The sequence below is a fragment of the Peromyscus maniculatus genome, chromosome X (genome assembly GCF_049852395.1).
Source record: "Peromyscus maniculatus bairdii isolate BWxNUB_F1_BW_parent chromosome X, HU_Pman_BW_mat_3.1, whole genome shotgun sequence".
Classification (NCBI taxonomy): Eukaryota; Metazoa; Chordata; class Mammalia; order Rodentia; family Cricetidae; genus Peromyscus; species Peromyscus maniculatus.
In genome coordinates this window covers 136,625,906-136,697,994 of record NC_134875.1, presented here as the reverse complement: position 1 = coordinate 136,697,994, position 72,089 = coordinate 136,625,906, and the positions used below count along the sequence as shown (strand labels likewise).

At 44.0% G+C, this 72,089-nt stretch overlaps 2 pseudogenes across 2 annotated transcripts; one reads left to right on the top strand and one right to left on the bottom strand.

Annotated features, from left to right (window-relative positions):
- The first annotated feature begins 7,878 nt into the window (after positions 1 to 7,878).
- Positions 7,879 to 11,940, top strand: LOC107400198 (polypyrimidine tract-binding protein 1 pseudogene; annotated as a pseudogene). The gene has a single exon (XR_013048010.1). The product of XR_013048010.1 is annotated as a polypyrimidine tract-binding protein 1 pseudogene (transcript).
- A 7,151-nt stretch (positions 11,941 to 19,091) lies between these two features.
- Positions 19,092 to 23,254, bottom strand: LOC121825593 (polypyrimidine tract-binding protein 1 pseudogene; annotated as a pseudogene). The gene has a single exon (XR_013048011.1). The product of XR_013048011.1 is annotated as a polypyrimidine tract-binding protein 1 pseudogene (transcript).
- Between the last annotated feature and the right edge of the window lie 48,835 nt (positions 23,255 to 72,089).

The window sequence follows — 72,089 nt, the reverse complement described above, 5'->3', positions numbered from 1 at the left end:
ATGATGGGAAAAAACACAGAGATAGCTGACCCAAGCCAGTGGGAACTCATGGACTCTGGACTGACAGCTGGGGAGACTTCACTAGGCCCTCTGAATGTAGGTGACAGTTGCGTGGCTTGATGTGTTTGTGGGTCCTCTGGCAATGGGACCAGGACTTATCCCGGGTACACAAACTGGATTTTTAGAGCCCATTCCCTACAGTGCGATGCCTTACTCAGCTGTGGTGCAGGGGGAGGGGCTAGGTCCGGCCCAACTTGGTATGCCAGCCTGTGTTGACTACCCAAGGGAGGCCTCACCCTCTATGAGGAGGGGATGGGGGTGGGATGGGGGAAGGCAGGAGGAGCAGGAGAAGGGGAGGGAGGGGGAACAGGGGTTGGTGTGTAAAAGGAAAGAAAAAAATTTAAATAAAAATTATAGAAAAAATAGTTGTGCCTTGCATATCAAGAAATTCAGCCAACAACAATTTGGGAGCAAAAACTGTGTCTGCGTGCCAGGAAATTCAGCCAATTTCTAATGATTGTATAGACAGATCAGTTCCTTTATAGGCTGAGCCTTGAATATCCTCCTTCGATGTTTCCTCTGACCTGTCTTTTCTTAAAATTCATAATCTGACAGTCCATATTACGTTTCTGAATGCAGATAGGAACTGAATACGGTAATGCTCAGGGTGATTTCCTCATTTAAAGATGGCTGTCAGTTGAGGCTACCTAGGTTAAGAGAGCCAACAGCTAATTCACCATACACAACTCGGACTTGAGTCCTTGTAATCTAGAGAATACAAAACACAAAAAGCAAAATGTCCAAAAGAACTCAGGAAGACAAGGTATCAGAATATTCTTTTCCCTTCGTCCGTCCAAGTCATAACAACTAGAATACAAAATAAAAAGGCATCTAGGGAAGAAACAAACAAACAGACAAAAAGACAAAAAGTACACAGCAAAGGAGTCCTGAGGTGGGGATGGGGGAGAATACTGTGTCCCAAACAGAGAAAAAAGCAGGCCTTGAAATGCTGGGCAAAGGGAGAGGACATTAAGACCTTGTGCAATCAGTGTTTCCAGCCTCCCATTCAAATATGGTTATACATGCTGCAGCTATTGAGGCCACCTTCTTGCTGATGACAGCTTGTCTAACATCTGACAAGTTATTGTTCAGGTCCTCGGTGGGATCTCTGCTTCCCCAACACTTTGTGCTGGTCCAGCATCAATCCACACGGCCTCCCAGATTCAGTCACGCGCGAAGTGTAATCCCCCTCCAACACCTGGCTAGTGTGTGCTTTTCTACCCAGGCAGGCACACACTTCAATGTCGCATGGAGCAGGAAGGATGTTCAGGCACACCCCTGGCTCCTAGATTCACAAACAGCAGAAATGGAGGGTTTAATGAGTTCTTCCATAGAAACCTGCCTAGTTGCAAAAACCATCCAGGTTCCCAAGGGAAACAGAGGTGTAATGATAGCATAGATCACACTCCCCCTTATAGGAGCCGATCTGAGTTCAGAGCTCAGGAAGGATGGAGGATGCTGAAGTTAAAGCAGGAATGAAATAGAACATCGCTTCAGTTCCCAACCAACACACCAAGATGAAGCAGAAAAGTAAGGGGTTTTCAGTCTGATAGAGGCTTTCTCTCTTGCATCAGGCCACCTTTAACCCAAGAGGTAAGGAGCCAGATACTCACTGTCACACAAAGTTTCCACTGAGTGAGTGGCGTCTGGGTTCATCTCCCCCAAATTCCAACAATAAAACTCACAGTGGGATAACGAGCTTAGAAATGAGTTTTGCTAGAGATTCACAGGTCTCAACAGAAGGATGGCAGAGCTCCCATATAGCAGGAGTGGGTCCCCAGAAATGGGAAAACATTGAAGGTAGGTTGCCACCTGGAAGCTACTAAGAATTTACCACATGGACGAATTGGGGGGGGGGGGTCAACTGGTTGTCTAGTTTGCCCATTCATGAGGAGTCCAGGTGTGTCTAAGTTTCAGTCATGTCCTCATAGACAGTTTCCAGGAAAGATGCTGATTTAAGGGCATAAAATAAAAGAGCAACCCAAACTCCTTTTGGACATCTCTGGTGTCTGTCCAGGTCAGAAGCAAAGACATTTTAAGTTAAATAATTCTGGCATTTCTAGTCTCTGGCAAGGACAAAACTACTCATAGGGCAAAGGATATTACTGGCTACTGGTATTTAGACAAGGAAAGACTGTTCACTTTCAAGGTCCTCTGACTTTCCACAGCCCCTCAAATTTCTATCTCCTGATCTCATCAGGACAGTACACTTTTGTCACATATCACCATTTATTAGATGACAAATGGGTTGTTGATGCACAGGATAAAAAAGGATGGCATTTACAAATGGGGATTTTGTTTTTTTTATGCATATGGTTATTTCACCTGCATGTGTGTATGTGCATCATGCATGTGCAGTGTCCACCGAGGCCAGAAGAGAGCATCAGAGCCTGGAACTGGAATTATGAAAGGTTTCGAGACACCACTTGGTACTCAGGTTCTCTGAAAAATAAGACAGTGCTCTTAACTACTGAGGCATCTCTCTAGCCTCGAAACTGGGAAATTTTTTTCAGTCAGCTCATGAAGCACTTATTTACTGTGCTTTGACACCTTTTGAATTTGCTTCAAATGCTGAACAACCTCGAAGAGTCCACATTAAATTCTTTGGGAACTCTAATGATTTCTTTCAATTGGGCATTGTCAACTTCAAGTAGTTAATCACTCTGCTTCTTGTCTTCATGGCACTTGTCTCCTTTGCAAAACTCTTGAGCCACCACCGCACAGAACATTCCTTAGATCCATGGCCCAAGGCATTGTGGATGTTTTGGTTTGTTTCTGCTGCTTTATGACTGATTCTCAGCTCAATTAACAAAACTACTCAGATGTGCTCTTTGTCTAACATTATTTCCATACTCTAAGATAAATATGAATACACAGCAAACAGTAAGTAAAAAAAAAAAAACAGGAAATAAAACCAAAAACACCCTAGGAAATGTAGATTGAAATTATGTATAACATTAACATATTTGTTAAGAATATTTTTCAGTGTAAACAAGTGAGTTTTGACAATGTAAAGTTTGCAAGCACTCCAGGATCAAATTAATACTAGAAAGCACAATACCCAAATCATTAAACCATTTACAGTCATCAGATCCAAACTAGTGAGCTAAAACAAAACAATGTGTCAGACACTTCAAATTGTAGTCAGGACCCAGAAAATGCCTCACACAACAGCTTTTCTTTACTATAAAATTTTAAAATTAACTGTCAAGTTTCTGTGCTTTAACTAACGGCTACTAAAAATGAGAGAAAAAAACCAAACACACAATTTCTATATATTAATGTTAATAAAGCACACACACACACACACACACACACACACACACACACACACACACACACACATCCTGCACTATGACACTCAATCTAGCCCAAGCTAGATTTCTACACCATGCTCTTCTTGCCTTGTATTCCTTTCTGAAGCTCCAGTGCAGGGTTTACGGTCATGAGTCAACATTCGTTGCTTCTTGGTTTCTTTACATTGGACTATACATGAAACACCTTTTTACCCTTTATTTTTCAGATCTCTCTGTCATTATATTGTATAATTTTAAATTGAAAGCAGGCTGCTTTATTGACAGGGTTTTTGCACAGGTTTCTCAGGTGGGAGGAGGTGGAGAGTAATACTGAAAACTGCTGCAGGGCACTTGGGTTCACAGTTACACTGCACTGTTTTTCTAGGTTAAAAAAGAAACTAGGAAATATAAATAAAGAAAAATGGATGCATTTAAAAGTTTGGCCAGACAGGGGAGAGAGACAGATTCTAGTTTCACTCTTTCATTCCTGTGGCAGGGTTATCATTTCATAGAAGAGATTAAAGAAAAGCCAAGAAACACACACACACACACACACACACACACACACACACACACACACACACACACACACTGAACTGCAAGGTGATTCTGTCAGAACCCTGTGAGGTCTTCTCCTGCAATACAAGGTCCTCCACCTCCCACCACCAGGGCTTTACCCCTCCCCTCAGCAGAGCATGGGATTCGATTCCTGGGGAAATCTTAATGCTTGGAGGGCACTGTCTCAGTAGCTGACAGTCAACAGAGGGGTGTGAGTGAGTGTCTCCCATCAGCATATCCCAGTCCAGCCAGAGCCTCAACACAGGATCGCAGCTACAACTCTAGATTCTTGCACAATTCCTACATCTGCAGCACCTTCCACTGGCACACATTTCCTTTTACCACACGTCCTTTCTCCAGACTTTCCTGGTTCTTGAGGTGCCAGAGAATTTTGGAGAGTGCCCTTGGTATTTGGCATTAGATAAAAGCCTTTTGGTATCACTAGCAGAATGCTGGTTCGCTGCAGTTCTGATCCTGTTTTGACTATTTCCACCAGATTAGGTCCAAAATCCAAGTTCGGTTTTCCCTCTTTTGGATGATTTGTCCATTTTTAGTTTAGTTGAGCCAAAAGGAAAAAAAAGGCTGTTGTTAGTTAGTGTTGTGTAAGCTTTTAGGGTCAAACTATGGCTCCTGCCAACTACAACAAGTAGGCTCAGGCAGTCTTTTGACCAAAATGACAAAGAGGCAAGTTACAGTGGAAAGAAAACAATGGAGATTTACTTAATGTGGCCACACTGAGAAGGACACAACACCCAACAAAGTGTCCAGTGACCCCCAAGTCCATCCTCAAGCTACTATCCTCAGGTTAAGGTATAACTACAGGGCAAGAGGAACGCCTAATTAACCATTCCTGGCCAAAATATGAAGAGGCCCAGTAAGTTCTACAAGGTTTGTGGATTTGTTTTCTGGGAGACAAGTTTCTCCTCTGGCTAGCACCAGGGCTGCAGGCTTTCCTGATGCTGGGAACAGATTCCTGGTGAAATGTTAATCCCTTGTCCATTGTTTCAGTGGACTGATAGCCATAGGGGAGAGGCAAAGTGTCTTTCTTCAGAACATCAGCTCCCTTGCTAGGTTGATTACATGACCTTGACTGTCTCCCAACCCTCCCTCCCTCTCTCTCTCCCTCCCTCCCTCTCTCTCTCTCTCTCTCTCTCTCTCTCTCTCTCTCTCTCTCTCACACACACACACACACACACACACATACACTGCTCTCAATCTGTAGTCTGAGACTTAATTGGTGGTTTCTGTCATAGTCATGTCCAGAATCTTTTCTATGATGTTGCTTCAGGTCAATCTTGGGCACATGCATCTTAATATTAATCGTGAAAACCTCACCTATTCATGGAGAGAATCTGAAGATTCAGTTTTTAAGCTCATTCAACTCTTCATTTTCTGTGGACTACAGAAGCCATTTACCAATCTTCAGTCTGGAAGGGTCTGCCTTCTCTTGTACACTTCATCGTCATGCAAGTCAAGGAAAGTCCATGGGTGGGATTCCTCCAGCTCTGAGGAACCATTCTCTTCAGTTGGTAGTTGGAAAGACAAATGGAAGAACATCCTATTTTTCAGGAGGAGATCATCATAGCTTTCAGAAAATGTGATTAATGGGAAGCTTTGGTGTTCAAAAGCCAACAAGAGCCCCACCATATGCCCCACATGCAGATTAGGATAAAAGGCTCTCAGTTACTTCTCTATAACAATACCTACCTGCCTGCCACCATGATCCCAACCATGATGATATTGGACTAAGCCTCTGAAACTGTAAGCAAGCCCCAGATTGAATATTTTCTCTTAGGAATTGTCTCAGTCACGGTGTCTCCTCACAACAATAGACACTTTCCAATCAATATGCATGTTTACCTCCTTAAGTCCACCATCCAGGAGCAGTGCATCACTTAATTTGTAGTGATGATGATCCCTCCTAGCATAGCATTCCTAACTACTCTATGTTCCTGATTCTCATTTCACTAATTCACAAGCTACAACCACACTATATGTTGTTATGTCACTCATCATTTAGAAAACAAAAAGATATAAAGTATAAAAGATGCCAATTTTCTCAATGCGTTCCTTGACTGACTTTATGGAAATCCAACTTTCTGATTTGCATTATTTTGTTTCCCGTCTCTTAAGAGTTTCCCAGGACAGGTTTCTAGAGACATTTATTTCAAATTCTTTCATTTACTCCTCAATGACAGATTTCCTGGATGTCTAAGTGTAGGCAGGTTGGGATATATTTTCCCTCTCAATGGGCATTTGGAATAGTTCAGTCCACTCTGTTTCTCTGCATGGAGTCCCGAGAGAAAGCAAAAGTAACCCAACCACTGACTGGCTCAGGTCAGTGCAGCTCATTTGACTCAGAAAAGAAAGACAGAGGGCAAATAGTTGCCTTTCATGGAATTTTAGATTTTAAACTGGCAATAAGTTACCTAGGGTCTGTAGAGATTCCTTGAATTTAGTACAATTTTTGCATTTGCCCTATTTTTTTTTTTACTGAAGTAAGGCATGAGAAGAACAGCACACAGATATGAAAGCAAAAATCATCTGTATTTTGCAAAGGAAACACACACTTGTGAGTCTACAGAGCAAAGCCATTCATGTGCTCATCACCATGACCATTGTACTGAAAATGACAGGCACTGTTCAAACCTGGCTGGTCATTGACTCTGAGGGTCCCCACGATAGTATTTAGGTCATCATACATGTCTCTTTTTTAAAATATCAGGGCACAGGATTTGACTCCATCTTGTTGTTCACAAGGAGACACTCCTAGGTTTGAGACTGTATGTTTTACTTGATCCCCGTCGGCACTGGGTGTTTTTCAGGCAGAGTGTATCAGCAGTGAATGGATAAATAAGTCCCTCCACATCTCAGCAACTCTGACATGATGGAACTGTAGCTATCATCCAGAACTGAGCACCCATTCACATGCGGGGAGGTGGAAAAGACCCACAAAACCCAGTTAATTGCAGGGCAAAGAGTTGTGCTTAGCAGCTGAATGGAATTCCTTCCCATTTTCAGATACTCGATAATACACAGGGTATTTTCTGAACCATCAGGCTCAGTTTAAAAAAACGATCCAGTTCAGTAACTCCACCATCCCCTTGGTTACTGTGACTCCTTTCCCAAATCCTTGCCTCTCCCTACTATCAAGTCCTTGAGCTAACACATGAAGTCCACCCTGAGTGTGTTGGCATCTCCTCCACTCAGCACTCTGCACAATAGCCTCTTTGACAAGAAGGCCCAGGGCCACTACTTTTCAATACATTGTAATTTAGCATCGTTGTTGTCTCTTGCAATTTTCCTGACACGCTGCAAACTACAGCTACACCGTGATGCTCTCTAATCAAAATAATCCCAAACCTAAACGGAAATGTGAATCACAATCAGTGCTTAAGCATATAATGTACATTTCAGGAACATGATGGAGAGGTTTCCAGGTACTTACTACAATGCTCTGTGCTTGGAACTCAGTATGCCAATAATTACTGAATATTATATTGCAGCATAGACATTTTCAAGAAAAAAAAAGCACAGCTCCAGGTCTAAAGGGATAAGCTAACCCCTGGCCCCACAGACACACAAGATCTGAGAAACTGTATGTGTTTTTCCGCACATTCCAGGAGCATATATGGGGGACACACACGGTGAGGGGGGAGAGAAAGAGGAGCAGACAGACAGACAGACAGACAGAGGCAGAGACCAAGGCAAATAGAGACACACAGAGAAGGAGAAACTGAGAATGCTCCAGAATAGTGAGGGGAGTGTCAGTGTTCAAGACCAGAGTGAGGGCACGTGACTCTGATCAAGCCAACTTTGTATCAAACAAGGCGGGCTGGGCTAGTCACTCCCCTCCACTCCATCTCCTGCAATCCTGCTCCTGTGTCTTAGACTCAGCACTCGGTAGGGGGACTGTGGTCGCAGGATCTCTTCTCTCTGCTCGTGTCCAGAAGCATCTGCTGTCATGAGCAGCCACTCACCCCCTGCATCCAAAGGGAACGACAGCAAGAGGTTCAAGAGGGACGGCAGGAGCACCGAGGGCTCGTCGAGAGTGATCCACATCTACAGACTGCCAAGCGGTGTCACCGAAAGAGAGGTTCTCTCTCTGGCGCTGCCGTTCGGGAAGGTGTCCAACCTACTGTTTCTGAAGGAGAAGAACCAGGCCTTCATGGAGATGAACACAGAGGAGGCCGCCAACACCATGGTCAGCTACTACACCTGTGTGACTCCTGAGCTGCACGGGCAGCCTGTCCACATCCAGTTGTCCTGCTACAAAGAGCTCAAGGTGAGAAGATCCCGCAGCAAGGAGGGTGCCTCTAGCCAGGAGGGTGAGCCCAGGCAGGTAGGTGCCTCCGGCCAGGTGGGGGCCCAGCCAGGCCTGCCAGCTGAGAACTCAGACCAGGCAGGAGATGTGGGCTCGGCCGCGGCTGCCGCTGCTGTGGACACAGGGAGAGTGGTGGCCAGGCGCACCCCTGTGCTCAGGATCCTTGTGGAGAACTGCTTCTGTCTCGTGACCTTGGAAGTGCTGCACAGGCTCTTCTCCAGGTTTGGCACAGTTCTGAAAATCATCACATACATTAAGAACAACCGGTTCCAGGTGCTGTTGCAGTATGCGGACCCGCTGAGTGCCCAGCGTGCCAAGCTGTTCTTGGATGGGCAGAACATCTACGACGCCTGCTGCACACTGCGCATCACCTTCTCTGGCTTCACTAACCTCACAGTCAAGTACAACAACGACAAGAGCCGCGACTACACGCGCCCAGACCTGCCCTCCGGGAACAGCCAGGCCTTGCTAGCCCAGAACAGGGCCACAGCCCTCGGTGCCCCCGTCGCCATCTCAGCTTCTTCCTGTGCAAGCACTGGATGGCCTCACACCTTTGCAGTCCCTCAAGCTGCAGGCTTTGCCTATGTTCCAGAGGTGTGCAGGGCCCCGGCGCCCCTGGCCGTGCCAGAAGTGGCTGTGGCAGCGGCGGCGGCAGCTGGAGCAGAGAGCCAAGTCATCACCTCGGGCTCCCCGGCTCTGGCGAACGCTGTCCTCCTCGTTGCCAACCTCAACCCTGAGAAAGTCACTCCCCAAAGCCTCTTCATTCTGTTCGGCGCCTATGGCAATGTGCAGCGGGTGAAGATCCTGTACAAGAAGAAGGAGAACGCGCTGGTGCAGATGGCCAATGGGAGCCAGGCTGAGCTGGCCTTGAGGCACCTGAACGGGCACAAGCTGCATGGCAAGTCTCTCTGCATCGTGCTGTCCAAGCACCAGAGCGTGAAGCTGCCCCGGGAGGGCAAGGAGGACCAGGACCTCACCAAGGACTATGTCAACTCGCCACTGCACCGCTTCAGGAAGCCCGGATCCAAGAACTTCCAGAACATCTTTCCGCCCACTGCCACGCTGCACCTCTCCAACCTGCCCACCTCGGTCTTGGAGGAAGACCTCAAGAAGCTCTTCTCCAGTGGCGGGGGTTCTGTCAAGGCTTTCAAGTTCTTCCCAAAGGACCGCAAGATGGCGCTGATCCGAATGGGCTCGGTGGAGGAGGCCATACAGGCTCTGGTGGAGCTGCATGGTTATGCCCTAGGCCAGAGCAACCACCTGCGAGTCTCCTTCTCCAGGATCACCATCTAGAGGACCCTGCTGGGCTCACTGCAGACAGCTTCCACCACTCGAGGAAAGGACACTTGAAAAGCCACTGGAGTGACCTTAACACTTGCTACTGGAGAGAGAGAGAGAGAGAGAGAGAGAGAGAGAGAGAGAGAGAGAGAGAGAGAGAGAGAGAGAGAGAGAGAGAGAAAGAGTGCTTACCTGATTTTACAAGGACTGACTGTGGCCACCTTAGGCCTCACTCAACCAGCCCCCTTTGACCTGGGAAGGAGCTGCAGACTTTGGGCCACATCAGGGGCCCCCCTGGACTCTATACCTGCCACTTTCCCGCCCTTGAGACCTGCCTGCCCCACCCAGCTACTGTTGTGGTTTGCAGGGCAAGAGGCCTCCAGAGACTCATGCCTCTGAACTCCTGGTCACCAGCTGGGGGCACTCTTTGGAAAGGCTGTGTGCCTTAGGAGGCAGACCTCACTGGAGGAGGTGAGTCACCTGGAAGGCCTTGAGGGTTTGGAGCCAGGCCCCACTTCCTCTGCTTGCTTAGCTGCTTCCTGACTGCACCAGTGATGCCAAGGGCCAGCTTCCTTCTCTTGTTCCTGCCGCCATTGCTTCTGCACCAAGGTGGGATGTACCCTGCCCCCTCCCTCCTTTCTGGGAGGGGGTTTGTTCTTAAACGATGAGAAAAGTAACAAGGCAGGATGAGGCCTGGGGAACATGCCCTATGCAGGGCTTCGAACTGGTCTCGGGGAGGAAGGTGGCAGAGTTGAGAACTTTGCACTGGCAAGAGCCTAGAATGCTCAGGTAAGAGCTTCAGGGCCATTCTGGTAGTTTGGAAGGCCAGGACGTCCAGAGCAATGCAGCCAGTGGAGGCCCAGCTTGTGACCTTTCAGAGGGGCATGACACTCCTCTGGGAACTGGGCTGGAGGCCTATCTGTGTGAAATTCTGGCAGAGACCCTAGCTGCATTTGGATTTTGTCCTGAGACCTTGAGTGGGGCAGAATTTAAAAGTAACGGGGCACTTAGTTTGTTGGGAGAAGCTTGGGGACAGGACAGTACTCAGGCTCTGTCGAGGTTACCGCCCAATGCTCTCACACAGGTCTGCAGAGACAGAGCAAGGAGTGGAGCAGAAAGGTGTGAGAACTCTGCAGACGGTCAAGGAGAGCAAAGAGTTCAAAGTTACGGAGCAAGCACAGCTGTCCTTGTTCAAGGAATTAGCCCCGGGACAGAGAAGCCTTGCAGTCTATACCGGCACAATCGGAAAGGTGCCAAGAGGGCAAGGCCGTGCCCTCTGAAGGCTGTGACTTATCACAGTACAAAGGTGTGGGAGAGGAGAGGCATGGACCGGGACAGCGCTGAGGGTGTCTTCTGCTCAAAGAGACCACCCCGGACAGCCATTTGCTCTGACTGAAACCACTAAGGTGGACAGAGATGGCTACCACTTGGGTCTCAGGGTATGAGATAGGACATCTCAAGCTGGTGTGGCAGCACCCTCCACCTGCTGCTGGCTTTGCAAGCAGGCAAGAATGCATGGTTGGGGGATGATAGAGCTTTGGGTCGAGGGTCCATGAAGCCACTGAAAGTAGGCAAAGTGGGGCAGGAGCATATTCCCCACAAGGAGCCCCCCAGGTTACTGCTATAAAGCCGTGGAGGCCAAGCCTAGTTTGCCATACAGACCCCAGGATGGAGGGGGTGCCCAGAGCACGGGCCATCCCACTGAGACAACATGTGGGTGGGTTCAGAGTGGAGCCAGACCGAGATAGGGACTACCTGGGCCCCAGCTGGGGGACCGGGCTTCGCCAGGACTTTGGAAGCAAGATGGTTCCCATAGGAGCCCCCGGATAATGGACAAGAAGCTGCAGCACTTCCTCTGCAGGATTTCCGTCTCGGTTCGGTCTCGTCTTTCTTTGCCCCGTCCCCATGTGTACTCTCTGCCATTGCGTATTTGTTGGAAATATACATCTCTCCTGTTTTTGATTTTGCAGGGGCTAACAGTTGAGAGAGGGCCTTGAGTCTCAGGAGAGACTTGTACTCCTGAGCACTGTCGGTTGGAACTGTTCATGATCATGGGTGTCTCTGAAGTTGGAATGGGTATAGTTTGCATTATGAAGTGGCCTCCAGCCTGTGGGGGTCAGGGGCACAATGTAGTGGTTAGAATGTATACACTCACGGGGTTGAATGCTAGTTTCTTGGCTGGTGGCACCATTTTGGAGGGTTGTAGAGCCCCCGAGAGGTGGAACATTGCTGGAAGAAGGGAATCAGTGGGGCCCGGGGGGTCTTGTGCTTCCATAGCCCAGGCCAACTTTCTCATCGTCTCTGTGCTTCCCAGCTGTGAGGCAGAGTGGTCAGTCTCCTCACACCACTGCCCCCACGCCTTCCCTGCTACAGTAGACTGTATCCCCGCAGACCGCAGAGACAATAAACCTTTCTTGCTTTAAACCGCTTCTTGCCGAGTATTTGCTCAGAGCAGTCAGAGAGAGAACTCTCCTTGTCACACACCCATGTTTACCACCTGAGCCGGTTAACCACCGAGGCTGGGCTCTCCTCCGGGTGAACTTGTGCTCCTGCTTGATGGCCAGGGTAGGCAAGCACTTGGGGCAGCGGTTCTCAACCTGTGGGCCACGACCCCTGGGGTGGAAGGACCCTGTCACAGGTGCTGCCTGAGAGCATCAGAAACCACAGATGTTTACTTTATGATGCATTGAAGTAACAAAATCACAGTCATGAAGTAGCAATGAAAGGAATTTTGTGGTTGGGGGTCACCACACCGTGAGGAACTGGATCAAAGGGCCGCAGCATTAGGAAGGGTGAGAACCACTGTCTTAGGTATTGGGAAAGGCCCCAGAGTGACAGCTCGCAGGTTCACGTGCTGTCCTGTCAGCAATCGTTCCTCAAACTGTTTGTCGCTGCCCAGGTGTAAATAAAGCAAAGAACGGTGTCAGGCTTATCACCGTTAAGTTAAAGGTGAACCAGGGGTAGGGGCCCAGATGACACGGTGATGAAGACCAAACAGACGAGAGCAAATACTCCCAGCTGTGCCTCCCTGACCCAAAGTTAACAGAGCGAAAAGGTAAGTTCATGGTAACAAATGCGGTGAGCTGTCTATCTCCTATCTCAAACACGCATCCTGGCTCTCCGGGACCACAGGACACCCTTCAGCCCACTGCATAGTTGACGCGACAATAACAGAGTGAGGTTAATTATTTTCCTCTTTGGTTGGATCTAGGAAGTGGAGCAGACTCGAGGCTCGGGTCATCCTAGGTGGAATGAAGAGCTCATGCCCCACTTTAACAAATGGCCCCAATGGTTAGAGCCTTGGGGTACCTGCTCCCTTCTTCTCCCCTGGTGCTTCCATCTCTGACACTCCAAGGTGTGGCTCTCTCCTTGAGCTTTGTTAAATTAAAGCTCACTTATCCTCCTTTCCTGTGCTCTCTGCCCCATTCTTTGGGAGGGTGGACACAATGCTGACTTTGGGCAACTTTCATCGGTGGCCAAAGTATGATTCTCCAGCTCTTCTGACATGAGAGATGGGTGCAGGGGCTCAGATAACTAATGATGTATTCACACAGGCAAGAGATCTGGGCCCACTTGGTGACAAGAGCCTCTAGCTCTTTCTCTTTGTGTCTGTCTGTCTGTCTGGCCCTCTCCCTCCCATCTCTCCCTCTCCCTGCCTCTCCTCATCCCCTCCACCTGGTTACTTTGGCCTCCCCAGGTCCTGAATGTTTTCATTTTTCTTGTCCACTCTCCCCGTGGTTCCTTTACATCAGGCCTCCACCTGCTTCCTTGCCTGCTCGTTCCCCTGGCAAGGGGCTCCTCTGGTGGCACCTCCCGACAGCAAGGCTCTTGTTGGGGTTTGATGTCTCTCGCTGTCATGAAACAACATGACCAGAAGCAACTTGGGAAAGAGTGGGTTTGTCTGGTTTGCACATCCTGGGTGGTCCATCATTGAGGGAAGGCAAGGCAGGAAGTTGAGGTGGGAACTTCAAGTTCCTTGAGGTGGGAACTGAACAAAAGCCCTGGAGGAATGCTGCTTAGTGACTTGTTGCTCCTGGCTCATTTCCTTTGCTCCCAACCTAGGAATACCTGCCCGGGGACGGCCCCGCTCACAGTGGGCTCGGACCTGCCACGCCAACCATTAATCTAGAAAATGCCCCCTCCCCCAGACCTGACTACAGACCAGTCTGATGGAGACATTTTCTCAGCTGAGCCTCCCTCTTCTCAACTGACTCTAGCTTGTGTCGAGTTTACAAAATAGTAACCAACAGCGCCCCGCTCTAGAAGACTCCATTTCCTGGCCTCCCCTCACTGAAAGCCATTGGAGCTTGCTGCCTGTGCCCTCCCCCTAGGCCTCTGCCATTCTGGCCCATTCTCCCTCCACATCCCCAGGATCCTCTAAGCCCATCAGCCCCTCAGCCAGCACTGGGGAGAACTCCTTTGTCTGGATCCTCCTCACGCCCTGTGGCCCTCCCCACACATGAGTTTCTCTGCTGGTGGCTCGCCTGCTCATGAACAGCCCCACGGCTGCCTCTCCCTCAGGCCCTGCCCCCTGAGAGGCTGTGTTAGACTCTCTGACCTTGCCAGCCTGGCACTTGACCTTCTTTTTTCCACCTAGCTCCCCAGTCAGCTCTGAGTGACTGACCCTCCTCTGCTTGTCTCCCTGCCAGCATTTGGACTCACTGGACTGGCTGATATGGGGGATACAGGCTTTTCCTGTTCTTCTCTTCTCTGTGACCATGACCGACCGTCTAGCTACTTCCACATTCTGGGTTTGTTTTTTTTTCAAATACTGTGATTTATAAATGAAAGACCTAAAAAATCAGTATATGGGAGATATGCAATGTAAAAATAAAAGTAAATTCTTTGTTGTCTAATATGATTTAATATGCTAACATAGAGTTTTTTGTTAGAAATAAAAGCTTTTTCTGAAATTGATATACAGTGGGAAAAACAAACAAAACCTGCATTTTGATGTATTATCCAAGAAGTTTTGTTAGAGAATAATCACAAAAGTTATAGTTTATAGCATCATCTCTGTTGGTGGGGCAGTACTGCTGTATCTATATAATCAGAAGAAGGAAAGTACAATCTTACTTTTTTCCCTGAAATAAAAAAAGAAAAACCTCAATTCAACATTGATGAAATAGCTTAATGTAAATCTGAACTGCTAGAAAAAAACATTGGTAAAATATTTCCAGGTTTTTACATGTAAAAGAAGTTTATGAAAAGGGCCTCAGTAATACTGGAACTATCTCTAAACCAACAGGGCTGCTGAGACTGCTCAGACAGTACGTTGTTTTTGCATTGCTAGCTGAAAGATATGAATTTTATACTCAAAATTCCTGTTAAAAATACCTGGTATGTTGGTACGTGCTTGTAACTCCAGTCCCTGGGAGCCAGAGACGGGCAGATCCTTGGCCTTGTGAGCCTATGTATTGTGTGCGCACACGCGCGCGCGCGCACATGCACACACACACACACACACACACAGACACACACAGACACATGAAATTTATGGGATAGATGGACTCTTGCAGGGTTGCCACAAATTTGAGAATAGACTGACTATATAGTGAGTTCCCATTCAGCTTTAGCTACTTACTGATATTTTGTCTCAAAACAAAATGAAAACCCAAAACACTAATGAATGAAACAACTTATTTTAATGAAAATCCAGAAAATATATTTGAATCATGAAAAACATGTACATTGTATATTAAGCACTTTATAGTTATAATCAAATACATGTTAATGATTGTTCTAGCAGCCACGGAAAATTGTTTTCTTTAATAAGATTAGTCACTGTTTAATCATGCCCTGTTCAACTGGATTTATAGGCAATTGGGAGCTGCTGGAAGTGGGAGCCAGAAACAAAGTTACAGTTGTCTGAAGGAAGAGCAACCTGTTAACCCCAGAAACTTCTCCCCAGCCCCTTACATTTCTTTTAAAGCTATGAAGGCCTAAACACTTCAGACCATTTACCCAGTCCCATATGAAAAGATGAAGTGTTTTTCTTTAGAAGCTGCAACTCCAAATCTGGGTGTTACATTTATGGTTTTGTGTGTGTCTGTGTGTTTGTGTGCACATATGAAGGTGTGCCTGCAGAAGTCAAAGGATAGCATGTGGGAGTTAGTTCTCTCCTTTCTCCATGTGGCTTCTGGGGATCCAAAGAAGTCATAGGCTTAGTGACAAGTGCTTTTACACACAGAGGTACCTCCCTGGTTCCCCAAATGGGGATTCTTTCAACCATGAAGAATGTGTCACAAAGGTGGCTCCTGGGAATAGATGACTGGTTCACCATTCTGGAAGATGGGGGAATGGGCAGAGTCCATGGAGGAAGAGGCTTCCTCAGAGTCATTGTCTACAAATTCACTACCTATTGCAGGAGGGTGCCTCCCACAGTACATTGCCTACCTGATGCAGAAGAGCATCTTCTCCAATGCAGTATGCACTGTCTCCCTGGGGACCAGTCCTTCCTGATACCTTGGCTTTGTACACCTGCTAACCCATGAGACTAAAAGAAGGCCAATGGCATCCCTACTGGCCTTTTCCCAACTTGTACGGAAGGACATCATCCTCAAAAGAGTGTCAACAACAGAAGGCAGCACCCCAAAGAAGTACAGTGTCCCATTTATAAGGAGGCTTCCCTCCCAGTGTGCTTTGTTCCTTACCAAACTGCAGGAGGCATTCATTCATAGCTTAAAGTCTCCCAGAATACTGGGAGGTAAGAAGTATATTGAAAAGACAGTGGGAAAGTCAGATTCCCTATATTTGTTGTTTTTGAGTTTCAAAACTCCCAATTATTTCCCATGGTTCCCTGAAATGGGCAGCATTCCATAACCTAGCAATTAAAGGAGTCGTTAACTGTGACATACCCATTTATATTACAAGGTTGTCATCTCTAGCAATGAGAAAACATTTGATTTCTTCCAATTTGCTATTTATCCATTTTAGAATAACTTGTATCACCACATTATACATTTGTATCTAACCATGTCACTAACACAGATGTCTAATGGGACAAGTAGACAAGGTAAAGTTAAAGAACCCAGGTGTGAAGCCTATAAAAAGAAAAGAGTATATTTAAGGAGTAGGTAAACAGCAAATATGCAACAACAAGTGAAGTCAAGGGCATCTAGGCACTGTAAGATAGTAGCCCCAAATATTACTTCCATCACAAATGAAGTATTGATGATCAAACATTGCAAAGACAGGGCTTTATGTAATAGTCAAAAAAAAAAAAAAAAAAAAAAAAACACGGACAAACGAAAACAAACCCAGAATGTGGAAGTAGCTAGACGGTCATGGTCACAGAGAAGAGAAGAACAGGAAAGGCCTGTATCCCCCAAATCAGCCAGTCCAGTGAGTCCAAATGCTGGCAGGGAGACAAGCAGAGGAGGGTCAGTCACTCAGAGCTGACTGGGGAGCTAGGTGGAAAAAAGAAGGTCAAGTGCCAGGCTGGCAAGGTCAGAGAGTCTAACACAGCCTCTCAGGGGACAGGGCCTGAGGGAGAGGCAGCCGTGGGGCTGTTCATGAGCAGGCGAGCCACCAGCAGAGAAACTCATGTGTGGGGAGGGCCACAGGGCGTGAGGAGGATCCAGACAAAGGAGTTCTCCCCAGTGCTGGCTGAGTGGCTCATGGGCTTAGAGGATCCTGGGGATGTGGAGGGAGAATGGGCCAGAATGGCAGAGGCCTAGGGGGAGGGCACAGGCAGCAAGCTCCAATGGCTTTCAGTGAGGGGAGGCCAGGAAATGGAGTCTTCTAGAGCGGGGCGCTGTTGGTTACTATTTTGTAAACTCGACACAAGCTAGAGTCAGTTGAGAAGAGGGAGGCTCAGCTGAGAAAATGTCTCCATCAGACTGGTCTGTAGGCAGGTCTGGGGGGCGTTTTCTAGATTAATGGTTGGCGTGGCAGGTTAGAGCCCACTGTGAGCAGGGCCGTCCCCGGGCAGGTATTCCTAGGTTGGGAGCAAAGTAAATGAGCCAGGAGCAACAAGTCATAAGCAGCATTCCTCCAGGGCTTTTGTTCAGTTCCCACCTCAAGGAACTTGAAGTTCCCACCTCAACTTCCTGCCTTGCCTTCCCTCAATGATGGACCACCCAGGATGTGCAAACCAGACAAACCCACTCCTTCCCAAGTTGCTTCTGGTCATGTTGTTTCATGACAGCGAGAGACATCAAACCCCAACAAGAGCCTTGCTGTCGGGAGGTGCCACCAGAGGAGCCCCTTGCCAGGGGAACGAGCGGGCAAGGAAGCAGGTGGAGGCCTGATGTAAAGGAACCACAGGGAGAGTGGACAAGAAAAATGAAAACATTCAGGACCTGGGGAGGCCAAAGTAACCAGGTGGAGGGGATGAGGAGAGGCAGGGAGAGGGAGGGATAGGAGGGAGAGGGCCAGACAGACAGACAGACACAAAGAGAAAGAGCGAGAGGCTCTTGTCACCGAGTGGGCCCGGATCTCATGCCCTGTGTGAATACATCATTAGTTATCTGAGCCCCTGCACCCATATCTCATGGCAGGAGCTGGAGAATCACACCTTGGCCACCGAGGAAAGTTGCCCGAAGTCAGCATTGCGTCCGCCTTCCCAAAGAATGGGGCAGAGAGCACAGGAAAGGAGGATAAGTGAGCTTTAATTTAACAAAGCTCAAGGAGAGAGCCACACCTTGGAGTGTCAGAGATGGAAGCACCAGGGGAGAAGAAGGGAGCAGGTACCCCAAGGCTCTATCCATTGGGGCCATTTGTTAAAGTGGGGCATGAGCTCTTCATTCCGCCTAGGATGACCCGAGCCTCGAGTCTGCTCCACTTCCTAGATCCAACCGAAGAGGAAAATAATTAACCTCACTCTGTTATTGTCATGTCAACTATGCAGTGGGCTGAAGGCTGTCCTGTGGGCCCGGAGAGCCAGGATGCATGTTTGAGATAGGAGATAGACAGCTCACCGCATTTGTTACCATGAACTTACCTTTTCGCTCTGTTAACTTTGGGTCAGGGAGGCACAGCTGGGAGTATTTGTTCTCGTCTGTTTGGTCTTCATCACCGTGTCATCTGGGCCCCTACCCCTGGTTCACCTTTAACTTAACGGTGATAAGCCTGACACCGTTCTTTGCTTTATTTACACCCGGGCAGCGACAAACAGTTTGAGGAACGATTGCTGACAGGACAGCACGTGAACATGCGAGCTGTCACTCTGGGGCCTTTCCCAATGCCTAAGACAGTGGTTCTCACCCTTCCTAATGCTGCGGCCCTTTAATCCAGTTCCTCACGGTGTGGTGACCCCCAACCACAAAATTCCTTTCGTTGCTACTTCATGACTGTGATTTTGCTACTTCAGTGCATCATAAAGTAAACACCTGTGGTTTCTGATGCTCTCAGGCAGCACCTGTGACAGGGTCCTTCCACCCCAGGGGTCGTGGCCCACAGGTTGAGAACCGCTGCCCCAAGTGCTTGCCTACCCTGGCCATCAAGCAGGAGCACAAGTTCACCGGGAGGAGAGCCCAGCCTCGGTGGTTAACCGGCTCAGGTGGTAAACATGGGTGTGTGACAAGGAGAGTTCTCTCTCTGACTGCTCTGAGCAAATACTCGGCAAGAAGCGGTTTAAAGCAAGAAAGGTTTATTGTCTCTGCGGTCTGCGGGGATACAGTCTACTGTAGCAGGGAAGGCGTGGGGGCAGTGGTGTGAGAAGACTGACCACTCTGCCTCACAGCTGGGAAGCACAGAGACGATGAGAAAGTTGGCCTGGGCTATGGAAGCACAAGACCCCCCGGGCCCCACTGATTCCCTTCTTCCAGCATCTTTCCACCTCTCGGGGGCTCTACAACCCTCCAAAATGGTGCCACCAGCCAAGGGACGAGCATTCAACCCCGTGAGTGTATACATTCTAACCACTACGTTGTGCCCCTGGCCCCCACAGGCTCGTGGCCACTTCATAATGCAAACTATACCCATTCCAACGTCAGAGACACCCATGATCATGAACAGTTGCAACTGACAATGCTCAGGAGTACAAGTCTCTCTTGAGACTCAAGGCCCTCTCTCAACTGTTAGCCCCTGCAAAATCAAAAACAGGAGAGATGTATATTTCCAACAAACACGCAATGGCAGAGAGTACACATGGGGACGGGGCAAAGAAAGATGAGACCAAACCGAGACGGAAATCCTGCAGAGGAAATGCTGCAGCTTCTTGTCCATTATCCGGGGGCTCCTATGGGAACCATCTTGCTTCCAAAGTCCTGGCGAAGCCCGGTCCCCCAGCTGGGGCCCAGGTAGTCCCTGTCTCAGTCTGGCTCCACGCTGAACACACCCACATGTTGTCTCACTGGGATGGCCCGTGCTCTGGGCACCCCCTCCATCCTGGGGTCTCTATTGCAAACTAGGCTTGGCCTCCACGGCTTTACAGCAGCAACCTGGGGGCCTCCTTGTGGGGAATATGCTCCTGCCACACTTTGCCTACTTTCAGTGGCTTCATGGACCCTCGACCCAAAGCTCTATCATCCCCCAACCATGCATTCTTGCCTGCTTGCAAAGCCAGCAGCAGGTGGAGGGTATTGCCACACCAGCTTGAGATGTCCTATCTCATACCCTGAGACCCAAGTGGTAGCCATCTCTGTCCACCTTAGTGGTTTCAGTCAGAGCAAATGGCTGTCCAGGGTGGTCTCTTTGAGCAGAAGACACCCTCAGCGCTGTCCCGGTCCATGCCTCTCCTCTCCCACACCTTTGTACTGTGATAAGTCACAGCCTTCAGAGGGCACGGCCTTGCCCTCTTGGCACCTTTCCGATTGTGCCGGTATAGACTGCAAGGCATCTCTGTCCCGGGGCTAATTCCTTGAACAAGGACAGCTGTGCTTGCTCCGTAACTTTGAACTCTTTGCTCTCCTTGACCATCTGCAGCGGTCTCACACCTTTCTGCTGCACTCCTTGCTCTGTCTCTGCAGACCTGTGTGAGAGCATTGGGCAGTAACCTCGACAGAGCCTGAGTACTGTCCTGTCCCCAAGCTTCTCCCAACAAACTAAGTGCCCCGTTACTTTTAAATTCTGCCCCACTCAAGGTCTCAGGACAAAATCCAAATGCAGCTAGGGTCTCTGCCAGAATTTCACACAGATAGGCCTCCAGCCCAGTTCCCAGAGGAGTGTCATGCCCCTCTGAAAGGTCACAAGCTGGGCCTCCACTGGCTGCATTGCTCTGGACGTCCTGGCCTTCCAAACTACCAGAATGGCCCTGAAGCTCTTACCTGAGCATTCTAGGCTCTTGCCAGTGCAAAGTTCTCAACTCTGCCACCTTCCTCCCCGAGACCAGTTCGAAGCCCTGCATAGGGCATGTTCCCCAGGCCTCATCCTGCCTTGTTACTTTTCTCATCGTTTAAGAACAAACCCCCTCCCAGAAAGGAGGGAGGGGGCAGGGTACATCCCACCTTGGTGCAGAAGCAATGGCGGCAGGAACAAGAGAAGGAAGCTGGCCCTTGGCATCACTGGTGCAGTCAGGAAGCAGCTAAGCAAGCAGAGGAAGTGAGGCCTCTCTCCAAACCCTCAAGGCCTTCCAGGTGACTCACCTCCTCCAGTGAGGTCTGCCTCCTAAGGCACACAGCCTTTCCAAAGAGTGCCCCCAGCTGGTGACCAGGAGTTCAGAGGCATGAGTCTCTGGAGGCCACTTGCCCTGCAAACCACAACAGTAGCTGGGTGGGGCAGGCAGGTCTCAAGGGCGGGAAAGTGGCAGGTATAGAGTCCAGGGGGGCCCCTGATGTGGCCCAAAGTCTGCAGCTCCTTCCCAGGTCAAAGCGGGCTGGCTGCGTGAGGCCTAAGGTGGCCACAGTCAGTCCTTGTAAAATCAGGTAAGTGCTCTCTCTCTCTCTCTCTCTCTCTCTCTCTCTCTCTCTCTCTCTCTCTCTCTCTCTCTCTGTCTCTCTCTCCAGTAGCAAGTGTTAAGGTCACTCCAGTGGCCTTTCAAGTGTCCTTTCCTCGAGTGGTGGAAGCTGTCTGCAGTGAGCCCAGCAGGGTCCTCTAGATGGTGATCCTGGAGAAGGAGACTCGCAGGTGGTTGCTCTGGCCTAGGGCATAACCATGCAGCTCCACCAGAGCCTGTATGGCCTCCTCCACCGAGCCCATTCGGATCAGCGCCATCTTGTGGTCCTTTGGGAAGAACTTGAAAGCCTTGACAGAACCCCCGCCACTGGAGAAGAGCTTCTTGAGGTCTTCCTCCAAGACCGAGGTGGGCAGGTTGGAGAGGTGCAGCGTGGCAGTGGGCGGAAAGATGTTCTGGAAGTTCTTGGATCCGGGCTTCCTGAAGCGGTGCAGTGGCGAGTTGACATAGTCCTTGGTGAGGTCCTGGTCCTCCTTGCCCTCCCGGGGCAGCTTCACGCTCTGGTGCTTGGACAGCACGATGCAGAGAGACTTGCCATGCAGCTTGTGCCCGTTCAGGTGCCTCAAGGCCAGCTCGGCCTGGCTCCCATTGGCCATCTGCACCAGCGCGTTCTCCTTCTTCTTGTACAGGATCTTCACCCGCTGCACATTGCCATAGGCGCCGAACAGAATGAAGAGGCTTTGGGGAGTGACTTTCTCAGGGTTGAGGTTGGCAACGAGGAGGACAGCGTTCGCCAGAGCCGGGGAGCCTGAGGTGATGACTTGGCTCTCTGCTCCAGCTGCTGCCGCAGCTGCCACAGCCACTTCTGGCACGGCCAGGGGCGCCGGGGCCCTGTACACCTCTGGAACATAGGCAAAGCCTGCAGCTTGAGGGACTGCAAAGGAGTGAGGCAATCCAGTGCTTGCACAGGAAGAAGCTGAGATGGCGACGGGGGCACCGAGGGCTGTGGCTCTGTTCTGGGCTAGCAAAGCCTGGCTGTTCCCCGAGGGCAGGTCTGGGCGCGTGTAGTCGCGGCTCTTGTCGTTGTTGTACTTGACTGTGAGGTTAGTGAACCCAGAGAAGGTGATGCGCAGTGTGCAGCAGGCGTCGTAGATGTTCTGCCCATCCAAGAACAGCTTGGCACGCTGGGCACTCAGCGGGTCCGCATACTGCAACAGCACCTGGAACCGGTTGTTCTTAATGTATGTGATGATTTTCAGAACTGTGCCAAACCTGGAGAAGAGCCTGTGCAGCACTTCCAAGGTCACGAGACAGAAGCAGTTCTCCACAAGGATCCTGAGCACAGGGGTGCGCCTGGCCACCACTCTCCCTGTGTCCACAGCAGCGGCTGCGGAGGCCGAGCCCACATTTCCTGCCTGGTCTGAGCTCTCAGCTGGCAGGCCTGGCTGGGCACCCACCTGGCCGGAGGCACCTGCCTGCCTGGGCTCACCCTCCTGGCTAGAGGCACCCTCCTTGCTGCGGGATCTTCTCACCTTGAGCTCTTTGTAGCAGGACAACTGGATGTGGACCGGCTGCCCGTGCAGCTCAGGAGTCACACAGGTGTAGTAGCTGACCATGGTGTTGGCGGCCTCCTCTGTGTTCATCTCCATGAAGGCCTGGTTCTTCTCCTTCAGAAACAGTAGGTTGGACACCTTCCCGAACGGCAGCGCCAGAGAGAGAACCTCTCTTTCGGTGACACCGCTTGGCAGTCTGTAGATGTGGATCACTCTCGACGAGCCCTCGGTGCTCCTGCCGTCCCTCTTGAACCTCTTGCTGTCGTTCCCTTTGGATGCAGGGGGTGAGTGGCTGCTCATGACAGCAGATTGCTTCTGGACAAGAGCAGAGAGAAGAGATCCTGCGACCACAGCCCCCCTACCGAGTGCTGAGTCCAAGGCACAGGAGCAGGATTGCAGGAGATGGAGTGGAGGGGAGTGACTAGCCCAGCCCTCCTTGTTTGATACAAAGTTGGCTTGATCAGAGTCACGTGCCCTCACTCTCGTCTTGAACACTGACACTCCCCTCACTATTCTGGAGCATTCTCAGTTTCTCTTTCTCTCTGTGTCTCTATTTGCCTTGGTCTCTGTCTCTGTCTGTCTGTCTGCTCCTCTGTCTCTCCCCCCCCCCCCGCCCCCGTGTGTGTTCCCCATATGTGCAGCCTGGAACGTGCGGAGAAACACATACAGTTTCTCAGATCTTGTGTGTCTGTGGGGCAAGGGGTTAGCTTATCCCTTTAGACCTGGAGCTGTGCTTTTTTTTTTTCTTGAAAATGTCTATGCTGCAATAGAATATTCAGTCATTATTGGCATACTGAGTTCCAAGCACAGAGCATTGTAGTAAGTACCTGGAAACCTCTCCATCATGTTCCTGAAATGTACATCATATGCTTAAGCACTGATTATGATTCACATTTCCGTTTAGGTTTGGGATTATTTTGATTAGAGAGCATCACGGTGTAGCTGTAGTTTGCAGCGTGTCAGGAAAATTGCAAGAGATAACAACGATGCTAAATTACAATGTATTGAAAAGTAGTGGCCCTGGGCCTCCTTGTCAAAGAGGCTATTGTGCAGAGTGCTGAGTGGAGGAGATGCCAACACACTCAGGGTGGACTTCATGTGTTTGCTCAAGGACTTGATAGTAGGGAGAGGCAAGGATTTGGGAAAGGAGTCACAGTAACCAAGGGGATGGTGGAGTTCCTGAACTGGATGGTTTTTTAAACTGAGCCCGATGGTTCAGAAAATACCCTATGTATTATCGAGTATCTGAAAATGGGAAGGAATTCCATTCAGCTGCTAAGCACAACTCTTTGCCCTGCAATTAACTGGGTTTTGTGGGTCTTTTCCACCTCCCCGCATGTGAATGGGGGCTCAGTTCTGGATGATAGCTACAGTTCCATCATGTCAGAGTTGCTGAGATGTGGAGGGATTTATTTATTCATTCACTGCTGATACACTCTGCCTGAAAAACACCCAGCGCCGACGGGGCTCAAGGAAAACATACAGTCTCAAACCTAGGAGTGTCTCCTTGTGAACAACAAGATGGAGTCGAATCCTGTGCCCTGATATTTTAAAAAAGAGACATGTATGATGACCCAAATACTACCGTGGGGACCCTCAAAGTCAATGACCAGCCAGGTTGAACAGTGCCAGTCATTTTCAGTACATTTTTGGTCATGGTGGTGAGCACATGAATGGCTTTGCTCTGTAGACCTACAAGTGTGTGTTTCCTTTGTAAAATACAGATGATGTTTGCTTTCATATCTGTGGGTTGTTCTTCTCATGCCTTACTTCAGTAAAATAATAGCTAGGGCAAATGCAAAAATTGTACTAAATTCAAGGAATCTCTACAGACCCTAGGTAACTTATTGCCAGTTTAAAAACTAAAATTCCATGAAAGGCAACTATTTCCTCTCTGTCTTTCTTTTCTGAGTCAAATGAGCTGCACTGACCTGAGCCAGTCAGTGGTTGGGTTACTTTTGCTTTCTCTCGGGACTCCGTGCAGAGAAACAGAGTCGACTGAACTATTCCAAATGCCCATTGAGAGGGAAAATATATCCCGACCTGCCTACCCTTAGACATCCAGGAAATCTGTCATTGAGGAGTAAATGAAAGAATTTGAAATAAATGTCTCTAGAAACCTGTCCTGGGAAACTCTTAAGAGACAGGAAACAAAATAATGCAAATCAGAAAGTTGGATTTCAGTAAAGTCAGTCAAGGAACGCATTGAAAAATATGGCTTCTTTTATACTTTATATCTTTTTGTTTTCTAAATGATGAGTGACATAACAACATGTAGTGTGGTTGTAGCTTGTGAATTAGTGAAATGAGAATCAGGAACATAGAGTAGTTAGGAATGCTATGCTAGGAGGGATCATCATCACTACAAATTAAGTGATGCACTGCTCCTGGATGGTGGACTTAAGGAGGTAAACATGCATATTGATTGGAAAGTGTCTATTGTTGTGAGGAGACACCATGACCGAGACAATTCCTAAGAGAAAATATTCAATCTGGGGCTTGCTTACAGTTTCAGAGGCTTAGTCCCATATTCTTCCAGTCATCATAGTTGAGATCATAGTGGCAGGCAGGCAGGCATGGTTCTGGAGGAGAGAGCTTTACATTTTAATCTTCAGGTTGAAAGTAGAAGAGACAGAGAAAAAACACACACAAAGAGACAGAGACTTGGCATGTTGTGGGCTTTATCAACATCATAGCCCACTCCAGTGACACACCTTATCCAACAGGGACACATGTCCTAATAAAGCCACATATCATAATCCGTCTCAAACAGTTCCACTAACTCGGATTGAAACATTTTCATTCAAACTACCACAGAAATTCTAGGGAAATCACAAAAAGGTATTTTAAAATAGCGCAACCAATATTCTAAGAATGACAATAATGGAATCACATAAAATGTTCAATTAAGATTAGAAGATCATGGACTAGAGAGATGGTCAGTAGTTAAAAGCTCTGTTCTTCCAAAGGACTTGGGTTCAATTCCCAGCACCCTCATGGTAGTTCACAACCATCCATAATTTCAGTTCCAGAACATACAGGATACACAGACATACATGAGTATAAAACACTCTAACATAACATAATATAACATAACATAACATAACATAAATAAATGTAAAAACAAGAAAAAAATTGGTATAATCAAAGGGTCAAATTGGTGTAATCAGAAACAAAGAAAACATGGAGTGAGAAGAAAACATTTGTTGGTGACTATGGGTCACATGGATCAGATTATAAAACATCTTTAAAATGGGTACAATATAGGTACTCCCAATAAACCACTAGTGTTCAGGGTGGATTATGAAAACAAGTTATAATTGGTATGCAAGGCATTCATATTCAACACAATGACTGTTTTTGTTGTTGTTGTTGTTGTTTAAAAAAGAGATTTAAGAAAGGCTCACTCCAAAGAAAGTTGTAGTAGGTGTATTAATTACAAATCAAGCAGATGTTAGATCAAGAAATGGCCAGTAGGAAAGATAAACATTACAAAGTCACAAAAGTGTCAATTCTCCAAAAGAACATCATATTCTCAAACAAGTGTGCCCCAGTGACAGTGTCAAAACATGTAAGACCAATCCTGGCGAATGGCATGGAGAAGTTCATAGTGGTAATGGAGAGCTCCACTCTCCTCTGCCAGTTATTGGTAAACCAAGGAAGCATACGATGAGGAATCGGGTAGAGACGCTGAAGATCATTGGCAGTCATCTCACTCTGCTTAGTATTTAGAGAATATGCCATATCCAAACATAGTCGGATTCAAGTATCTCAAGGCAACAAGAAACAATTGCAAAGAGAATTCATTCTTAGATACAAAAAAATTAACGAATAGAACAGAAGCAATGTAAAAGACATTTCAAACCAGTTTTAAGATATCATTAATATCAGGGATATAGAGATGGAATATAAATTTGTTGTAAACACATGTATGCACACACACACACACACACACAACTATCCATATATGTATGTGAAATCTTCATTGAATGTTATGTGAAACTTATGATTTAAGTAACTTTAGATATAAAGAAGTAAGGATAAAGACAAAAGCTGAACTTATTATGCATTATGTGATCATGAACTAAGTTTTTGCTCACCAAGAAGAATTTTAGCAAATCGACACCTTTGAATCTTTCACAGGAACTGAGAAACTAAAAGCATGGTAAATGAGGAGGAAGAATTTTTATAATAGGCAGTGGTATGGATAATAAAGCATCAGAGGCCAAATTTTCCATAAAGCAATGCAATAATTTCAGGGAAATGGGCTTCAATTCATCTTAAGCTTCTTATAAATATTCAGGATCAATAAAATTTGTAGTACCATGTCCATACCCCATGCACACTCCTTTGTTCTTTCCACAAATGAAGACTAGCAAGCACAGCGATTGGTCATTAATACCCCCTTACAATAAAAAGAAATAGAGATGTATGATGAACTGGCTGGTTCAAAGAACAAGAATCTATGTAAGAGACTAGAACCCAAGGAAGGTGGAAATGTAAAAGATAAGTGGAAAAGCACAGGATTTCAGGAAATACAAACCCAAATCATAGGAGCATATCAAAATGCACTGAGACCTGACTGTAAGGGCTGCCACTGCCGGCCATGGCAGTGGTTCCTCTAATCCCACACCTGTGAGGCTGGGGCAAGGTAATGATGTTCAGGCCAGTCTCAAAAGAAAATAATATACCATAAAATAAATGAAAGTGTTAAAAAAAGAAAGGGCAGTTGTTTTCCACAGTTTTATAATTTGAGCAAAAGGAGAGGGATAAATGGTAAAATATCAGATAACAAACTAAAACACAAGTTTCATCATAATATTAACATATAAAGAAATAGTTTAATAAACAAGTCAGTTGAAGAACAAAGATAAGTCTTCCCTGATGAAGACTTTCAAAGAAACTATGAGTATACAGATTCACAGCTGGCATTCAACAAAGAGCAGATGAAAAACCAGACTACTAGATTCACATTCATTACCGACTGGAAAATGGGTAGTTTGGTCCACACTTCCACTACACTAGTCCTGACTCTTTCCCCTTTGTCATGGACCTAATTTGCTAAGCATTTCCCGCTAATGTTCTCTTACATCCCCGGAAGCTCTCCACTAGGGTCCTCCTGACATCACAGTTTACCCAGTACTGACTCTGGCCTCCTTTAAAACATCCGAAATTCTTGAACATAAGTTCTACTATTATGTACCCCGAGCTGTTGTTACACTTGTCCCTGTGACCAAATAACTTCCAGGTGACAAGACAGACATCCACATACGTCTGTATCTCAACTCCATCACTTGATGATCTTTTGGGGGACAGATTGCAAAAGGGCATGAGTTAAACTCTTGGTGTTAGTTAGTTTATATGTTTATTACTCATTTTGATTATTTTTCACAACTTTCAAATTTAAGAATTTATGAAACTCAAAGGAAAAAACCCCACTAATTTGAGAATCCATTATACCTCAAATTTTTATTTATCTATTTATTTATTTTTGTTTTTTCAAGTCAGGGTTTCTCTGTGTCATAGCCCTGCCTGTCCTAGAACTCGCTCTGTAGACCAGGCTGGCCTTGAACTTAGAGATCCGCCTGCTTCTGCCTTCTGAGTGCTGAGATCAAAGGTGCATGGCACCACACCCAGCTACCTCAAATATTTATATAGTCATTAAGAATTTAAATGCAAAGGACAAGCTTGTCAATAATATAATGTGCTGAACTATGAACTATGAATATTATGTAGGTCTGTATTTAAAAACTGAATGGATTTATTCATAATGACTTAAGAACTGGTGAAAAATTAAAAAGTACATTAAAAAAATTCTGAAACTAAAAAATTAAATGTGTCTTTTATTGTCTGTCATTTATATCTCAAAGAAACTTCAAAATTATGCTTTGTTAAGTAAATATTCAAAAACTTTATCTGGACCTTATCCAACATTAGAGGATACCAGTAGATTTCATTGGTTATATTTAGTTTTCTATCCTACCAACTAAACAATCTTCCTACAACAGTGTCTTTTTTTACACATATTGTCAGGTACTATCCAAAGGTATACTGAGGGAAAAAAAGTATAATAGATACACACGATGCCTCAGAGCTCACTGCCCACTGGAAGTGGTGTAAAATAGCCCAAGAAACTACAATAAATTGTTATATGTGTTTTTATTTTAGGTGAAATTCAATATCCCCTTAAAACTGGATACTCAAGGAGTTAGATGTGAGGGAAGCATGGAGAACCGTAGCTGTGTCCTAACTGCTGCTGTGTCTCCTGTGGCTACACATTCTTGAAGCAATAATTAGGTTGGTTCCTCTTGCCTTGGAAGAAGCTAAGGCACCAGGCACTTCCCAGAGGCTCCACATGCATACCAATGAAGGGTCTGCATCCTCAAAGGACTTGGCTTCCTAAAAGTATCATTTGCATTCAAATCCCTCCTTGTGGGCCTTACAAGAATATCATGGAAAGAAACAGCCTTAAAAGGAAAGCTCGTTCATCAAAATTTGGGAAGGGGCAAAAGGCAACTGTACCTCCATGAATATGCCACCCACCTCATAAACAGTCATTTAAAATCTACCACTCTCTGTATAAGTCCCAGGTTTCAAACAGCTATCTCATGCAGCGAGCCCAGGACCTGGTACCACTGCCTAGATGCCTCCCAAACAGATCAAGCCAATCAACTGTCTCACCTATTCAGAGGGCCTGATCCAGTTGGGAGATCTCAGTCCTCGGGGTGGCCTTGATCTGGAGGAGGTGGGAATGGGGGGTGGGCTGGGGGGCAGGGGAGGGGGGCAGGAAGGGGGAGAACAAGGGAACCTGTGGCTGTTATGTAGAACTGAATAGTATTGTAAAATAAAATAAATAAAAGAAAAAAATTAAAAAAAAAATCTACCACTCTCGGTCAAAAGGACTACTAGCTTTGTGTCTGTCTATTCCAGTCTCTCTAGAGTATATATTTTGCTTTTCTAAATAAACTTAAGCTGTCTGTGTCTCTCCGCTGATTTTTTACTTCCAGAAGATAAGAACCAAGAAGAGGGTAGGGCATGGTGGCCCATGCCATTTTGGGAAGCAGAGGCAAACAGGTCTCTATATGAGTGTGAGAACAACCAGGGCTACATACAGGGACCCTGTCTCAAAGTACAAACAAAGTACCAAAAAGAAAACCTTGAACCAGTAACAGGGAGAGGATTCTACAGCTTCCAGGAGCAGGTGACGGGCATGTATCCAAAGAACCAGTTATCTGGGTGAAGAAGAACAGAGTTGTCTGAAAAATAGAAACAAAGAGCCTTCACCATTACTTGGAAAACAGAGAATGCATGGGGGGGAGGGGGAGATTTTTTACTCAGGCCTTTAACAGCAGATTATAAAGTATGAATTTATGTGACAGGCTCTTCCTACAGATTCTAATACTACGGAGGAAACTGAGGTTTCCTTCTTATTATCATTAATAACAGAATTTAGAAATGCATTTTAAAAAAAAAGCTCCAGGACAATTTTGTTAGAATTTAAGACAAAAACCCAGTACAGTTGAGGTGAAAATCCTGGCAGCTGCCAGAAAAGGAAATGGAGAAAAGGTCATGCATGCCTCTTAAGTTAGATATGGAATAGAAATAGACAGCTTATTAAGGAAAAGAAAAACCCTCCCAAGAATGGAATTAGGCTGGTCAGTTGAGGAAAGAGCCCCCAGAGCAGCCGACCATGTGGTGTATAGTCTTTTATTGTCCTCTTGTCCTCCTTGTTTTTACTTTGAGGACTTGTTCCTCGGGTGGGGCTAGGGAAGGAAGGGCTTCCAGTCTTCTGCAAACTGACTTTTTCACTTGCTACTCTCCTATCACAGTAAGAAGACTGATGAGCAATTTAATTAATATTGGAATCTTACCTACCTAGAACAATATTGAACACACATGTGCTTCATGATTGCTAACTGAATGAGCAAATGCCATGCTATAAAACTATTCAATATATACTTGAACGGTATGTATATCTCAGACTAACAGAAAAAAAATTAACAAATACTGCTAGGGGATGTCTTTCTGTATGCTGTGAATATATGTTGTTCCCATTGGTTAATTAATAATAAACTCCTTTGGCCTATGGCAAGGAAGCTTAGAGGCAGGCAGGAAATTCAAGCAGATAGACAGGAAGAAGAAAGGAGGGAGAGGAGGAGATGCCTGCTGCTGCCATGAGAAGCAAGATGCCAGCAGACCAGTAAATCCACGGAACACGTGGCAAAACACAGATTAATAGAAATGGGGTAATTTAAGTTCTAAGAGCTAGCTAGCGGAACTGCCATAGGCCATGCAATTGGTAATTAAAATTAAGCCTCTGAATGATTGTTTTATAAGCAGCTGTGGGGCCTCTCGGCTGGGCGAGACACAGGAAAACCTCCAGCTATAAAATACCTCTGCAGAAATAATTAATTAAGCACACAGATAGCAAACATTAAAACAGCAGGGATGAATATATGCTCAGTGGAGAACGGGCCCCATGGTAGAACTTATTTGTAGCATGCAAAAGACCCAGGGTTTCATCTCCTGGTTCCATCCCCAAAATTGCTTTTTCAAAAATCCCCCCAAAATAAATATTTTTATACCTCCAAGATTACACATAGTGTGGATTCAACAAAAATAACTTTGGTTCTGATCAGGGCTGTAGCAGTATACTCAGAAAGTTTTCAATCCTAGTGGCAGACTGTTATCATTTTGCTGAGCTCGTCACTAAGGCAGTAGTTTCAAGTTTTAATTGCCCATTTCAGAAATAGTGAGACCATTTCTTTCTCATACTTTGCAGAAAATATGAATGAACAGATTACTGAGGAAGATTTTATGTCATAATCCAAAGCCACTGCATATGAATGTGAGAAATCACAAGGGCTCCAACACAGGAGGAAAGTTCTTTTTTTTTTTTTTTTTTTTTTTTGGTTTTTCGAGACAGGGTTTCTCTGTGTAGCTTTGCGCCTTTCCTGGAGCTCACTTGGTAGCCCAGGCTGGCCTCGAACTCACAGAGATCCGCCTGGCTCTGCCTCCCGAGTGCTGGGATTAAAGGCGTGCGCCACCACCGCCCGGCCACAGGAGGAAAGTTCTTGAGGTATAACAAATTTCTACTTGAAGTGGTGCTTATCAGTTTTAAAGATTTTCTATATTTAAAATCTTTTAGGTCATCTCCATAATAAGCACAAATAAAACATAGAACAAAAGGAAATGAAGAGGTAATAAAAACAAGTCATTATTTTTTTAAAAAGCAACTAATCACAAAGGCAGGCAGTAAAAAGCAGAAATGGGAGAGAAGAATGATATAAAGCATACTCAAAAATCCCCACTAAAATGCACTGCTAATTCTGCATATATGTTGAAAATATGCATGAGTGTGGGTGCATTAACCTATGCATGCACATGTGGATGCCAGAATGTCTTCATGGATGCTATGATGCCTTGGGTGTCTTCCTTTACCAGCCCCCCTTAAATTTTTGGAGACATAATTATTTCATTAAGCTTGAAGCTTGTCATTTGGCCTACACTGTCTGGCTAGAAAGGCCCTGGGATCCATCTGTCTCCACCTCTGGTCCCCACCATGGGAATTAGAGGTATGTGTGGTACCACACCTAGCTTTTACTACAAGTTTGAGATCCAAACTCAGATATTTATTCCTGGACACCAATCACTTTACCCCTGAGTCATCTTCCCAGGTCCTACTAATTATTTATGTTAAAATTAACAAGCATATCCAACTCTATGTGTTGCCCTGTATAGACTCATATATTTGAACAATTGGTCTTCAGTTGATAATGCCATTTGGGGAGTAGGGGCAGCCTTGCTGGAGGAAGGACTTCACTGGGAGTAGGCTTTGAGAGTTTATAATGGCACCCCACTTGGAATTTGCTCTGTGTGTTTTGTGTTTGTGGTTGAAAATGTGATTTCTCAGCTTCCTACTCCAGCCTCTTCCTTTGATGCTGCCCCTGCTAAAATCAACTCTTCCTTAAGTTGCTTTTGGCCATGGCGTTTTACCACAGCAACAGAAAAAGAAGTCTTAGTTGAGTTTCTATTGCTGTGAAGAGACACATGACCACGGCAACTCTTATAAGGGAAACATTTCATTGGGGGCTCCCTTACAGTTTCAGAGGTTCAGTCTGTTATCATCATGGCAGGGAGCATGGCAGCATGCTGGCAGACACGGTGCTGGCTACATCTTGATCAGAAGGCATCAGGAAGTTGACTGAGAGACTGGGTGGTATCCTGAGCATCAGAAACCTCAAAGCCTGTCCCCACAGTGACACACTTCCTCCAACAGGGCCATACCCACTCCAACAAAGCCACACCTCCTAATAGTGCCACTCCCTATGGCCTTATAAGGGACAATTACAGGCAGACTACCACAATAACTAAATACATCGTACCAATTACTTTTCATCTTTGATAAATTTCTTTGTGATTTATTATCTGTAAATGTCTTGTATACTTATTTTTTAAAGTTTTCTTTCAAACTAATGTATTTAGTCAGTAGTGGTGAATCTTTAACTGAGTACCAGCTCCAGTTCTCTGTGTTTGATGACATATGCAAGTGTTGTCTTCAGCAATAGGGCCTTACCATCAGATTGTAGAGAGCAAACAATAGCCTTAGCAATAGCCCGTGATGTTTGGGGGAGTCTATGGGACCTCTATGGCCAACAACTCAATAAGATGTAACCCATTCCTGGCACTAGAAATTTTAATTGGTGGCATAAGATGTCTAGCTGGGGCACTGTCTCACTTGTATGGTGATTCCATTTAAATTTCATTCATATATATATGAATATCAAATATATATATATACTTTTTGAGACAGGGTTTCTCTGTGTAGCTTTGTTGCCTGTCCTGGATCTCACTCTGTAGACCAGATTGGCCTCAAACTCGCAGAGGTCCACATGGCTGTGCCTCCTGAACGCTGGTATTAAAGGCATGCGCCACTGCCACCGGCCTCATATAAGTGTGTATTTTAAGAAGCTGTTGTAGAATATTAAAGATGTGTTGCATTTGTTTATGCTGTGAAACATTTGTTTAATGATGCAACGGTGTGTTACATTCTTTTATGTTGCATTTGTTTAACTCTATGAAACTGTGTTACTTTGCCTGTCTAAAACACATGATTGGTCTAATAAAGAGTAGAATGACTAATAGCAAGGCAGGAGAAAGGATAGGCGGGCCTGGCAGGCAAAGAGAATAAATAGGAGAAATCTGGGTAGAGGGAGATCTAGGAGAGAGAGATGAAAGAGGACTCTAGGGGCCAGCCACCCAGCCACACAGCCAGACATGGAATAAGAAGGAAAGAAAAGATATAGAGAAAGGTAAAAGCCCAGAGGCAAAAAGTAGATGAGATCATTTAAGTTAAGAAAAGCTGGTTAAGAGCACTGGTTGTTCGTCCAGAGAACCCAGGTTCAATCCCCAGCACCCCCATGACAGCTCACAACTGTCTGTGGCTCCAGTTCCGGGGGATCTGGCACCCCACACCAATGTGTATAAAATAAAGTTGTTTTTTTTTTTTTAAAAAAAAAAAAAAAAGAAAGAAAAGCTGGCTAGACATAAGTGAAACTAAGGCCAGGCATTCAAAAGAAAGACCAAGCCTCCATGTGTATTTATTTGGGATCTGGGTGGCAGGCCCCCAAAAGAGTAAAAGAGTGAAAAAACATCACCAACAAGTAGGTTTCCAGTTAGCTTCTCAAAGGGCCTTTAGTGTTCATTGGCCCTCTCCATGCTCCCTCCTTCCCCCCCTCTCCCATCCTCCTCCCCATTTCATCCTCCTAGTCTAGTGTCTCCTCTGTCACTTCATAGCACATACTACTGATCCCTAACCTCTGCAGTTATTCAGATTGTAGCACTTAAAGCTTAAAAGCTAAGCTCCACATATAAGAGAAAACATGCAATATTTGACTTTTGGGGTCTGGGCCATGTCACTTAGGATGACTTTTCTGGCTCCATCCATTCACTTGCAAATTTCATAATTTTATTTTCATAAAAGCTGAATAATACTCCATTGTACCACATTTTCATTATCCATTCATCAGTTGATGGACATCTAAGCTATTTCCAATTTGGGGTTATGAATAGAACAAAAATGAACACAGATGAACAAATATCTCTGTAGTAAGATGCAGAGTCCTTTGAGTATATGCCCAAGTTGGATCTGGAGGTAGATCGATTTTCAGCTTTTTGAGGAATCTCCACACTGGTTTCCATAGTAGTTGTACCAGTTTTCACTCCCACCAGCAATGACTAAGTGTCCCCTCCCCTGAGTCTTTGCCAGCATGCATTGTCATTTGCATGCTACTAGGTGAGAAAAGCAATCATCAGTATAACCCAGCTACAAACCCTGCAGCCTACAACAGTGAACTCCTTATAAGATACAGGTATAATAATGGCATAAATGTTAAAGGATTAACCAACCACCTTTTAAAATTAGATTTATGGCCCACTCCATGAGATGTAACTTATACCTGACACTGCTAAATTGGCCAAGAATATGTGACTTGATAGGTCATGGGCATAAGGGAAAAACTTACTAGGACAATGCTGCTGAAGAAATATAGCGATAAAATAACTCCCAGTGACATATTGCTATACCCACAGATCAGTATATCACTTAACCCTCATCACAGAAGATTCTTCTTGCGGGAGATGGTAATTAACACAGAGATCCACAGCTGGGACAGTGTGCAGAGAGTGAGAGACTTCAAAGAACTCAGTCCTAAATAGGAGGTCTCCATCAACCCCCCCCCCCCAGGATCAGGGATGGATCTATACAGAAGAGAAGGAGGAGGCAGAAATAGAGTGTAAAAACCAGAAGCGATGGATGACTCCAAGAAAATGGAGTCTTCCAGACAAAACAGAACTGATACACATATAAACTCAGAAAGATTGTGACAGCATGCACAGGATCTGCATGGGTTCAAACCAGCAAAATTCCAGCACTGAGAGGGGGAGGTAGACACAAAGTCCTACCCTTAACCAAGAAGGTATTTGAAATTGATACCTGCTGGGAAAGGAAAATCAGTTTTCTTCAATGGACTGTCACTGGGTATATCAACCACATTTCAGGGTAGGTCCCATGCCCAGAAGTAGTTGGCCAACACAGACCAGACTCCATTATTGGGGGTGGGGAGAGAGGGGGGAGAGAGGGGAGAGAGAGAGAGAGAGAGAGAGAGAGAGAGAGAGAGAGAGAGAGAGAGAGAGAGAGAGAGAGAGAGAGTTGTGTGGGTAGGGAGGTGGGGAGGATCTGGAAGAAGTTGAGGAAGGGGGAAAACATGATCAAAATATATGAAAACATATTAAGTAGAAAATATTAGCTTTCTGTCCTTCTCCCTCCCTTCCTCTCCCTCTCTGTATCTCTGTGTGTGTCTATGTGTCTATGTGTCTGTGTGTGTCTGTGTCTGTGTCTGTGTCTGTGCTGCCATGTACAGATGGTTCTCTTCTGCCACCTTGAGGAGTCCAGATGGTCAAGCACAGGCCCTCAGGCTTATACACAAGTTCCTCTACTGTCTGGGGCATCTTACTGGCCCTGTTTACTTATTTTCCATACCTATATACCCACAGTCACATCAAAAATGTTAGGCAACTGGAAAAGGTTTAAGAAGTTCTGACCTAACTTACCCAGAATGGACTGAAGGGAGCACTTAGCTTTATTCTTCAGAGTCCAGGGGACCCACATATAGCTAAATAGCAATAGGAGTTTTGCTACAGCCATCGAATCATTAGCCTCCTTGAAACCAATTGCTATAAGCACAGACTAATCTACAAAATTACATACAGGAAAATCTGTTCCATGAATTCAGAGTGCACTCTTAAATTACAAAAGGACTAGTCAGGAATTCTCCCTAGGGGTCACCACAGTAGCAGAGGCTTACTATTTCTCATGCTTATACTGTAAGCCCTTCAAGACTTGTGAGTAGCCAGGCCCCACCTATGAGGACCTCCAACAGCCAGGCTCTGTCCACAGAACACTCTGAGGGCTGTAACTGCTGGACCCATCCCCTCCAGATGAAGGCAGTCAAGCTCCGGATTCGAAAACCCACCAATCCCTACCCTAGAAAGCTCCACCCCAAGAAGTCCTATATAAACCCTGTCTTCTGCTCAGTTCTCTGCTGCTTCTCACCTGAGAAGAGGCAGCCACCCTCTTGGATTTTTCCTTCCCAATAAATCTCTTGTGTGAGGTTTATTATGAGGGCTGACTTTGCAATATTCCTTGGCTCACAACTGCTATGATACCTTTCCCTTCAGAGCTGTAACACTTGTATTGGGGAGACCTCACCCCCCAGAGTAGAGCTGTAACACTTGCAGTGGAGTGGGGAAGCCTTTCCCTCAGAGCTATAACACTTACATATACAAACTTGATTAACTTCAAATGTCAGCAGACACATTTTCTTAGACTCTTACTCTTCATGCTATACAGAAAAACAAAGTGAGCACTGAAAAAAAAACTTTCCTGCCCCATAACTATTCAGGGTCTGTGGTGGTCTGAGTGAGAATGGACCCCATAGGCTCATCATTTTGGATGCTTAGTCCTCGTTTGATGAAACTGTTTGGGAAGGATTAGGAGGTGTGTCACTGGGAGCAGGCTTTGGGATTTCAAAAGCCTATGTCATTCCACTTAGCTCCTTTTCTCTGCCTCATGCCTGTGGATGAAGATGTGAGCTCTCAGCTACTGCTTCAGCACAATGCCTACCTGCCTGCCTGCCTACTGTCATGTTCCTCACCATGATGGTCATGGGTTCTAACCCTCTGGAACTGTGAGCCCCAAATTAGAGTCTTTCTTTTATAAGTTGCCTTGGTCATTGCATCTCTCCATAACAATAGAAACATAACTAAGACATGGTCAGAGACTGGGCCCTCACGGCCCTAACAGGTGAGGCTCAGTCACCAACACCCAATAGGCCAATTAAATACACAATTAACAGTGAAAAGAAGAAAAATGTTTATTCAGCGAAGCCTGTGCTGGATAGTTTTATGTCATCTTGATACAAGATTCAATTAGTTATCTGAAGTAGGGGGTCCAGGAGACCTCAATTGAGAAAAATGCCTCCATAAGATCGGGCTGTAAAGCATTTCTTTTCTTTTCTTTTCTTTTCTTTCTTTCTTTCTTTCTTTCTTTCTTTCTTTCTTTCTTTCTTTCTTTCTTTTTCTTTTCCTTTTTTTTTGTTTATGAGACAGGGTTTCTCTGTGTAGTTTTGGAACCTGTCCTGGAATTTGCTCTGTAGACCAGGCTGGCCTCAAACTCACACAGATCTGCCTGCCTCTGCCTCCCGAGTGCTGGGATTAAAGGCGTGCGCCACTACCACCACCTGGCTAAGCATTTTCTTAATTAGTTATTGATAAGAGATGGTCCAGCCCATTGTGGGTGGTACTGTGGGTGGTGCCATTCTTGGACTGACAGTCCAGGGTTCTATAAGAAAGCAGACTGAGCAAGCTAGTAAGCAGCCCCCCTCCATGACCTCTACATTAGCTCCTGCTTCCAAGTTCCTACCCTGTTTGAGTTCCTCTCTTGATGCCCTCTGATGATGAATGATGATATGGAAGTGTAAGCCAAATAAACCCTTTCCTTCCCAAGTTGCTTTGGTCATGATGTTTCATTACAGCAATCATAACCCTAACTAGGACACAGCCACACTGGAAGGAGGAACAGGGGTGTGTAATGATTCCCTGAAACAATCTTCAGGGTCCTGGTTTAAACAGAGGGTCAGAGTTATGCATCACTAGGGAGTCCTGATCACAGCATGATCCCACTTGTCCATCATCTTTGCCTTGGCTGGTTTCTCCTGCAAGGTGGTCTGACAAGCTGCAAAATTCTTTCTAAGAGACAAGGTTCCCTCTGTCCTACACCAAGATGCCAGACTTTTCCTTCTTCCAGCGTGAGATTGCTGGAGAAATTCCAATGCCTTTGGGTGTACTATCTCAAGTCTCCTAGCCAAAGGGAGAGGCACACAGGAGTATCTTCATTCTTGCCAGGTTGTTTACATAACCCAACAACTATTCAGTAAATGGCTCAAACAAATCGTCAAAATGACAGGAGTCTCAAAAAACCTTCTTTCCAAACTGGTGCCAAGGGCGCAAAGCAAACCCAGGTCCAGACTAAGAAAGTTCACCAGGAGTTCTCAACATCATAAAACTGAGCATCTAGAGTACTCTTCACAAGTAAGAGGTCCTTTGTTACAGGTATGGATTTGAGTCTAGAGGGAAGCTATTGGAGTTTCCAGGTTCTTATGCCACTTTTCCATGAATAGTACAGAGACACATGAATAGTTAGAAGAAAGGTAATAGTTGATTAAAGGAGAGATACGGAGGAGTTTTGGAGGTGTGCCAAATCTGGCCTAGGGCCCGGCTCCAAGAGAGCAAAGGAGAGTGGTGGGTGTGGGTTGGGATATCTGTGACATTTACGGGTCATTTGCACAGTACGGACTTTTCTTAAGTTCCTAAATGCAGGTATTTGTGAGACTGCTTCCTTGATTGAATGAGGTCCAGGTAAGCAAAGGGCTTCTAGTCTTTCCGGTGCTTCTGACTTCTCTGTGTGATTCTCTGGAATCTCCTCTACCATTTTCACTCTGCTGGGCTGTTCCTTTACCAATTCAAGGACAACTCACACCCAAAGGGTCAAAGAATCAGGACAAAACACTCAGCTGCTTGGAATTCTCTGGAATTCCACCCCAGTAGTGGTTGGGGTGGGGTAGAAGTCTGGGAGGTTTTGGAAGGGTTCAGTCAGTAACAGGTTTGCCTCCTGGCTGGCGTTACCAATGCTTGTTATTGGGGATACTTAGATTCACAAATCTACTACATACACAGTTTTCCTGTATCATAAAGAAAATTAGGAAGGAGAAATTGATAAAGGAAATCTAATTATTTATAGTTTGGCCAAATTAAGGACAGAAAAAATCATGATTTACTCCTATTATTTCTTTCTTTAAAGAAACATTTTTCAAGATTTATTTATTTCATGTGAATGAGTGTTTGCCTGCATGTATGTATGTGCATTGCATGCCTGGTGCTCACAGAAGTTAGAAAAGAGCACTGGATCCCCTGGAACTGGAGTTACGGATGCTTCTGAGGCACCATGTGGGTGCTGGGGACTAAACCCAGGTCCTCTGCAAGAGCAACAAGTTCTCTCAACCTCAGAGCCACCTTAACCTCTGCAGCACTCTCCTGTCCTTCTGCAGTACTACTATAGCTTTTATACAAAAGTCGAAGCAAAAGCCAGTACTACACAGCTGTTAATTTAATAGTGATAGAAACTGTCGTAACTTCTTCCTGAAAAGCAAGTTCCTCCTTTGGCTTCTCTTTAGACTGCCCTTTCCCCCAGCATGAGATTGCTGGGGAAATGAAGAGTAATTCTTCGGGTTCCACTGTTACAATAGTCTGATAGCTAAAGGGTAGGGGCACAAGTTCTCTCTTTAGCATGACTTCTCTCTGGCTTGGGCAACAGCTCCAAAAATCGGGGTGGGGGGTGGGGGTGGGGATGCCCTTACTGTAACTGTCCTGTCTGGTGGGAATGATGTATACATTCTAAAGAGGTACCTGTACTTCCCTCTTAGATGATCAGACTAGGGAAAGAATGGATCCCAATAAATAAGAATTTCCCCAGGAATCTCCTGCTGGAAAAGGACATGGCTGAAGCTCTGGGGGCATCCAGAGTAGGAACTGTCCTCCTTGAGAAAGATTTGCAGCTAACCTTGCTGGAGAGGCCTGGAGCTGAGGCGCTGAGGCAAAGGTGGACAAGGAGCCACACCTTGCCGATATGCTTAGTTATACATATCTATTGCTTTCTGTTTATGTCCTGTGATCAGGTCACGGCACCTCTCCCAACCTGTACTAAGGAGGAGTCACTGGATATCCATCCCTTCTCCCTAGGTAGCCACACTGAATACATCTCCTTTTTTTGTTTTTCATTATTATTGTGACTCCTTTAATGGGCTTGTTGAGGACAGAAGTCCACACCTGGCTTGTTAGGGCACAGGCTATGTTTATGAAGCCTAATTCTGGTAACAAGATCTTAGGCTAAGCATTAAAATTTAACTCTTTGTTGTTTCCACCAATATATTTTAAAATTTCCTTGATTTATAGCTTTCTTTATTCTGCAAGTATAAAACGTCATTGATAAGTATTTTTGTATCCCTGGTGGTAGGTTTCTCCGCCGAGACCACAAGCCAGATCAAGCTGAATCAAAAAGATCGAGTATAACGAGAAATGCATGGGAGTCTGCTTAAAGGGTAAAAGGAATTTATTAGGAAAGAAAACTCACTAAACACAATAGAAGAATCACTGCAGGATCCTGGAAGGCTGAGGTACTGTCCCAGGCTGTTCTTCAGCCTGAGTCAGTCCACACCATCCAAGCCCACGAGGGAGAGATAAGAGCATTCTATGGCCCTCTGAGGTCTTAAGGGTAGCCCCGAGACCACGCAGTACTTCAAGATTATAGGTCGAATAGTTACCTGCTACATCTCTAGGGGCTGGACTTCAAGGTCATAGGCACAACAGATATCCATTACATCTCCCCCTTTTGCCTAAATAAGAAAGTTCTAACCTAATATAAAACTACATATAATAGAAATGATTATCAAGTCTTGTCCAGGAGAGGGGAAAGGTAACTGTTCAACTAAGCAAAGCGCCCCCAGGTGACTCTCAAGTCCTGCAGAAGTGAGGCAGTGGCAAAGGGAGGAGGAGAAATCACATGGCAGGTCTAGGGACCCAAGTTTAAACACTCCGTAGGCGGGGCCTTGCGCTCCCAACTGAACAGTCATGAAACTGCCTCACCATGGGAACATGGAACCTGGGGTAACCGAGCTCTGTGTTTCATTTCCTAGGCCATAGTCACTCAAATTTGGCTCCAGAATAAACGATCTCATATTCCCTTTGAGGAGGGAGCTAGCTGTATTTTGCATCACCATTTATAAATAATACATATGATAGGAAATTATAACCTTCCTGGCAGGAATAAAGATATTCCTCTGAGGCACGTATTTCCCTTCCTGAAATGAAGATATTATAATGAGACCCTATGTCCCTTTCTTCTGCTCTGAGACTCATGCTGTGCATCCCAGATAAACGGAGTGTCCCCAGGAGTCTCATAGGAAAGTAGGAAATGTGGTGGTATTGTGTTCCCCGAAATATTGTGCACGCTAATAAACTTATCTGGGGTCACAGAACAGAACAGCCACAATATTAAACATAGAGGATAGGCAGTGGTAGCACACGCCTTTAATCCTAGCATTCCAGAGGCAGAAATCCCTCTGGATCTCTGTGAGTTCAAGGCCACATTGGAAACAGCCAGGCATGGCGACTCACACCATTAATCCCAGAAAGTGAGCCTTTAATCCCAGGGAGTGATGGCAGAAAGCAGAAAGGTATATAAAGCGTGAGGACCAGAAACTAGAAGCTTTTAGCTGGTTAAGCTTTTAGGCTTTTGAGCAGCAGTTCAGTTGAGATCCATTCAGATGAGGACTCAGAGGCTTCCAGTCTGAGGAAACAGGATCAGCTGAGGAACTGGTGAGGTGAGGTAGCTGTGGCTTGTTCTGTCTCTCTGATCTTCCAGCATTCACCCCAATACCTGGCCTCAGGTTTGATTTTATTAATAATACTCTTTAAGATTCCTGGAAATCTACAAGGAAAGGGCCTGGAGTGTGATTTCAGCTGGAGGAGGAGCTTCTGTCTTCGAAAGAGATTTATCCCAGTTTTGACATTTGTCAAACCTCATCCAGAGCAGACTGCAGTGGGATGATGGAGGCAGAACATACCTCCATCAGGAGTGTTCCCCTGTGTATACTTCTTGCCCTCTTTAAACCTAAACCTCATGTCAGGGTCCTGGAAGACAGACTTGGGGTAGAGCATTGGATCTCTTTATCCCTGCTCCTAATGTGCCCATATTGAGTGACTGTCCTTTTTCTGATTTTCACTATTAAGTTATCTCTTTAATTGGCCTATTAATGATTCGTAATCCTAGTTTGTTAGAATTTCCAGGGCTGAGGCAATGACCCTAACTCTGATACCAGGATCACTCTCCAAGAAATATAAATAACTTCTACAATTTAATAAAAAAAAAAAATCAAAGAACCTAATTAAAAACTGAGCAAAGGGTTTAGTAGTAAGTTCTCGACACACCAGCTGAGCTAGCCAGAGAAACAGGTAAGTTAACTAAAGTCCACTCTCTCTCATCCAAATCCAGTCACATCCCTAACGGAACACTGCTGCCGCCTTCCTTTCCCCCATCACATCTCCAGTGAATCCCAGACCTTCCCTTCCTAACCTCCCCCCTCATTTGTTGCTTTATCCCAGCCCCCAACTCCAGTAGGCGTTCCCTGCTAACCCATAGGCCACTCCCGCCAGGGAAGCAGGTAGGCTGACTACAGATCTTCTCACTCAGTTCCTCTGGATCTAAGCCTCCAGTTGTTAAGTTTCAAACCTGGGACAAACAAACAGCTGAGGTGCCTATATAACATATCAAGGCTAGACCTGGCTGTCTGGTTCTCCCAGCATCCCTCAGGCTCACATACCCTGCCTTCTACCCTGAACTCTCTAGCCCAAGGGCTGGGTTGTCCTTCTCCAAGAGGCGCTTCCCTATATAATCTAGACATTTTGGTTACCTACCCTTTTTGTACCTTTGGCCTCCTGGCTGCAGCACCTGGTTTCCTCTCTCCCTTCTCCCTTTCCTCTCTCTCCAAAAAGCCAAGTTCAGTCTGGTCAATTCCACTCTGGACTTTCCCAGATGCCCCTGCCTCTGACTGTGCTCTCCCACATAAACTTTCTAGGAGCAGTCTTGTCCTTTCTTTTCCTTCTTCCTTCTTTCTTTTCTTTCTTTCTTTTTTCTTTCTTTCTTTATTTATTTATTTATTTATTTATTTATTTATTTATTTATTTATTTATTTTTTTATTCATCTGGTGCTGAAACCTCCAGAGTAGCTTAAATGAGCTTCCTCCCCAAGGAACTTGCTGCTCTGACCCAAGCTGCTGATCCGATTCTATGAAGGTACGTATGGATCGTTGGATTCTGTTGGCTTTTGCTATCCTCCACATTTGATTCTAGAGTCGACCTCTTCAGCCACTTCTTCCCTTCACCTTAGCTAACCATCCATCTCTCCTCACCTATTCAGTAAGTGTCCTCTCTCCTGGCTATGGCCTTTTGGGCTGCCCACCACGTGGCCATACTCCCTGCAACACCCTTTGGGGCCCCAGTATGTGGGCAATTCTCCTTACTGTTCGGTTGGAACCTCCAGCTCACTCCTGCTTGACCCAGAAAGCTCCATTCCTGTCTCTCCAAACCCCGCCCACTGAGAGAATCTCAGAAGAAAGCTAAGGCACCAAAAAAGCCCACTTCTGCATTCTTGGTGGCTACAACAGCTTCCTCCCCTGCTGCTGCCAGCAGCCCTGCCCAAGCATTTCAGCTTTTGACGATACTTGCGCACAAACCCAGCTTGTGGTGGACACGTCATCACCCCTTGCCTACAGCCTATGTAAGCTCCCTGCTGTAGTTTAGGCACGTGACTTCTCCTGCCTCATCTCTAGGGCTGGAGGACTCCCCTGGAAGTTGCTTTGCTCAACTAAACCTGTTCCTTTACTTTTTCAGTTCAGCTTGATCTGGCTTACTGCGTCGGCAGAGAAACCTGTTATCAAGGTACAGAAAATCTGTTACTGACTAAGACACTTGCACCTCTCCAGCTGTTTTCCCCGCTACCCGCTCTAACCAATTGTCTCTCCCCTTCTACTGGATAAGTGTCGCTGCAGAGCTCCCTGCTTTTACTACAAAAGCCACACCAGTGTGCCAAGAAGCTTCCTCTCACCCTATTGATCCCCCCATCATGTGGAAAGGGATGCCTCTCTGTGGTGATATTGTGTTCCCCAATATATCATGCACCCTAATAAATTTATCTGGAGTCAGAGAACAGAACAGCCACTAGACAGACACAGAGGTCAGAAAATGGTGGCACACACACCTTTAATCCTAGCATTCCAGAGGCAGAAATCCATCTGTTCAAGAATACAGCCAGGCATGGTGACTCACGCCTTTAATCCCAGGAAGGGATGACAGAAAGCAGAAAGGCATATAAGGCGTGAGGACCAGGAACTAGAGCTGGTTAAGCTTTTAGGCTTTTGAGCAGCAGTTCAGCTGAGATCTATGAGGTTTCCAGTCTGAGGAAACAGGATCAGCTGAAGAATTGGCAAGGTGAGGTGGCTGTGGTTTGTTCTGCTTCTCTGATCTCCCAACATTCACTCCAATACCTGGCTCTGGGTTTGTTTATTAATAAGACCTTCTAAGATTCGTGCTACACCTCTCCTCTATGATATAGGACATTTCTCTCTGACAAGTCTCTCAGTTCACTTGGGGACACCACAGATTGAAATTCTTGTGACCAGGACATTTACTCCTCTGCTCACTCATGGCTCCTCAACTCCTTCCTGGAACTTCCTCACCTCCCTCTAGGAGATGCCTGCATGCTCCTGGGTCTGCAACCCTTTCCTTGCCCCCTTTCTCTCAGAGCTACCTGTTCTATCTCTCCTGGTGTCCTCCTGGGCCCATGTGTTTCCAGTATCCCTAAGTCCCACAGCTTCTCTATGCCCCTGTGGCTTCTGCAATATTAGAACCCTCTTTTGGGTTGAGTTCCTACTTGTTCCACCTTGTCCCTTATGGCTACACTGTTCTCTGCCTCTTGCTGTGGGATGTCTTTTTGTATGCTGTGAATATGTGTTGCTCTCATTGGTTGATAAAGCTGTTTGGCCTATGGCGAGGCAGCTTAGAGGCAGGCAGGAAATCCAGGAGAGAGACAGGAAGAAGAAAGGCAGAGGTGGAGGGGACACCATCCTGCCATCCAGGGAGCAGTATGTAATGGCACACAGGTAAAGCCATGGAATACATGGCAACATATAGATTAATAGAAATGGGCTGAGTTTAGTAATAAGAGCTAGCTAGCAAGAAGCTTGAGCCATAAGCCATGGCCATGCAATTGGTAATTGATATAAGCCTCTGTGTGTTTATTTGGGTCTGAGTGGCTGTAGGACACAGGAAAACTTCCAGCTATATTTTGTGCTCACTGTTGGGCATTGATCCACAAGAACTAAAAAAGCTTAAAGATTCTGAATGCACAGAAATGGAGCCACATTAGGCTTCCTTGTCTCAAACTCTCATGCCAGTAGCAGCATAGAGACTCGTCTCCCAACAGCTGCCTGTGAGATGAAGCTGGCCACCAGCCACCATAAGCTAAGTAGCATAGCAGATTCCTGCTGTAGTACACAGTGGTGTCTCCAAGCCACGCAGCACACTGTGTGGTGGTTTTAGCTCTTGCTAGTACAGAAAAAAAAGAAGAGGTTTCTAGGATACACGCTGCTGGATGGAGGCATGGACCCAGTGCCTCCTAGAGTCAGCAGACAGCATGGCTCCCAGAGCTGGTGGTGAATTACCTCCGACATGTTGAAAAGCTGAAATGGGCGGAGTCAGCAACCAAGGCTGCCTCTTCAGTCCTAAACACACAGTTTATCAGTTTAAAATCTCTCCTGGTTAGACAAGGATTACAGATTCACAATAAGGCAGATACAGATGGAATAAACCTCTAAATGGTTTATATTATGTATAAAAATGCATGTAGGCTTGCAAGAGAGAGGAAAAGGAGGATAAACAATGATATAAAGAAACAGTTTTAAAAAAATTAAGTCTTTAAAGAGACAATGTGAATAATATAAAAGTTTAGTCACATAAGGATGGAAATTACACAGAGTCTGGATTATATTGTCTTTAAGATTTTTAACTGCAGAAAGACATTTGATTGTAAAGGCTGCTAATTTAAGCATATATATATATATATATATTTAAAGGTATCTTGACTTCAAAGTTTATATCTAAGGATACATTTCATTGGAAAAGAGATTCTGCTTTTGTTTCCACAGAAGATGAAAACCTATGGATTGCTTCCAGGCTAATATGGTTTAATCAGCCAAGACCCCCTGAAAGGTTTCCGATGACACCATGGCCCAGATGATCCAACAAACTGCTTCAAGGCAACTGGCTAAGACAATGCAGTCTCACAGACTACTCCAGTCAGGACATGACCATAATTCTTAATTTTCTCAGGATTCCCATAAGATTGATAGCATCCTCAACCAGCAGAAAGTAGTATGAGAAGCTATGCCCAAATTCTCAAAATATTGTTTATAAATGTTTATTTTTATTTAATAGGGGCTAATTATAAATACAATCTCTTTCTAAAAAGGAAAAGGGTATAGTATAGATATGATAGGATGAAATGGTAGATTATTGAATCTACATTTAAAGAGCAACAACTTGTTTGAAATGTTTTACATTGCTATGGATTTTAGCTTATTGATACAAATTAAAAGTTAATTTTGTTATTCTGTATGTATATTTCTACTCTTGTTTAAGGTATTATGTTTGTGCTGCTCATTTGAAATTGTATGTATAATTAAGAAATACAGATTAATAATTAGTCTCCTATGATAGTCAAACTTATAGTCATGTTAGTTAAGTTTTTTAGGTATACATACATATATATATATTATATATATATATATTATATATATATATATATATTTCAATTAGGTAGGTAATCTTCAAACAGTTCAAAGACCTACAGAATACAGCATTTAAAATGTTTTTCAAACTTAAGACTTTCTAGACAGTGAGACATATCTGCTCCTGGCAGCACTGATTTACTTCAAAGAGAAAGATGGACATCAAAGACACTCTATATGCAGTTTATCTTCTTCTTGGCAAAATAGCCATTTAAGCAAGAAACTGCTTTTGCCTGGACTGACGATAATATTTTCTATAAACTGGGAGTTGATTGTCCTGCTTTACACAGACAAGGTAGGTTTGTTCCCCCAAGTTCCTACTCCACAAGAAAGTCTGTCAGATCTTCTGGACCTGGCAGCCTAAGACTGATGCTGCCCTGAGACCTCTGCCCCAATGACCATGGAGGAACCTGGGGTAGCTCTCCAAGCAACCAGTAAGTCTCTGTCGTTTTTAATAGATTTGGAAGCTGCTTGGTCTGTACTTCCTGTTTACTCAGGTGAAAGTCATCCTTCTCAGATCTCTGATGGTGTTGATGACTAGACTACTGATAGCTTTTTCAATTTAACCGCAGCAACTAAGGCCTCAGTTCTCTTCATGTGTAAAAAATCAGGCTACAGGCCTCACTCTCCTAGAGCTCCTTCTAGGTCTAGACATAGTTTACCTTGTTATTAGACTCAGAAAAGAGATACACTGACAAAATAGATTTTGATTTACCTTTGTACTATTTCTTTATTTAAAGGAACTGGTTTTACAATGACAGTAATCAATCACCTGTGTCTCCTGGTGAATTATTGAATAGAAAAAAGATGTAAAATTTATATAAGGTCTGAGGATATGAAAGCTTAAGTTGTGATGGTCTAAGAAATGTATCTAAAAATGCATCAAAGTTGAAAAATACTAAACATCACTAGTGCTTACAGAAGTGTAAATAATGGTTATAAGATATCACTTCACAGCCATTATGATTGTTATGATAAAACAAAATGAAAAGTATATGAGGGACAATGACAATCTGAAGTTTTCATATGAATATAAGAATGTTAGAATACTGTGTCATTGCTGCTGGGAATGGTGCTATTATGAACGTGGAAAGTACTAAGGCAGTTCTTCAAACATTGAAACTTAAAATTTACCATGTGATCCAAAACTTCTACATCCAAGAATAAGCTCCTTGAACCTGAAATCACAGGTTTATACAGATATATCTTTACACCAATGTTCCTAGAAACAGTTTTCACAATAGCTAAAGATAGAACCGTAATATCCATGGAGGGAATCAGTGAAAAAAAACAAACTGGTTTCATGCACCATTTCCTTTGCACCATGCATTCAAGAGAAAACAAAATAGAAATAGCTAATAATTTTTTTTTTTTTTTGGTTTTTCGAGACAGGGTTTCTCTGCGTAGCTTTGTGCCTTTCCTGGAGCTCACTTGGTAGCCCAGGCTGGCCTCGAACTCACAGAGATCCGCCTGGCTCTGCCTCCCGAGTGCTGGGATTAAAGGCGTGCGCCACCACCGCCCGGCTATAATAATTTTTAATGTTTTAATATTTTCAGAAGATAGTTTTGATCAGATATATTGTTCATTTTATCTGTTTCTCACAGTCTTAGAGTGAAAATCAACCCATGTTATGTTTTTGAAATTCCTCTAATGATTCCCTAGCACAGTGAAAATAAAATAAAATTAAAATGTTTTCACCTTCTATAAGCCTTCCTTTCCATTTTGTATCAGCTATAATTCTCATATCCAACATTCTCAAGAGGGCATCTTGAAACTTGTTTACATTGACCTATCAAAAAACTTCAGGGCAATTTTCCCAGCCAAAACACAGAACTACCAATTTTTCTCATAAACAAATTTGCAGCAGACACTTTCATTCCGTTGGTCAAGTCTTAAGAACATCTCATCCCAATCACCCTCTTCCATGCCTTTTCAGACTTGATCTTACTATCTGACCTCCATTTCTGCATTTCCCCCGTGTGTGATTATTTATCACTTCCTGACTCTTAATATTAATGCTCTATGAGCTCAGGGATCTCCCTTTCTTATTTCCTGTTGTGTTTATTGCATATAATAATATCTTGCACATAGTTGGAACTTGATTATTGTTGATTTAATTACTATTGTAAATGTATGTGCACTGTGTGAAATTCAAATAGGTGTTAGATGGGTAATGTTAGAATATAGATAAGAATGTTGTGCTGCTCAGGCCATACCCACTTGCAGAACCTCCTTTCTTACAGCCACAGTTGCTGTAAAGAATGGACAACCCCTAACAACAGACTCCCCAAGTATCCAGATTTCAGAAAAATAGCAGGCACCATTCTTATTTTTCAAAGAAAGTGCACACATCTCAGGTCAACAGACTCAGAGGATATCAGAGGGCTACTAGTATAAAGGGCACACATCAACCAGATGTGTTTCTCCTCCACATCCTCCAAATGGAACGCTTCTTTTCCCGGATTTCCCTTCCTACCCAGGAATCAGAGAGAGGCTGGCAGCTGTGAAACATGGCCTCTGAGAAGGGACACGGCTCTCTGTTTGTATTCTCATAACATTAATAACTCTTTGAATAAACTTCTTACCCATAAGGACAAACTTCAGTGTCCCTCTTGAAACCTAAACTGGAGACCGTATAGGTGAAATGTACTCCCACGATACTGTTATGCCTAGATCACAGGGACCCCCGAAAGACCACCAGGGAGACTGAATCCCACATGTAAAAGCAAAGAGCCTTTTATTTCAAGCTCCTGTCCAACACAGGGGTAAGAGCAGAGAGCCCTGAGCTCAGGTGGGGCAGATTTTTTATCATAGCAGAGGTTGGGGTGAGGGGATTTCCAGGATCCAGGACCCGGATTGGCTGACAATTGTCTAGGGGTATCTGTAAAACAAAAAAATAGGTGTGTGCTAGACTCAAGGACATCTGGCCACCTTTGGAATGTTTGGGATGTCAGGTACTTCCCCATCCCTGGATGGATCTCTGGGTGGGATCAGCTTAAGGCTTTTCCTGGATCTGGGTGTTGCCTGCCAGTAAGCCTGTCACAGAAGCTGTGCCTAGGCCCCTAAGCCTGTCATGGCTGCTGTGTAGTCAAGCTATTTGGGGGCCCCTTCACATATACAAGTGTAAGAACTGTTGTTTTTGTTTTCCCTATTAGAGGTGGCTAGCAGCAGGGCATGTTGGCACTCATCTTTAATCCCAACACTCACAAGGCAGAGGCTACCATGTGAGGCTACCCTGGTTTACATGACAAGTTCCAGGCCAGCCAGAGCTACATAGTAAGATACTGTTTAAAAAACAAAGCCAGGTGATGGTGGCGCATGCCTTTAATCCCAGCACTCGGGAGGCAGAAGCAGGCAGATCTCTGTGAGTTCGAGGCCAGCCTGGTCTACAGAGTGAGTTCCAGGAAAGGCGCAAAGCTACACAAAGAAACCCTGTCTCGAAAATACCCAAAAAAAAAAAAAAAGCCGGGCAGTGGTGGCGCACGCCTTTAATCCTAGCACTCCAGAGGCAGAGGCAGGCCGATCTCTGTGAGTTTGAGACCAGCCGGGTCTATAGAGTAAATTCCAGGACGGCCAGGACTGTTTTACAGAGAAACCCTGTCTCAAAAAATAAGACAATACAAAAACAAAACAATGCAAAAACAAAACAAACAAAGACCAATATTCTACAGTCTCCCTTACTTTGTAAAACATTTCTGCTAATGCATTTAAAAAGTTTAATCCCTCCACTTGGTAATACTTTTGTTTACACACAGGCCCTGCTACATTCCCAGAACTTAGGGCAGCATTCCAAATTAACCTATTGGAAGTAGAATGTTGGTTTGAACCTCAGCCAATAAGGAACAGCCAAGTTCCCCTTTGAATTAGTGATAAAAGACAGTGTCTATTTCGGCTGTGTGTATTTGCTAGCCTGGTTTGGGTCATGGCACACACCTTTTAGGGGAAAGAAACTGTCTGGCTGGGTTACTTTTGCTTTATTCATATGCTCCTTAGTGCACCCCTGAGATTACTCTTTTCCAACACAAGTGGGAAACTTTTTCAAAGAGGCTGAGTGGGGCCAAGCATAGTGAGACCTGCTTGGAATTCCAGTATTCATGAGGCTAAGGTAGAAGAACAGACAATTCAGGGGTAGCCTGAGCAGGATCACTGGATAGATTGCCAGCACCCACATGGCAGTTCAAAACCATTTGTAACTCTGGTTCTAGGGGATCTGATGCCCTCTTTTGGCTTCCATGAGCACCAGTCACATACATGGTACACAGACATGTATGCAGACAAACCACTCATACGCATGAAGAAAAATTTGAGAAACTTTTATAAAATCAGAATGCATGAAAAGAAAACTCCCAGCATTACGTTGTAAAATAGAAGCACATTAAGCATTTGAAAAAGAGATGACATATCAGAGGAACATTACAGGAATCCCTTTTTTTAAATAGTACAGCTGTTCCTTCTGATGCTGCATTCTAAATGGAATACAAAATTAACAGAATTTCCCAGGAATAGCAGTTACTGGGAAAGATGGGACGCTTGCTTTCCCTCTGAGGTCTATCATGGTGAAGAACCACAGAGACTTACAAATATATTTTCCTAGAAATATCTCCCTTGTTAACTACTAAATTATATTTGGCAAGTGTAATCCAGGAAACAACCCTGGGTTTTCTAAGAAGATAGGAATTTTGATACTTTATCATGGACAAGATTTGAACTCTAGTTACAGACTGGAGCTGCTCCAGCTGGGGCTGTATCGTTCCTACCAGAATGAAATGCTATCACTCAAGCCTACATCCCCTCAATTGTCCTAGGAAGGGATACATAAGGACCCAAATAGACTTGCCATACTCCAACAGAATCCTTGACATTGTTTTCTGTAGAAACAAGTAACAATAGATAGTAATTCACACAGGACCCCTCTCCAAAGGAAGAACTATTGTCCCTATTTTCATCACTTCCTGTTTTGTCCTTTCACGGAAAACAAAATCAGTCTTCTGTCTGATGAAAACACACTGTAAAGTTGTAAAGTATTCATGATACCCTGTTTATTTTGCAGAAGCTGATAGCACGTACAGTTGTGACCTTCAATGAACTTTGCAAGAACAAATATAGCTCTGAGTTCTTTTGTTATTATAGTGCTAGGAATGGAACATAGGGCCTTGTGCATGCTAAAAAAGAACTCCTTTGCTGATTTATACCTTAGTTTGTAGTAGTTTTCTTTTAATCAATAAAACTGTATGGATTTATCATACAGAAAATGTTTAAGAATATTTATACATCCTGAAATGCTTAAACATCATGATATATCAAATGCAATACCTAACAGTTGTCATTTTTATGGTTATGAGAATTCAGCATCTACTCTCTTTAATTTTTCAGGAAATATATATACATATATCACTGTATAGCTTTTAATCTTTTTTTAGAAACAAAGCATACATGAAAATCTGGGAAAATCATGAGGAATCAAATAACAGATGATTCTTATCTTCAAATGGTACAGAAAGAAAATGCTCAACATAGGTTTGTTATCTCAATAACAATTTCATTTACAGCAAGTTTCAGGCATCACAAATTGGCACACTATAGTATAAGAGAAAAAATAGAATCAATGTATTCATTGGGTGTAATTGTTTTTTTTTTCAATTTTAACTTCATCACTTTATCAACTTTATGTGTAACATATAATTCTTTTATGTTTCTAAGCTGTGGGTTGGGAGAAGGCTAACAGTTTTCCTTTTCTGGGATTGGGTGAATGACTGATCTCTCTCTCTCTCTCTTTCTCTCTTTCTCTCTTTCTTTCTTAAAAATAATTTTTAGAGAATTTCAGACAATTGTATTTTGATCACATTCATCCCAGCTCTACCCCTCACCTTTATCACACCCTCTCTTTAAAAACAATAACCCATCTAGTCCAGTTGTGCTGTCCATATTGGACCATCCATTGGAGAATGGAGCATGGGGAACCTACTAGGGGTCACACCCTTAAAGAGAACTAGAAGCCATTAACTGTTAATATCTCCTCAGTTAGGTGTGGTGCCTATGAGGCCCTCCCTACTCATGATATAATGTTGATTGATTTGATCTTGTGCAGGTCTTTGGTAGGTTAACCACAGCTTCAGTGAATTTATGAGTACAATTATTCTGTCATGTCCACAAGAGACTGTTTCATTTAGGTCCTCTTGATCTCTGGCAATTAAAATATTTTCTCCCCCTTTTCTTCAATGGTTCCCATTCTACACACAACAGAACCCAACGACTCCACCCAGGAAACTCCTAGAGCTGATAAATACTTTCAACAACATAGCAGATCATAAAATTGACATATCAAAATCAGTAGCCTTCTACTATACCAAAAAATATACTGAGAAAGAAATTCCAGAAGCAATTCTATTCACAATAGCCTCTATTCACATTAAGCATTTGAAAAAGAGATGGCATATCAGAGGAACATTACAGAAATCCCTTTTTTTTTTTTTTTTTTTTTTGGTTTTTCGAGACAGGGTTTCTCTGTGTAGCTTTGCGCCTTTCCTGGAACTCGCTTTGGAGACCAGGCTGGCCTCGAACTCACAGAGATCCACCTGCCTCTGCCTCCCGAGTGCTGGGATTAAAGGTGTGCGCCACCACCGCCCGGCGAAATCCCTTTTTTTAATAGTACAGTTATGCCTTCTGATGCTGCATAGTAAATGGAATACAAAATTAACATAATTTCCCAGAAATAGCAGTTACTGGGAAAGATGGGAATATGTGTGTGTGTGTGTGTGTGTGTGTGTGTGTAAGAAAACCTTGGAATAAACCTAACCAAGAAAGTGAAAGAAAGACCTTTATAATGAAAAATTTTTAAACACCAAAGAAAGAAACCAAAGAAGGCATCAGAAAATGGAGAGTCCTCCTGTGGTGGTTTGAAAGAAATGGCCCCCAAAGGGAGTGGCTTTGTTGTAGTAGGTGTGGCCTCGTTGGAGTAAGTGTGTCATTGTTGAGATTTCATATATGCTCAAGATATCACCAGTGTCTCAGACCACTTCCTGTTGCCTGCAAGATATAGGACTCTCAGCTACTTCTCAAGTACCATATCTACCTGTATCCTGCCATGTCTCACCATGATGACAATGGACTAAACTTCTGAAAATGTAAGCTGGCCCCAATTAAATGTTTTCTTTTATAAGAGTTGCCATGGTCATGGTATCTCTTCACAGCAATTGAAACCCTAACTAAGACAGAAGTTGGTACCAAGGACTGGGGTATTGCTGTGATAGGCTGGACCATGATTTTGTTTGAATAATATGGACTTTGGTACTTTTGGTTGGAAAAGCAGTTCAACACTTTCATGTGCTATACTAGTGGGAGCATGGAAGACAGTGGTGCTAAGTAGGGTTTAATGAACTGTAGGGGGCTGGCTCACGAGATTTTTAGAGGAGAATAATAATAATATGTAGCCTAAAGATCATTTTTACCATGTTTTGGTGAAGAGTGTGGCTACTTTGCCCTTGTCCTAAGAGTCTGCCTGAGGCTAAAGTGAAGAGATTTGGCAGAGGAAATGCCAAAACAGCCTAGCATATCTAATGTGTTAACTCTAATGAAGATATATAATGAAAAGGAGCAAGCTAAGCAGGGGAAAAAACTATTTGAGGAGAAAAGGAGCACCAGGAAGTGGAATGGAGCTAAGTCCTGTATTCAAGGAGAAAAACAGATTAAGAAATGGAATAAAGGATGTGATCACCTCACACAAGATTCCACCCAGCTTTGTTTCCAACTTGTGAAAAAGAATTAAAGAAAATCTTAAGCCGGGCGGTGGTGGCGCACGCCTTTAATTCAGACACTCAGGAGGCAGAGCCAGGCGGATCTCTGTGAGTTTGAGGCCAGCCTGGGCTACAGAGTGAGTTCCAGGACAGGCGCAAAGCTACACAGAGAAACCCTGTCTCAAAAAACAAAAACAAAAAAAAAAAGAAAAGAAAAGAAAAAGAAAAAAAGAAAAAAGAAAATTTTAGAGCCGGGTTTGGTGGTACATGCTTTTAATCCCAGCACTCCAGAGGCAGAGGATGGTGGGTAAGTAATATTTTTAAAAATGTCATCAGCCTTAGACATTAGGGAAATGAAAATTAAAACTACTTTGAGATTTCATCTTACCCTACTCAGAATGACTAAGATTAAGAAAACAAAGGACAACTGGTGTGGATGAGGAAGAAGGAACCCCCATGCATTGTTGGTGGGAGTGCAAATTCATGCAGCCACTGTGGAAATCAATCTGGAGTTTTTTCAGAAAACTAGAAAATTAGAAATCAATCTAGCACATAACCTAAGTATACCATAAAATCAAAGGACTCTTATTTCCTACTACAGAGATCCATGCTCATTCATGTCCATAGTTGCCCCACTCAAAATAGCTAGAAAATAAAAACAGCCTAGATGCCCATCTGATGCATGGATAATGAAAGTATGGTTATCCATATACAGTAGAATTTTATTTAGCTGTGCAGAAAAATGAAATTTTTCTGGTACATGTATGGAGCTAGAAATCATAATCAGTGAGGTAACTTAGACCCAGAAAGACAAACACTACACGTTCTCAGTCATAAGTGGATCAAATTTTTAGACTTGTGTGTTTAATTTGAAATACCTCCAGAATGCAGGAAACAAGAAAGTTGGCAATGAGGAAGAAAGATCTTAAGAAGTGGGACAGCAGAATAAAGATGATAGACAGGGGAAAGGAATAACAGTTGGGGGGGGGGTTAAATGGTGAGAGAGATAAGGGGGTAGGACAGAGGGGGGGGGGTGTAACCAACATTAACAATGCTTGAAAAAGCCATACAGAAATGTAGTATTTTGTAAGATATGTAAGTTTAATTTGAGTTACCTTACACAGTGAATTATGCTCATCCCAGAAGCAATAGGTTGACAAAAACAAAAACAAAACAACAAACAATAAAAACCTAGTGATAGGTATGGCATACTTTCCCTCAAGTTGTTGGTCAGCAGTGTCCCAGAAACCCCCAAACTAACACAGGCTACTGCCACTGCTTTTGGTTGCCCCCCTGAATTTGATCATAAAACTACATACTTTGGTCACAGATCATGGAGACATCAAGCTGGTCCTGAGCAGGAAGCTTCCTCTCTCTTGGACAGCTTTCATAGTCCTGGAAAGTGCTATGTCAGCTGCTGAGGGCAACAAGTCAGTCTTACCCAGTTGTTAACCGTGGGAGCTGCAATAATGACCAGTGTGGCAAGATTGCCTATGGGTACGATAGTGGCACAGTTGTTATGGGGATGACCAATTACTTTCTGGTTAGATTTAAGGCCCATGCCACTGGAGGAAACACATGCCTGGGACTGAAAGTCTGACCAAGAACCCATGGTTGGGGAGCTCCCAGGCGCCGGGGCTGAATCTACCACTGTTGTTCTGCTTAATGTACATTGTTTCAAACTTCCCTCTAAAATTGTTGTCCTTCTACACAGATTAAGGACACTTTCTCACAGCCTCAGAGAAGCTTCTTTGTGCAGCAGATGCTGGTGGTGTACAAACTTACAATTGCTCAAAGTGGGAGAATAAGTATCAATAGAGTGCTCACCACAAAATGAGTATAATTGTTTGAAAAATGGGAAAACAGTCCCATAAACATTTTGCCATCAGACTCTGTTTCTATTTATACTTTCCTTAGTCCGGAATGTTGTCTGGATTTACTCAGTATAAAAATCTTATTCTCTATCACATTTCATTTCATGAAAAAAAAAATCCTGTTTATCCATGTTTCAGTCTGACCTGGATAAATAGGAAACAACGAATGTGTGTGAATTACCCCAGTGTACCTTAGAACTCCCTGTCTCACTCTGGATCCAAATCTCAGACTTCTATGTATTGAATCTGGGGTTTCAGGACTAATTCAGGTGGACATGGACTGTTTTCAGTGAATTTAGTCTTCCTCCTCCAGAAGATTATCTGCTCAAGTGTCAAAAAAAAATAAAGAGCATACATGTAGGTGAGATCATTCTGCAGTACAACTTTTTGTCTCTCACCTGAGACATCTTAGCCTGTATTTCTCTATTGTAGAATTAGAAAAATCATGTCATCTCTCTTATGTCAAGAGGGAAGCTTAGAATGTTACTGTGAGAAATGAGTTTGTTAATTTATTTTAGAACCTAGGAATAGATCCTAGCACGTTATAAACACTCATATTGATGGCCGGCCTATTAACACTTATGTGTAAATGGATTGGGAGTTAGATTTGCAATGGGATCAAACGGTTTCAGAGACCACTGTTTACCTAGCAACAATTCCTGCATTAAAATTCTGTGAAACATAATCAGGAGAGGTTGATAAATGGGTATTAGTTAGTTTGATAAGAGCAAGAACTTCTAGAGTGGGCTAACTATAAGGAACATTTATGTACCATAGATGTAAAAAAGCTAGTACAAAAGATTATGAATGTTTTAATCACAAAGAAATAATGAATATTTGAGGAGATAGATGTCTTTAACTTAATTTAGACATTCACAATACATATAAGTATTGAAAATCATATGGTACTTTCTTAAACACATACTTTATATTCTTATAGTTTAAAAACATTTGAAACCTTTCCCAACTCAACATATGTTCCCATCTGAGCACTTAATGATACATTATTAGACATAATTTTAGCAACTTTCTTGTTGAGGTATTTATAGACATATATAGGAATGTAGCAAGAATAATGAAAGTAGTTCCTATTCATCTTTTGTCCGTTTGCTTAAATTTCTTACTTATTAGCATTTCACTGCTTGCTCCCCTACTCCATGTTTGCTTTTGTGAGTTAAGGTCTGTGTCTTAGTCATTTTTTCCTGTTGCGACAAAAAACAAGGTAAGGGAGAAAGGGTATAATGTTGTTCACAATTCCAGGGAAGTCAAGGTGGATAAAGCATCTGATCACATCACATCCACAATCAGGAAACAGAAAAGGATGAATGAATGCAAAGTTGCTGTACAACTCCCTTCCTCCTCTTATATAATCCTGGATGTAAGCCATGGAATGGTTCTACCCACAGCAGACTGATCTTCTCACCTCAATTAATGGAGTTGAGATGATTCCCCACAAGCATGCCTAGAAGTCCATTTCCCAGGTGATTCTCTATCAACAGAAGTTTCCTGTCGGACCATTCAGTCCCAAATAACCAACTCAGAGGCTGAATATGAATTATAACAAGCTCAGGCTTGTTACTAGCTAACTCTTACACTTAAATTAACCCATAATTTTTATCTATGTTTAGCCATGTGTGTTGGCACCTTTTCTCAGTATGACATTCTCATCTTGCTTCTCTGTGTTATCCAGCAACTCTCTTACTCCGTACTTCTCCTGCCCATCATCCTTAGTTTTGGTACCCTGTCTATCCTTCCTACCTGGCTACTGGCCAATCAGCATTTTATTAGACCAATTAGAGTGACAAATCTTTACAGTGTACATGAGGATTATTCCACAGCAATAACACAAACTACCACAGTGTAGAAAACATTGCTCTGCCTGTCTTAGAATTTGCTATGTAGATCAGGCTAGACTTGAACTTACAATAATTCTCCAGCTTCTTCCTCCATGGCCCTCAGATTAGAGGTGCAAGGCCTGGAATTTTACCACTTTGTTTTCTTCTTTGTTGTTGTTTTAGGAGACAGAGTCTTTTTTTGTAGTTCAGGCTGGCCTGGGACTCACTTTGTTGTTCAGGCTTGATCCAAACTAGTGACAATCTCTCTACTTTATAATGTTTTGGTACTTCAGATATGTTGCACCACACTCTGATAAATTTATCTGGTGGTTTCAATAAGAATGGCCCCCATAGACTCATCTATTTGAATGTGTGGACATTAGGGAGTGGCACTGCTTGAGAAGGATTAGGAGAGTAGCCTTGGTGGAGAAAGTGTGGCGTTTTTGGAGGAGGTGTGTCACTGGTTGTGGGCTTTGGGGTTTCAAAAGCCCACGCCAGGCCCAGTGACTTTCTCTTCTTGCTACTTGAGGATCTGGATGTAGAACTCTCAGCTACTCCTTAATTAGGTTTGCCACAGTTCAGAGCTATAGTATGTTATCATCATGGTGGGAAGCATGGTGGCACACAAGCAGACTTCTCCAGCACTATATCTGCCTGCATGATGATGATAATGGGCTGAACCTCTGAACTGTATGAAAGCCCCAATTAAATGTTTTCCTTTATAAGAGTTGCCTTGGTCATGGTGTTTCTTCACAGCAACAGAACACTCACTAAGACAATTTACTACTTCTGCTTTATCATATTTTTTCTGTCCCCCTCTTTCCATACTTATATCATATACAAATAAGTACACAAATATTTTTCTTGACCATTTGCATATAACTTAAAAACCTTTTGTCCTTTTATTTCTCAATAATTTATTAGGGTTCGTAGGAGTAAATATAATTATCAAAATACATAAGTTTAAATTAATGGAAATATTTGATTTGTATTTTTTTACTAATGGTACTAATTTTTTTCAATATCTTTTATTCTTTTGAGACAGGGTTTCATGAAGTTCAGACTGGCCACAAGCACGCTATGTAGCCAAGGCTGGCCTTGTACTCCTGATCATCCTGTCTCTACTTCCTAAGTGCTGGGATTATAGGTATGTACCACTATGCCCAGCTCTAATAATACATTTTATATTGTTTGTACTGCTGAAACCTATATCAGCATCATGCATTATGTTTAATTGGCACATCACTTTAGATGGCTCCACCTTGACCATCTTCTTAGGCTTTATTCTTCATGTCTTATATATTTCAAAAGTTTGGAATAGTTATCGAATAGCATGTCTCTCATTTTGGGTTTATCTGAATATTTTCTCACAAATCATTGAGATTAAGCATATTGGTCAACAACACACAAAATAGTACAGCATATCTTTAGGACTTGGGAGAGAGCTATGTCAGTAAGCTGCTTGCTGTGCAAACATGAGGACCTTAGTTCCATCTATAGAACTCATGCCAAAAAAACAAAACAAAACAAAACAAAACAAAACAAAACAAAAAAACACCTGAGTAAGCCGTATGCTTCCTGGGCATATACCCAAAGGACCCTGTATCTTACTACAGATACATTTGCTCATACATGGCCAATGCTATTCTATTTATACTAACTAGGAAAGTCAGGGAAGAAGAAAGAGTGCAGGAAGTATAGCTCACCCTAAAGCTCTTTGAAAAGCCAATGTTAGAACTTTCCGTGTGTGTGTGTGTGTGTGTGTGTGTGTGTGTGTGTGTGTGTGTGTGTGCAGCTTAAATGCTGTTACCATACACAGGGGAATAATGCTTCCCCTATATGCTGTAAGCTATCAAATAAAAAGCCCAGTGCTGGGTGCGAGTTACCTCCCTTAGAATTGTTGGTCAAAGGCACCCGATAAACACCCCCAAATAACACAGGTTATTTGCCATTGCTCTTGATTACTCAGCAGAACTTGATAATAAGACCCTACTGATAAAGACATCACATACTTGAATCACAGGAGAAAGGAAAAATCAAGCCAGCATTGACCTAGAAGGTGTTACACAGGCTGCTATGAGAGAAAAGACATTAACAGTCATGTCCAGCTATGAACCTTGCAATCTACAATAATGACTGGCCTTGCAAAATATACCAATTGTTACAATAACTGTATAAATGTTATGGGGATCACCAACAAATTTCTAATTAGATATGAGGCCCACCCCACAACATATAACTCATGCCTGGCGTTATTCACTAGGCCAAGAACTGGTGGCTGGGTAGGTTATAGTCCCCAGGAAAGTGCCTGCAACAATTATTTTATTAAACCTAAACAGTACCAAACTGCCCTCTAACTAGTTATCTTTGTCTCCTTAGATTGGTGCAGTTCTCAGCCCTCATTAGAAAGCTTCTGTCTTAGAGTTTCTAATGCTGCGATGAAACACCAGGACAAATAGGCAACTTGGGGAGGAAAGTGTTTCTTTGGTTTACACTTCGATATCATTGTTCATCATTGAGGAAGTCAGGACAGAACTCAAACAGGGATGGAAACTGGAGGAAGCTGAGGCAGAGGCCATGGATGCATGCTGCTTACTGGTGTGCGCCCCATGGCTTGCTCAGCTGTTTTCTTATAGAACCCAGGACCACCAGCCCATGGGCTGGGTTCTTCCCCTTCAATCACTAATGAAGAAAATGCCTTACAGTTGGATCTTATGAAAGCATTTTCTCAGTTGAGTTCCCTCCTTTTAGATGACTCTAGCTTGTGTCAAGTTGACATAAAACTAGCCAGCACATGTTTGAAACCTGGAGATTATGCAGGGACACTTGGCTCAGTCTGGGAGGAAGGGACTGGACCTGCCTGGACTGAGTCTACCAGGTTGATCGCAGTCCTGGGGGATGACTTGTCCTGGAGTAGGTGGGAATGGGGGGTAGGCTGGGGGTAAGGGGAGGGGGTGGGAGGGGGGAGAATAGGGGAACCCATGGCTGATATGTAGAACTAAATGGTATTGTAAAATTATAAAAGAAAAGAAAAAAAACTAGCCAGCACAGCTTCCTTTTGCAGTTATCACAGCTAGTACAGAGACTCTCTGGAAGGTCAACAATAAGGAAAGACAGACAAGGGACTGAGCGACTTAAGACAGAAGCAGCCTTTATTTGGGAGAAAACCTTCAGAGGGGGTCTCTAACAGAGCCCACCGTCCACTTACAAGCCTAGTTATAGGCTAGAAAGGGAGAGGGCAAGGAAGGAAGTTGGTTTACATGTTGGGCCTGTAGTTGGCCATTGCTAGGGATAACCAGTGAATAGTCAAAGAATGTTAGGTGACCCACAAACATCTTTCCTGGCTGGTCATTACTGGAAGCTAGATCACAGTTCAACCAACACAGAGGAGTTTTACTAAATGGCATGGACCTGACTAACATTCCTGACTTTCTTTTTGGGTTTTGTTTGTTTGTTTTTGAGATGGAGTCTCACTACATAGCCCTGCCTGACCTGGAACTCTGTCTTTAGGCCAGGCTGGCCTCAAAATCAGAGATCTACTTGCTTTTGCCTCCTCTGAGTGCTGGGATTAAAGGTGTTTGCCACCACACCCTGCTCCGACTTTTGTTTTTAGCGAATAGCTACAAAAAGGGGTGTAGTTGTTCTCAGAACTGTTTTTGTTTTTTTTTCCCTGAGCAAGAGTGTCATTTTCATCTGGAGGGTAAAAGAGAATTGTTATGTGCAGTTTTTAAAGATTCAATCATTTAACAATGTTTAGGCATAATACACATATATATGTGTATGTACACACATACATACATACCCATTTATATATATCCATACACATGCATACATCTTAAAATCAGCACTCCATAAGCTTAACAATGGCCACAGATCTTAGTACAGACACAAGAAGACACTGTATGTACATGTAACCGTTAACAAATAATGACACATTAAAATAACAACGTCACACTTAACCAGTGATAGGGCCAAGGATAGCGTGAAACTTTTATATCTCAGCAATTTGTAGGACTTTCACAAGTGTTTCTCTGTATAAGGAGAAGCACAGCTGGGAATTTAACACCCCCCAACACACACAAAGAACACCATATCTGTGGCCTTTTGGCTGAGAGCTAGCTGTATTGCAGCAGGTGGGAGTGGGCAAGTCAAAACTAAAGTTAGAAACAGGAAGAGGTGTGGCTGAAGGCATTCCTGTAGGCTAGAGATGTAGTTTAGACGTTCTCAGATTGAACACAGACTCATTTTTTAAAATGTAATTGAGGGGTTCAGGCATGATGGAATCCCTGTGCACCCACCTCACCATGGCAACCTGGTACATGAAGAGAATCTACAGATGGAGGCTGATGTGTTTCTTGCTGGGAGGTCCCTGAAGGCAGGTTCTGGCCCAGAAGCTCACAGAGAGGGAGACAGCTGTTACACTGTTAGTCCAAGCTGGGCCAAACAAGAAGCGTTTGGAGGGGATGGGGGGTGGTTATAAGCTACCACATGCACCAAGTAGGAGCAGCAGTTAGAGCACAATGAAAGAGAGCAGGAGTCACAGTATCTGATTAGGGCAGGGAGTTAGGAAGGTTTTTCTCGGCAGTTACCCCCCAGTCAGCAGGACAAAAGAAAGTTTCCTGGAGATCTTTTTTTTTTTAAAGATTTATTTATTATGTATACAGTGTTATGTCTGCATGTATGCCTGCCCACCAAAAGAGGGCACCAGATCTCATTATAGATGGTCGTGAGCTACCATGTGGGTGCTGGGAATTGAACTCATGACCTCTGGAAGAGCAACCATTGCTCTTAACCTCTAAACCATCTCTCCAGCCCCCTGGAGATCTTTAGTAACAAGTTTTGGAAAGCAGCATACAATTGGAAAGCAGCATACGATTGGAAAGCAGCATACAATTGGCAGAACACATTGTTTTTGTAGTCATAGTAAGAACATGAACAGGACAAATAGTGGTGTTTTAGTTAGGGTCTCTACTATGCGACCAAATGCAATTTGGGGAGAACACAATTTATTTTTGTTTACAACTCTCGGGTCACGCTTCATTACTGTGAGAAGTCACAGCAGGAACTCAAGCAGGGCAGGAACCTGGAGGCAGGAGTGGATGCAGAGGCCATGGAAGGATGCTGCTTACTGGCTTGCTCCTCATGGCTTGCTCAGCCTGCTTTCTTATAGAATCCAGGACCACAAGGCCGGGGATGGCACCACCCACACTGAGCTGAGCTCTCCCATCTCAATCAAGAAAATGTGCCACAGGCTTGCCAACAGGCCAATCTAGTGTGGGCATTTTCTCAACTGAAGTTCCCTCTTCCAAAGTGACTCCCGTTTCTGTCAAGCTGACATAAAATCTAGTCACCACAAGGGGATGAGATTCAGAGGTCTGGCCAGGGGATTTTATTTAGAAGGAGAACCTGAAAGGCAGAGCAGAAGGAGCCGAGAGAAGGGCAGAAACAGAGAACGATAAAGGCTGGAACGCAGGAAGCCTCAGACCATATTGCATGCATTAATATGGAAGGCCATCACATGTAAGGTCCTTTGGAGTGTGGAAGTTCAATGCATTGCCCACTAGCCAGTGTAGCCACTGTCAAGCAATACCGCAGCCAGGCTGTGTGGTTGTAGAAAAATTGAGGAGAAGCTCTGGGTAGTTGGAGGATCGCTGGTGCATGGCAGAGAAGGGTCAAGAAGGGAGATCCACAGCCCCTGAAAACAGGTCACAAGGGAGAGGTGTCCCCCCAACCAATAGCTCTGTTCCATAAAAGAGTCCATCTAGAGTGGACAGACATCCCCACTGCTCCTCTCCAGGGAGACCAAAAGTTCAGTCTAGGGGAAACACTCCACCGGGGTTCCTGAGAAGTCTACCTGGGGGAGGGTCAGAAGGTAGGGGTTTCTGGAGAAGGTAAACAAACAAAAAAATAACCCTTCAAAACTCACCCAAGGTCAGATCAGCCAGTGGTGGATTCAAGGGATACAATGTACATATGGTCTCTGCTGCACAGGCTCAATGAATAAGGGGGTAGAGGAGAAAACAGGGAAAGGAGGAAGGGGATGGAGAGCTCACAGACAGTCACTCCCTGTAGGGGCCACCAAATGAAAGGTCAGTGAGAAGGACAAACAGACAAGGGAACAAGTGACCTAAGACACTGCCGACTTTCATCTGCAGGGAGAAACCTCCAGAGGGGCCTCTGTTAGATTCAGAGTCTATACCCTTATAAGGTGGGTTAGTAATAGAGGAGAAGCCAGGAGGAAAGAAGGTTAAAAGGTTTCCATTTGGACCTGCAGTTGACCAATGCTAGGGGCAACCAGTGAGTAGTCAGTTAAAGGATTTTTGGTGATCCGTAAACATCTTCCCTGGCTGGCCATTACGGAGGGTCCATGGGACAGCGCCTCCAGAGAAATTAGTTCTACAAACCAAATTGCTATAGGTGCTAGAATTGTCAGAGTTTAGCCAAAATGGAAGCTTTATTAAAAGTCACAGCACTGGCTAATACAACTAGTCAAAATCCAAAGAACAAGTGTGTAGTGACCAGCCCTGATTGGGATATGTATACCATACCTTGATGTCTCAAAGAGCATTGAGGAAGAAGGGGCAGTAAGATTGTAAGAGCCCTGTTTTCTAGGTAGCCTCCCTGGAGTTGTGAGTAGCAGTCTAGTCATCCTTTGTTTTACATCTAGTATCCACTTATGAGTGAGTACATACCATGTTTGTCTTTCTGAGTCTGGGTTGCCTCACTCAGGATGATTTTTTCTAGATCCATCCATTTGCCTGCAAATCTCATGCTTTCACTGTTTTTCTCTGCTGAGTAGTACTCCACTGTGTATATGTACCACATTTTATTTATCCATTCTTCAGTTCAAGGGCATCTAGGTTGTTTCCAGGTTTTGGCTATTACAAACAATGCTGATATGAACATAGCTGAGCAAGTGCCCTTGTGGTATGATTGAGCATTCCTTGGGTATATGCCCAAGAGTGGTATAGCTGGGTCTTGGGGGAAGATTGATTCCAAATTTTCTGAGAAAGCGCCATATTGATTTCCAAAGTGGTTGTACAAGCTTGTATTCCCACCAGCAGTGGAAGACTTCCCTTTGCTCCACATCCTCTCCAGCATAAGCTGTCTTCAGTGTTTTTGATCTTAGCCATTCTGACAGACCCTAAGAAAGACACAGGGATAGCCCAATGATAGAGAAATGGATGAGATCTACATGAGCAAACTGGACGTGTGGGGGGGGCGGGTAATGAAGGGCAAGGGTTGAGGGAAAGAGAGCTTAGGGGAGCGGGAGATCCCAGCTGGATCAGGAACAGAGAGGGAGAACAAGGAAAAAGAGACCATGATAAATGAAGACCCCATGGGAATAGGAAGAAGCAAAGTGCTAGAGAGGTCCCCAGAAATCCACAAAGATACCTCCACAAAAGACTGCTGGCAATGGTTGAGAGAAAGCCCGAACTGACCTACTCTGGTGATAGGATGGCCAAACACCCTAACTGTTGTGCTAGAAATCCCATCCAATGACAGAGGGAACCGGATGCAGAGATTCATGGCCAGGCCCCAGGTGGAGCTCCAGGAATCCAATTGGCGAGAAAGAGGAGGGTTTGTATGAGCGAGAATTGTTGAGACCAAGGTTGGATAAAGCACAGGGACAAATAGCCAAACTAGTGGAAATATATGAACTATGAACCAAAGGCTGAGGAGCCCCCAAGTGGATCAGGCCCTCTGGATCAGTGAGACATGTGGTTGCAGATACAGCAGAGGAAGAGGGGCAAGTCTATCTTCTATACCCACACCGTCCAACAGCAAGTGATACACAGCTCTAACAGAAAAACTCAGGTACGTTAATAAACCCCCTGCACCCTTCAAGGGAGCCACAGACAAGCCATTATATCTGCAATGGAAGTTCCAACTGGCCCGGTACCTTATAATTTTCTGCTTAATTACAAAAGGCGGCCTAAGGCTGCCCAAGGTCTTCTGAAAAATTCCTCTCATTTGTTATGAGGGAGACACAAATTAAAACCACAATGAGATTATCAGTACATATTTATCAGAATTGCCAAAGTAACAAATAGTGCTCATGTCAAATGCAAGCCAGAACACAGAGAAATTAGATTACTAATCCACTGTTGGTAAGAATGTAAACTCATACAGCCACTTCAGAAAGTAGTTTGGCTGTTTCTCATAAAACTAAGCATGAAATGCCTACATGTTTTAGCGATTGCACTCTTTATCTTGTTTATCTAGAACACTCGTGTTAACACAGAAAATTGTAAACAAATATTTGTATCATATTTATTTGTCATAGATAGAAATTAGAAATAACCTATACGACTTTCAGAGGTAGATGTTTAAACAATCTAGTGTGTACACACCATAGGATGTTATTTAATAACGAAAAAGAAGCAACTCTTGACATAGCAACAACTTGGATGGTGACTTGACAACTATGCTGAATAAAAACTGCTGACATAGACAGCCAATGACCATTTACTTTATGTGAAAAAAATCAGTATTTCTTTTTATACATTTTATTTCTGTGTATGTGTGTGTGCCTGTTTGCATTTTTTTTTGGTACCATGCCCATGTAATTCCTTTGGAGACCAGAAGAGGGCAGCAGATCCCTTGGAACAAGAGCTAACTCACCTACATGGTGGTGAGTTGCCTGATGTGGATGCTGGGAACTAAAAGCTAGTCTTTTAAGATCAGTGAGTGTTCCTAAACTGCAGAACCAGTCTCCAAATCTATTTTTTTATTTTAAATGATAACACAGAGAGTTGTTTTTCTGGCACACTGCTGATGGCAGGTAGGAACAGACATAGTTTTTGGCAATGTATGACATTCCTTAAGAATCAGTGGGTACTTTAGGCATTCCATTTCTTGGAATTTTATCTTTTGTAAAAATAATTTTAAAATACTTTTTAGATTACGAGATAATTACATCATTATATTCTTCCTTTTCCTCTCTCCAAACCCTCCCATGTACCTTGCTCTCTTTCAAATAGATGCCCTCTTTTTCTTTAACTCTGTGTGTGTGTGTGTGTGTGTGTGTGTGTTCCTAAACATACAAATGCACCTTGATTAAGACACATAATGTTACTTGTGTGTGTATGTTTGTAGGGATGTTCAGGGATGACTATTTGGTACTGCACAATCATTTGGGTGCTTTTCCATGAGGAAGACTATGTCTTCCCTCTTCAGCATGTTTTCAGTTGCCTGTAGTTCTCGGGAGAGTTGATGCCTCCTGGACTATTCCACTTGCATGTCCTTATGGCTTTTTCAGACCTCATTACTGTGATTTTTCCCTCCTCCCTTTCCTGTTTTCCCCATTTCCCCTTCAGATCACTTGTATCCTGCTCGTCCCTTCCCTATTCCCTCCCCCAAACAATCCCTTTTAACTGGAGTTACTTTAAGTTAAATACTCACATCTGAAGACCTGGCGCTAGGCCTCAGATGAGGGAGAGCACGTGATGTCTGTCTTTCTGGGTCTGGGTTACCTCACTCAATATGATCCTTCCTAGTTCCAACCATTTCCCTGCAAAGGTGATGATTTCAGTTTTGGTTACAGCGGGATAGTATTCCATAGTATAAATGGAACACATTCTCATTATCCACTCATCAGTTGAAGGACATGTATGTCTTTTCCATTTCCTAGCGACTGTGACTAGAGCAGCAATAAATATGTCAGAGCACGTACCTGCACAGTGGGATGTCCTTTGAGCATAGATCAAGTCACATGGTAGATTTAGTTTTGGCTTTTTTGTTTTGTTTTGTTTGTTTGTTTTGTTTTTGGTGTTGCCACACTGTTTTCTGTAGTGGCTGGACCAGTTTGTAATCTCACCTACTTCCTTTCCGGTATTTGCTGTTGGTTGATATATTCTTGGTATTTGCCATTCTGACTGAGGAGAAGTGAAATCTCAAGAGTCAGATTTGCATTTCCCTAATTATTAGGAATGGAGAACATTTGTTGAGTTGTTTGTTTGTTTGTTTGTTTGTTTTGCTATCTTTATTTCTTCTTTTGAGAACTCTCTTTTTACATCCCAGACCCATTTTTCTTTTCTTTTTGTTTTTTGAGACAGGGTTTCTCTGTGTAACAACCCTAGCTGTCCTGGAACTTGCTGTGAGATAACCCCTCTGTATGCTGTGAATGTTTTTTATTACCATTGATTAATAAAGAGGCTGCTTTGGCCTATAACAAGGCAGGATAGAGCCAGGTGGGAAATCCAAGCAGAGATACAGGGGGAAGAGGGGTGGAGTCGGGGGCAGATGCCATGGAGGCACTGGAGCAGCAAGATGTACTAGAGAACAGGTAACACCAGGAAGCCACGTGGCAAAATATAGAGGAACAGAAATGGGTTCATTTAAGTTGTAAGAGCTACTTAGTAATAAGCCTGAGCAATAGGCAAAAGTTTGTAATTAATAGGAGGGCTCTGAGTGATTATTTTAAAAGCAGCTGTGGGACCAGGCAGGACAGAAAAGCCTCAATTTACAGCAACTAGCTCTGTAGTCCAGGCTGGCCTTGTCACAGAGATCCATCTGTCTCTGCCTCCCGAGTAGGAGCGCTGGGATTAAAAGCATGTATCACCACCACCTGGCCCCAAATCCATCTTTTTAAAACACAGTTTTTTACTGATTCTTAGGGAAATTCACTTCATGCACACCAATCCCAGTCATTTCCCAGTCCCTCTGTGTAGCATCTAGTATAGTATAGTATAGTATAGTATAGTACCTGCCCGACCTTTGTAGCATCTCCCCAAAAGGAAAACTTAAAAATAAATAATAAAAATAAAAAATACAAATAAGAATATTAATTTAAAAAACAAACCAAAAAGCAAACAAAGAACAACAAAACATTTTGCTCCTCCATCTTTCCACCTCTCCATCGCCTCTTCATTCATCTTAGTGACTTCGGGAGCTGCTGTGTGTCATGCAGTTGACTCTTTTGTCCAAACAGCTTTCCTTACAAATGTTCATTATGCAGTGTGTTATTGGTCATGTTCAAGGCCTCTGGCTTCTGGTACACCACCAACACTGGACCCTCCCCGAATCTCCTTCCTCTTAGATAGCCTGCTGTGACCCCTAGTCACAGAGCTCCTACAGCTATGTTTCTGTAGGGCCAGTCCCTTCATGAGCTCTAGCACGTCATAGATGGGGTAGATGCTGGGGAGTGCCAACTCAAAGCCCTGGGCATGTCCCTGGGCGGTAGCTGAGTTGGTCAGTCTGGGCTGCCGGGACTGGCCCCCTCAGGTGTGGGGCAGAGCCAGCTCTCCCAAGTATGGCAAGACCCATTTTTTAATGTGACATTTTGACTGCTTTTTGAATTCTTTATATATTCTAGATATTAATCCTCTGTCGGATGTATAGATGGCAAAGACTCTTCCATTCTGTGGGCTTCTTCTTCATCCAATCGATTGTCTTTAGGTGTGAGGGTTTTAGTTTTATGAAGCCCCACTTGTCATTGTGGACCTTAATTCTTGGGCAAATGGAGTCCGATCACCTACGTCATGTAAAGCACTACCTATGTTTTCTTCTAGCAATTTCAGTGTTTCCGGGTTTCATGTTTACATCTTTGATCCATTTGGAGTTAGTTTTATGTAAGGGATATGTGGCGGTTTGAATAAGAAAGGCCCCCTAAGCTCATAGATTTGAATGCTTGGTCACCAGGGAGTGGTACAATATGAAAGGACTAGGAGGTGTGGCCGTGCTGGCAGAAGTGTCACTGGGTGGTTCTGAGGCTTCAGAAGCTCAAGCCAGGCCCAGTGTCTCTCTTTCTTCTTGCTGCCTTCAGATCCAGACGTAGAACTCTCAGCTACCTCTCCAGCAGCATGTCTACCTATGTTCCACCATGCTTCGCATCATGAGGATAATGAACTAATGAACTAAATTTCTGAAACTGTAAGCCAGCCTCAATTAAATGCTGTTCTTTTGTAAGAGTTGCCATGGTCATGGTTTCTATTCACAGCAATAGAACACTAAGAGAGGATAAATACAGGGGTAATTGGACATCTGGTTTTCCCAGCACCTTTGGTGAAGATGTGGTCTTTCTCCAGTGTATGTTTTGGCATCTTTGACAAATACTAAGTAGCTGAGGTTATGTTTGGGTCTTTGATTTTGGTCCTTTGTTCTACACATCTGTTTTATTTATTTATTTATTTATTTATTTATTTATTTATTTATTTATTTATTTATTTATTTATTTATTTTGTGTGTGTGTGTGAGTACTGTACTGTTTTTATTACTATGGCTCTGTAATATATCTTAAGGTCTAGAATGGTAATCCTTGCTGAAATTTTCCTTTAGTTCTGGATTATTTTGGCTATCTAGAGCCTCTTGTGGTTCGATTTGAATTTTAAAACAGATGGGTTTTTTTGTTTTTCTTTTCTATTTCTGTGATGAATGAGATAGGGATTTTGGTTGAGATTGCATTGAACCTATAAATGGCTTTTGATAGGATGCTCATTTTCACAATATTAATTCTACTAATCCATGAGCATGCAATGTCTTCCACTTTCTAGTGTCTTTATCTCTTTCTTCAGAGAACCAAGCTTTCATTTTAGAGATATTTCAGCCCCTTCGAGAGGCTTATTCCTAATTGCTTGAAACAATTGTGAATGGGAGTGTGTTCATGATCTTTTACTCTGTATGTTTGTTTTTGGTATTTAGAAAAGCTATTGATTTGTGAAAGTTTATTCTGTATCCTGATACAAGGGTGAATTTATCATATCTGGAAGTTTCCAGGTAGAATTTTGTGATCCCTTATAATATCAACTCATTTATAAATATGGGTAGTTTGACTTCTTCTTTTCCTATTTGTATCCCTTTAATTTCCTTCTCTTATTGCTCCAGCTAATGCTTTGAGCACAATATTGAAAAGGAGTGGGGATAGTGGACATTCCCGATTTCAGTGGGATTGCTTAAAGGTTTTCTCAATTTAGGATTGCATTGGCTACGGGTTTCTCATATATAATGTTATTATGCTGAGGTATGTTTTCTCTAGTCTTACTCTGTCTAGGGCTTTTATCATAAAGATGCACTGGATTTTGTTACAGGATTTTTTTTCTGCATCTATTGGGACGATCACGAGATTTTTGTCTCTAAGTCCATTGGTGTGGTATATTACATTTATTGACTTGCATACGTTAAGCCATACCTGAATCTCAGACATAAAGCCAACTTGGACATAGGGGATCATCTTTTTGATGTATATTTGTAATTGGTTTGCAAGTATTTTATTCAGCATTTTTGAATCTGTGTTCATCAAGGATATTAGCCTCTAGCTTTCTTTGTTGTTGTTGTGTTCTAGA